At 44.9% G+C, this 72,089-nt stretch overlaps 1 long non-coding RNA gene and 1 other non-coding gene across 2 annotated transcripts; both read left to right on the top strand.

Annotated features, from left to right (window-relative positions):
• The first annotated feature begins 27,505 nt into the window (after nucleotides 1-27,505).
• On the top strand, nucleotides 27,506-27,577 carry TRNAT-UGU (transfer RNA threonine (anticodon UGU)). Its single transcript has one exon. It is a non-coding gene; the product is annotated as a tRNA-Thr (tRNA).
• A 20,610-nt stretch (nucleotides 27,578-48,187) lies between these two features.
• On the top strand, nucleotides 48,188-53,121 carry LOC128331956 (uncharacterized). Its single transcript, XR_008310487.1, has 3 exons — nucleotides 48,188-48,315; nucleotides 50,573-50,656; nucleotides 52,707-53,121. It is a non-coding gene; the product is annotated as an uncharacterized LOC128331956 (long non-coding RNA).
• The last annotated feature ends 18,968 nt before the right edge of the window (nucleotides 53,122-72,089 follow it).

Raw genomic sequence — 72,089 nt, 5'->3', positions numbered from 1 at the left:
CTGCAGTGCTCCTGTCTGGGGTGGGACAGCAGTGGGTTCAATCCCATTTGGTGTGTTGAGAATACAATAACAGCGGGGGTTGCAGCAGGGCTGTGTGCAGATTTAAACATACATGTGGCATGTGTGAGGCCAAGCACCCCAGTTCCAATTGCCCCCAGGCTAGGGGATGGGGGACTGGCTCTAAATTTAGGCCAGGCACCAGCAAAAAGGGTGCCCCCCGCTACACCCCCTGCAGGTAAAAGGGCCCAGCCCAATTAACCTGGGGGTCCTGGAACAGCTGTTGGTCGCTTACCCTGACAGGCAAGCAGCTGCCCTACTGAGTGTAGGATTCTGAGAAGGCTTTAGGATTCCCTACACTTCTTGTCAGGTGGCCTTTACATCCAGCAACCTTAAGTCCATAATTGGCATGGAAGTGGTGGTGATTAAGAAAATCAATAAGGAGGTGGCAGCTGGAAGGGTGTCCGGCCCCTTCGATAGCCCCCCTTTTCCCAATTTGAGAATATCACCTCTGGGGGTGGTGCCTAAGAAGGCACCAGGCAAATTCCTCCTAAGACATCACCTTTCATATCCCAAAGGGTCTTCCATTAATGTGGGAGTCCACCTTTATTCAGTATGCTACACATAGTTGGATGTGGCTGTGAACATGGTGAGGAAGTGGGGAGTTGGCACTTTGCTGGCAAAGTGCGACATCGAATCCGCTTTTCGCCTCCTGCCCGTGCACCCTGAGGATTTTGACTTGCTGGGCTTTGCCTACACAGGAAAATTTTACTTTGACCGTGCTCTCCCTATGAGCTGCTCAGTCTCGTGTGCGGCCTTTGAGGCCTTCAGCACATTTGTAGAATGGGCGGTCAGGAGAAGGGCGGATTAGCTGTCCACAGTGCATTAGCTTGACGATTTTATTTTTGCTGGAAAGGCAAATTCCACCGATTGTCACCATCTACAACAGTGCTTTACTCAGCTGGCTAGCGAGTTGGGTGTCCCGCTAGCACAAGGCAAGACTGAGGGGCCTGCTACCAGGCTTTCCTTCTTGGGAATCGAACTGGACACGATGGCAAGCTGCTCATGCCTGCCATTGGAAAAACTGGCGACTTTGCAGGGTCTGCTCGGGGCCTTGAAGACGGCATGCAAGGCCACGCTTAAGGAGTTGCAAGTGGTTGTAGGCCTTAATTTTGCTTGCAGGGTAGTAGTGCCTGGCAGGGCATTTTTTTGCTGCAACCTCATGGCCAGCATGAAGGCCCCGCACCATACAACACGCCTCACAGAAGGAGTCAGGGCAGATTTGGCCGTGTGGGAAACCTTCCTGGACGGCTTTAATGGGGTGTCATTCTAGAGAGGGAAACAACTCCTTCAGGCCGAGCTACATGTGCACTCGGATGCAGCTGGTAGCATAGGCTTTGGTGTTTATTTCCGGGGTAGGTGGTGTGTGGCGCGATGGCCCGCAAGCTGGGAGCCCAGTGGGATTACACGGGATCTCACCTTCCTGGAGCTATTTCCGATCATCGTGGCGGTGAACCTCTGGGCCAGGGAGTTTGCTAACTCCACGGTCCAGTTTTAGTGTGATAACCAGGCAGTGGTCCAGGCGGTTAACTCCCAGACCTCTCGCTCCCCACGGGTAATGGGCCTGCTGAGGGCTAGCACCAGGGCTAGCTATTAGTCCAAGGTTGCCGCATTTGCGACTTTCAGGAAAGGAGAGGGCCTCATGGAGGAGTGGCCAGTTCCAGTAGAACACCTGATGCAATTCCTAGTGTCTCTTCATGGGACTGGTAAGGCCATTTCTACCATGAGTGGCTACTTATTGTCCCTGGCATTCAAAGCTCAGGCCAGGGGCATGCGAGACAGCACAGGTGACCCCTGGGTGAAGAGGTTGCTGGAAGGCTGGTCTAGGGGACTCCCTAGACGTCCTGACCAGAGGCAGCCAGTGACACTTAGTGTTGTGACGGTTATGGCCAGGCACTTACTAGCGTGCTGAAGTTCTCTGTGGGAGGTAGCGCTGATTAAGGCAGCATCCTTAGTTTCATTTTTTAGGGCATTTAGGCCCAGAGAGGTACTGCCGTGTCCACAGCACTGGAGGTTGCTATGTTTCAAGATTGGCAAAGATGCATATCAATTTGTTTCCCTACCCTTTGGATTGGCCTCTGGCCTGACGGTATTCACAAAGTGTATGGCCCCTGTGGTCCCTTATCTGCAACAGTGTGACATCCACATATTCCTATATTTTAATGACTGGCTCATAGCAGCAGATTTACTAGAAGACATATCCATAGCTGTACTCTAAAATATACAGTTCCTCAAAGATTTGGGACTACAGGTAAATTACAAATAATCTCATTTTTGTCCTGCGAGACAAATACAGTTCCTGGGCCTCATCTTTGATTCCCTGAAGACTGATACAGGCAATGCTACTGCCAAAGTGTACATAAACAGACTGGGAGGTACTGGCTCCAGGAATCTCTTAAGTCTTTCTCTAGACCTGTGGCATTTGTGCATAAACTACAGCATCACCCCACAAGCAGTCCACATTCAGGGACAAGCCAACATCCAAGCAAATGTTCGGAGTAAATTACAGACCATGTCAAACAACTGGGTCCTATGTCCTTCAGCAAGTCACCTCATTTTCCATGATTGGGAAAAACCAGAAATAGACTTATTTGCAACCAGCACAAACAGTCAATGTCCACCCTTTTGCTCCAGGGCAGGGAGAGGCAAGAACTCTCTAGGAGATGTATTCACAATCTCATGGGCATGTCTTTCCACCTACCTGTTTCCTGCAGTTTCCTTATTGCCAAGGGTACTCCTAAGGATACAGCCTGATCAAGCAAATTGCATAGTGATTGCTCCATGGTGCCCAGGAGACAATGATTCCCATGTCTCAAATGCTTAGCTGCCACTCAGTTTCATTTATCAACTCACCTACACCTTTTATCTCAGGTGCTCAGGTCAGGTGCTACATCTGGATGTCTCCTCCCTATGCCTCACAGCATGAAGGATACATGGTCGTTCCCTGAATAATTGCAGATGGTCTTGACAGCTGCCTGTAAACCTGCAACAATTTGATCATCTGATCATAAATGGACATGTTTTCTCACATTTGCTCAATCCCAGAATATGAATGAGGACTCCCTTTCTACTCAACACATATGTTCTGATTTACTTCATTTAAAACTGTTGGGGATAAAGATTTCTTCCTTAAGGGTCCATCTTGCCACCATAGCCTCCTCAAACTCTAATCAGGATAGGTTCTGGTTCCAAATTCCAGTCATTAAACAATTTTTGAAAGGTCTGGCATGTGTACATCCTGACGCTCCCATCTTGGGACCTTTCCCTGGTACATCTCATGAGAACATCTTTTGAGCCTTTGGCCACAATAGATTGTAGATTACTTAATTGGAAAGTTGTCTTTCTGGTGGCTATCACCTCTATTCTTGGGATGAGTGAACGGAGGGCATTGTGTATGGATGAACCTTTCTTGAACTTTCATAAGCAGAAGGTGGTCCTTGGACCAGACATCCAATTCTTACTAAAAATAGTATTCGCTTTTCATAGCTTGCAACCAATCAGTTTACTAGTATTTTTTTTCTGAATCCATCTTCCAATGCAGAGAGAAGATACTGCTTGGATGTTAGAAAGGCGTTGGCCTTCTATATACAACGTTCAGCTCCATGGAGAAAATCGAATTTCCTTCTCATATGAAGATCCTAAGAAAGGATCACAGGTCTCCTCTCAGTCTGCCTAACTCAACATTGGCAGGTTCAGATGGCATAGAAGAGGCAGAAGTACCAGGAGCACACCCACACTTACTTGCCACTGTTACATGTAAAGTGAGACCACAAATATGGGTTTATTGTTAAGAACACAAGCTAGTACAAGCCTCAGGCTCATATGTAAGGGGAGGAAATTTAAAGCATCTGTTCCTGGTTTATTATTTACACTCCAACATGTTACTGATGAAAATAGAGACATGACTGTGAATGTACAGGAGGCACGGCCAAGCAATCTGGGACGTGTAGCATATAGTTCTGGCTACAGGATTGCCACAATTGAAAAGCAGGCAAGAAAGTGCATGGAGAGCACATCCATCCACCCAACTGGAGATTTGCTTTCTAGAGAAGGAGCTGGGTTCTGATGAAAGCTAGGGACAAAACGGAGACAGAGATTCTCTCTCTCCCAGTGACAGTGAGGGAGAGAAAGGAAAATATATGCACCCAGCCAGTAAATGCCAGCTGGGAAATGAGTACTATGTGGGGGGGGGGGGGGGCAGAGGCAGGCAGTTCCCAGGAGCTGGGCAACCCGGATTCTTTGAACCCGTCCACTCTATTTTAGCTCCACCACTGATGACCAAGCAAGAGCACAGTCACTGAGGAGCACCAGTGCATGTATGAACTATCTTCTATTGAATTTATCTTTAAACTCTGTAATATTCAGAACCAACTGCATAAGTGAGTGCTACATTGTCATAAATAAATTGAGAATTATAAAATTAAACTCTGTCTCCTGCAATTGTTATCATTTGCGTATTTACTCTTATCTTCCTTCCCGGACTATTTTCTTTTTACATGGATTTGACTACGGAGGTTAATAGATGAGATGAAAGAGTGAAAGAATTTAATAAAAACTGATTTTTCTTTCAAGGAAAAAGTTTTTAATGTTTTAGCTTGTTTCTTTGAAGTTAGAAATTTTCAGAGGTTGGACCTCTTACAGACTAAAGAATCATATGATGTTGTTTTATCCTTATTATAATCATGTTTTTTCTCTGAAGAAATTGAGTTAATAATAACAAAGTGAGCAAAGCTATTAGATATACAGTCTCCCATGTAGTGAAAAAGTAATGCAAGCCTGTAAATTCAAGAAAACTAAAGGCAAACATTCCTATTACACACTTCTTTAAGAGAAGATAAAGAGCACAGAATCAATAAATCACTGAAAAGATTATTATTTTGTACAAGCTGAAGGTCATTGCAGGTCATTCTCACTAAAGCAAACAAAGCTTGTTAAATTAATCCAACAGACTTGGCAGTAAAACTAAACAAGAATTTAATCAGCAGCAGAAGGTGGCTAACATCTCTGAAAATTGAACTATCATTGTGACAGACAGTAAACAGCATTACAGGCCCAAAAGAGAGAGTGGGGCAGGGAGACAGAAAGAAAACTGTTCTCTTTTCATGTTCTTCATTAACTTCATCAAATGTGTGATAAATGGTTAAAAACAGCCTCCAGGGGGGAAACATCAGCAATCAGGCAATAGCTTACTGCAACATTTATAAAAAAGCTAGAGCTGCAGCCCTTACGTGGGTGTAAGCTTCACTGCATTTACAATATATGTTCAGAAAATATGTTGCTGAAGGTCGCACAACCCATAGGAACTTTTGGAGGGGAGACAGAGAGGGCTGCAGAAGGAGGGTTGGATAGAGGAGAATTGCCCCTCCCTGGGTGTTGGCCATTATGGCTGTTTTTTCCTTCACACTCATTTTTCTTAGTATGCAAAAACAGTACAGTTTCTCACTCAATTGTCCCCCTAAGATTTCATGTGCAGAATAACTGTTTCCCTATATGAAAGCCTCCAAGGCAAATGTATCACCTCCAAGGACTAGGCAGCTCCCATGTGGAACTGAAATGATATTGTTGAGTAGAAAAAATGTGCACTGAAGCTCAGTAGGGGCTAATATTTGCAGGGAAAGAACTCAAAAGAAATGCCTTAACCATCTTTTGAAAGTTTGTAGTGGCAAACTCAGCTGTGATCTCTGAAACCAGGATAGAAGCATCACAAAACTAGGGATGTGCCCGAAACATGATTCAGCATCCTAATCATGGGCACATCCTTTTAAAACCAAGGGCGTACACAGCCCCTTTAACACGGAGGGGAGCAGGTCCATACTTGCTCAAAATGCCACAATTCCTGTAACTTTTCAGGCAATCGGCATCAGATCAGCCAGTAAATTATTTGCTCAGTAATGGCTGATTCTCATGACTTATGGGGTTTCAGCAGCCCCATAAGTGCACTTGGAGGGCACTGGGGTGGCCCAGAGTGAGTGGTGGTGTAGTGCACATAGGGTGCCAGCCACTCCCATGGGGTTGCTAACCCATGGGGTACAGGGTTCTGTTGTTTCTGAGGTGGTCTGAGTGTAGATTCTATGGTAGCAAATGAGAGTGGATTCATGGTTTGTATTGAAAATCTCATTTGCTACCAGAGACTCTACTCTCAGAACACCTCAGAAACAACAGAACCCTGAACCCCATGGGCTAGAAACCCATGGGGGTGGCTGGCACCCTCTGTTCACTACACCACCACTCACTCTGGGCCACCCCAGCACCCCACAAGTGCAGTTATGGGGCTGCTGAAACCTACATGATTTCCTAAGGAAAACTTCAACAATTCACCAAAAACCAGCCCTTTGTCCAATTCCTCTGCAATTTGGGTGGTAGCCTCTACCCATTAGGCACTTAACATAAACTGAGTAGTACCTCACTGCCTTGTGGGTGGGAGTGGGGTGTAGTTGGCACATGGCAGTTGACAATTGGCACTGTCTAAAAGACAGTCAAAATGAATAGAAGAAATGAAGGTGTGTAATGAATCCTCATAAGGATTCATTGAGAAAGTTATTATACACCAAAGAATCCGAACACTTGAAAAATAGTGACCACACATTTTGCTCCATAACTCCACTTCTATAAGGGCTAGAGCTTAGCTTTTTTTAAAAAAATGAAAGCTGGGAATCTGGGGAAATTAATAGGACAGATCCAAAATCCGAATCGATTTGATTCGGATTAGCTGTGATTCGGATCCGAATCGAATTTGGGGTGATTCGGATGGGTCAGATTCGGATCCAAATCGAATCAGGGTTGTTTCGATTCAGTTACAAATTGAAACACAGAAAATCCGAATTGCACACCCCTTGTACACAGCCCCTTTAACACAGAGGGGAGCAGGTCCATACTTGCTCCAAATGCCACAATTGCTGTAATTCCGGTGCGCCCCTCCAGCTATGCCCATGCGCCAGCGGGGCATCTCCCAGCTGCCCCTGCATGATGACAGCATACACGTGGCTTCTACAAATGGATGCTGCGCATGCGTGCAGGCCATGTGTATGCCAGCATCATGCAGGGGCAGTTGCGAGATGCCCCGCTGGTGCACGGGTATAGCTGGGGGAGTGCCAGGATTACAGCAATAGGAGGAGCAGGTATGGACATTCATGTTAAAGGGGCTGTGTAAGCCTTCAGTTTTAAAAGGATATGGCTGTGATTCGGATGCCAAATCGTATTTCAGTACACAAAACCACCTTTCTGTATTCAAAATAGTCCAGGTGAAAAACAAAATATTGCACCATAACCAGAGTGGTCATGAGAATCAGCCATTACTGAGCAAATAATTTACTGGCTGATCTGATGCCGATTGCCTGAAAAGTAAATCAGTGGGGTTTACTTCCAAGTAAGCATGCATAGGATGGCAGCCTGAGGGTCAAACTAGATAAGATGTTAAACGTATCTTCATACTTCTGTTCGTGTTTTTAAGTAGCAGCTGTAGGGTCTCCTACCTGGATAGGGACCATGATGTAGAGGGAAGGGCTTTTTTTAACCCTTTTGTCCTTATACCACAGGTCCAATGAAAAATGCCTTCCAAAGCACATTTTCCTCTCAGAATCACCTTACAGCAGAGACTGAAAATTATTCATAAAAGTGTCTTATTTTTGAATTGTATAGTTAGTGATTCGCACAGATTGGCGAGCGGGAAGTCAACATTTGTTTAAGTGGATGTAATGAGATTGTTAAGATATTTTAAAAACCAATAAAAATTTTAAAAGCAAAAAAAAGTGTCTTATTTTTATGCAGTAATAGCTTTTCAGAAACGTGAATAAAGATCTGCTTAACGAGCTTTTTCTCCATTTACAGGTAACATTTCTTTAAATGCTAAGAATGTTCTCCTATATTAATAATAAATTCCCAGCAACAGGAAGATTCACTTTATCAGCCATTGCAACCATATGTCCCAAAAGTATTGGGTTTTTTTTTCCATTTTTAAATAAATGTTGCTAAAATACCTTTAAGTTAATGCATCTTTTGTGATAAATGCCACCATCTCATAATCTGAAGTGAAAGGGGGAAGCTATTTATAAAAGTGCTACAAATGAATTTAGTATATAAGTGCCTTTAGATATTATTTTATAATGTTGGTTTATCATTCTGGGACTACATATATGGGAGGACTGAAAACACTGAATTTAACAAAGCAGTAAAAGCAATATTACAATATTCTCCTTTAAAATGCCTTTTATCCTATAAATACCCCTTGATTTCAACAAACTATACACATTTTACAATGTTTGTGATTGGTAAAACATTTCCACAGTACATATTCCCTATATCAGAGAATTAAGAATTTTTTACTTGAATCAAATCCCAAAACTTTTTCACTTCTTCTGTTTTATCAACATTAAGAAGCTAACACTTTTAAAGTATATTTTATCATCACAAAAGTCCATTGTTAATCCTGGGAATCATGGCTGACTTCCAGAGCAGTCTAATATGGGTGCTACTATATTATTCCCATGCTCCTGTACACTCTCCTAAAGTGTGGACAATCTTCCAGACCAGAGAAGAGCTGGTCTTGTGGTAGCAAGCATGACTTTCCCCCTAGTGAATGGGAGACTAGAAGTGTGAGCACTGTAAGATATTCCCCTCAGGGGATGGAGTCGCTCTGGGAAGAACAGAAGGTTCCAAGTTCCCTCCCTGGCTTCTCCAAGATAGGGCTGAGACAGATTCCTGCCAGCAACCTTAAAGAAGCCGCCTGTGAAGACAATAATGAGCTATGTTCCTTTGAACAAGACTTCCTATGTTCCTATGAACAAGAGTGCAAATACTTAGATCTTGTCTGTGCTCCAGAAGTACTCTTTTAGATATACTTCCAAAAAATGGATTTATGTTATTGTCGCAAGAGTGAAATACCACCTGCACTTCAGGGAGAGACTGCAGCAATGTGGGAAAGCTAAAACTGCCGACATTAGGCTGCTCTGGATATCGACATAAGAAAAGTCCTGCTGGGTCAGGCCCAAGGCCATCTAATCCAGCATCCTGTTTCACACAGTGGCCCACCAGATGCCTGTGGGAAGCCCACAGGCAAGAGCCGAGCACATGCCCTCTCTCCTACTGTTACTCCCCTGCAGCTGGTATTTAGAGGCGTGTTGGTATGTTCTCTCCATTTAAAGAAACTGGAAACATGGATTCTAGACCAGTCCTGAGTAATTTGTTATGTATCCGGACAAATAAAGCCATGTTTGGTGGCCTATCAGGTCCAATAAATCTCCACTTTGCTATCTCTAGCACTTGTTGGTAGGCCCAGATATGGCTGATGAACTGTATAAATCTCAGTAAATCACAAAGTGTGCGGGTCTACTCCAGACTAATAATTCATGTAATTCATCCTAAACTCAAGGGGTAAGGCAGGCTATAAACAGAGAAAAGCAAGCATAGACCCACAACAAAAATATTTATTTGAATATTTCAGTCCTACCTTTTTCTGTTGCAATCCATCCCTTTTTTCAGAGTATAAATTAAATGCAGCATTATTTAGATAATTCTAGACACTGACTTTTATATATATATATATATATATATATATATATATATATATATATATATATACCGCCCAAAACTCATGTCTCTTGAGTAGCTCACAATAAAATACAAATTACAACAAAATAAGCCTTTTAATATATTTTTAGCCTTTTTATATTTCATATTGTACACAAAAAAGTTGTTTCATAACTTTTAAAAATTAACACATATTAATTGTGTTAATTAATTGCCACATGTTAGATCCTTTTCCTTCAGATTTATTACTTCTCATTTCTTTTTCTAACTTTCTTATGGAGTTTCTTTTCTTGCATTTTTACAAAACTGCCTTTTTCATAACTGTCCCCTGCTAACTTAGCTGGACAAGAAGACACCTTTCAAAGTGGTAATTCTCTTTATATTTAGCTGGGGGAGAGCCACTGACCCTATTCAACCCCAGAACAGCATCCCTCCAGTGACTGTTGCTGGTCTCTACCTTGTGTTTTTTTAAGACGGTGAGTCATGTGAGTGTCATGGATCATCTTCTCCTTATTATTCTTTTTCTATGTAAACTACTTTGAATTTGTTGTTGTTTAAAAGTGATATATAAGAAAAGTGATATATATTGTGAGAGGGTTAATACAAGCCCCCCTTCCCCTTGAATTCAAATTTAGAACAATCAGTTACCCACTGTGATGCTTTAAATGATTTTTTTACAGACGAAATTTCTCATACTTGGACCAAACTGAATTCTACAATTAGGACAGAGTCTTTTATGGAGCTATCCAGCAACTCCTCTTACGTGATCAGGCTGGATCACTTTCAGTTTGTGACTTCTGAGGATGTGGACAAGCGTCCTAACACCTGCTCTTTTGCCGAATTTGGCTTATTTTATCTAACAATCAGATTGTCAGAGAGGGTCCTGTAAGCATCATAAATGCTTATCTGAGGGACAATAGGATTCCTCCTTGTCCTAAGGAGGCTATCATTAGACCATACTTGGGGAAAAGTGCATTGTACCCCTTAGAGTACAAATTGTACAAATACATTGGACCCCTTAGAGTTAGCCACCTATAGGCCCGTCTCTAATCTCCATGGTTGGGCAAGGTAATTGAGGGGGTAGTGGATCTCAGCTCCAGATAGTCCTGGAGAAAACTATTTATCTAGACCCACTTCAAATTGGCTTTTGGGCAGGCTATGTTGTTGAGACTGCCTTGGTCAGCCTGATGGATGATTTCCAATTGGCTACTGACAGAGGGAGTGTAACTCTGCTGATCCTTTTGGATCTCTCGGCAGCTTTCAATACCATCGACCATGGTATCCTTCTGGGTCACCTAAGGGAGGTGGGATTAGGTGTCACTGTTATTCAATGGTTCCGTTCCTATGTCTCAGGTCACTTGGAGACTGTTTCTCTGCAAAGCGAGAGTTTCTGTATGGGGCTCCACAAGGCTCCATACTGTCTCCAATGCTCTTCAACATCTACATGAAACTGCTGGGAAAGTTCATATGATATTTGGTGCAGGGTGTTATCAATATGCTGATGACACCCAAATCTATTTCTCCCTATCAACTTCATTAGGGAATGGCATAACTTCCCTAAATGCCTGCCTGGAGGCAGTAATGGGCTGGATGAGGGATAACAAACTGATTGTGAGGGTCAAGACCCAAGAGATTGTTTAAATCTGCCTGTTCTTCGTGCACTAAGTCTCCTTGCACTCTGTGTATGGCCTGGAGCTATACCAGAGTTAGGAACTGAGCACACTGCCCTCTAGAGATTCCTAAGTGCCTACACAAGATACAGGAAGTTCTGGCAGAGAACACAAAAAGCACAGACACAATCTGCATGTTCAAAATATTTACTTAAGCTAATAAAGGCATTACAAAAACAACATGAGCTGGCAAGGGTGTGTGTGTGTGTGTGAGAGAGAGAGAGAGAGAGAGAGAGAGTGAGAGTTGTGGACCTAACAAAATCTAACTGCCAACAGTATCTAATATTGTGAGGAGGAGATAAAGGAAAAGTGGGAAAGAAGAGAGGCAGGTTTGAAATAGAGCAGAGGGATGAAGGAGAGAATGGAGCCAGAAATCTTGAGGAATGAAGAGAATATTGCCAAGTCTTTTATGCGGCTTAACAAAGGCTGGCAGTAGCATGTAGTTCGTAGCTGGAGTTGGATGAAAGCAATGGATCTCAGAGCTCAGGTCCAGAATGTGTTGAACAGACAAGTTAGTCTTTACCCTAACTCCTCCCCACGGAGGCAACCACCAAGAAAGACTATGTCTGTTGTGGAAGCAACCCAGCTGGGTAGCCAGCAAGATCATGAGCAAGTCAGGGGAAGGTCCCAGAGCAAGCTTCCTTGTGGTTAGTCTTCTTATTCAGTTAGAATTCTTTTATCTATAGCATATGTCTGTCATCAATGTCCTAAGCATTGCAAATGTGTCAATGCATCTGACCATAAAGACGTCAATTACATATTAAAGGTTTTCATATTCTGGTACATCCTGAATGTTTTGTTAGTCCATTCTTATAAGCAGGAAGGTTCCTACTTGTTCTCACAAGTGTCTGTTTAGTTAACAAGCAAATGTCCTTCAGATGCAAGAACATGCCAGCTCAAAACTGCTGTGTCTGTTCTTTCTCAGTCTAATTACAGGCATCTCAGCAATTCATTGGGGGGTGGGGTTGAAGATAGAGGAAGAGGGGAATTGGGGTGCAAGGTGTGATACAATCAATCTATATGTCTTACCAACTCAAGGCACTCAAGGCCGCTCAAGGCACACGATAAGCATAATAAAGGCATGCATTCTCAAAGAGATACAAGCAATAAAGCACTATTACAGAGTAACTACAAACAAATCCAATTTGGCAGGCACTTCCCAGAGTTCAACACGTTCACACAGAGTTCAGAATCCCCTTGACCAAGGAATCTCCTGCTTCATCAGCAGGCCCACTAGCCATCTTAGGTTTTGGCCTGTCAGTTCCTGATACAGATCCAGGTACAGCCGGCTGGCGCATAACATTCTAAATGGGATTACACTCCTGCTGACCCCAGAGACACCCCCACCCCCACCCGAGCCCTGCTCCTGCTCCTCCCCACAGGGGCGGCTGACTGGGCCCCTGCTTGCTGCCACCGCCACCATGACCACTTGTTCCCTTCAGGCCACTGACAGGCCCAGGCCCATCCCTCACCCTTCCTTCTTTCTCTCTTCCCCTCCTTTCTTTTTCTCTTTCTCTTCCGCTCACTCTTCCCCTCTGTCTTTCTTTCCCCCTTCTTTTTTCTTTCTTTCTCTCTCCCTCTCCCTTCCTGGGTTAACAGATCTTGTTCATCTTGTTTCCACATCTAATTCGCACAGTGACCGCCTCCTTCTCCTGATGGGGCTCTTTCCTCCCTCATGACTCATCTCTTCGCTGACCCCTGCCCACTATCTATTATATTAATTCTCCTGGGTGTGCCTTGGAATGTGCATCCCTGCGCCCAACTGATTGGCTGGGCTGAGGATGCACCTGATTGGCTGAGGGACACCCAGGAAGATTGGTTGCCGCCGCCGTGGCCCGGCCATGGAGGCCAGAGGTGGCGGGCCCGGCCCGGCCGTGGAGGCAAGGCCCAGGAGGGGGGGAAGAAAGTGGGGGTGCAGAAGTGGTGGTGGGGAGGAGAGGCGGCTGGGCCCGGAAGCAGAGACTGGGGCAGAAGGTGGGGGGAGAGGTAACCACCAGCCCCAAAGAGCGCAGAGATGCTCTGTGCAGGGTTGGCTAGTCTTTTATATATTCTCTTCTCTCCTCTACAATCAAGCACATCTTCTGACCAATAACAGTTGCATTCCAACTGACCTTAACCATCCCAGGCTCCTCCTCCCTATCTGCATATGGAATCCCCACTTCCCAATCACCATGGTGCTTCTGCTCTCACAGGCTCCTCCTCTCTTTCTGCATATGGAATCCCCACTGCCCAATCACCACAGTGCTTCTGCTCTTTTACCTCCGATTGGTAAAGCACTGTGTGGATGGGGCTTGCCACGTACATCCTTAGCCATAGATAGATAGATAGATAGATATTATTTCTGCACTTTGTTTTTATCTTAATGTTTAGATCTCAACATTTAAATTACCACTCTGGCCTTTCTCTTGTTTTCTATACTTTACTTGTTTTTTTAATTCTCTGTGGGAATCTTGATAGCATTTTTAGTCATAGTTTGTAACACACACAAAAACTCTCTTTAATTTGCATTCCATTCCAAAGTGAAGACACAGACTAATCTTTTGTTTTCCTTCTCATTGTGCTTATTAACCTTCTCCATCATTCCAAATGTACTTGATATTTATCCTTTTTGACTTCACACATACATATCTAATAATCCACTGTCTATCATATTTCTTTCCATTACTATGTGAACTAAAATTTCTTGAAATCTGGATTCATTTTGACATACCAAGGTCCATGAGTTAGAGCTTTAATTTAAAAATGTATTCATAATTTTAAATAATACTCCTCTTTCCCACAATCCAAATCTATTTTAGAACTGAAAGGATCTTTAGAGATCTTCTAATCCAACCCCGCTTCAGGCAGGAATCAGCTACAATATCCCTAGGAGATGGACAACCAGTTCAGTTTGAGAGGCTATGAGTAAGTCCCGCTGAATATAGTGGGACTTACTTCTGAATAAACATGAATAGGGTCAGACTGCACAGATTGCGTTGTTGCTTTTTTAATGAGACAATTAAAAATGCAGTTGGGTGGCAAATTATTTATATCATCTGTGTTTTTCATTGCTTTACCAAACTTTCCAATTACCCCACCTGCTCTCCCACCTGTTCTCTGCCCTCATTCTTTCACCCTCTCCTTCTCATCAGCATCTATTTCCCCCTTTCAGTTCTTCTCCTTCCCAAATGCCCTCTCCTGCATTCACCTCATTATTATTCATAGGGCCCGCTTTTTTAAAGCCAAATTCTGAGTTGCGGCCCCTATTTCACACGAGTATACCCCTCATGTTCTGGCAACATGAGGAAGCACTGGGATTGGAACTCCTGATGTGTTTTTTTTTTTAATTTTCAAGAAGCAGCCACAAGGAGTTTGCACTGGTGCCCTGCTGCAGGAAGATGGAAGGGGACATTTATCACTTTACAGATATACATGTAATAATAATAATAAAAGTTAATCTCTGTAAAGTAAGGGTAAAGTGTGCCGTCAAGTCGATTTCGACTCCTGGCTCTGTGGTTTTCTTTGGTAGAAAACAGGAGGGGTTTACCATTGCCTCCTCCTGCACAGTATGAGACGATGTCTTTCAGCATCTTCCTATATCGCTGCTGCCCAATATAGGTGTTTCCCACAGTCTGGGAAATATACCAGCAGGGATTTGAACCAGCAGCCTTCTGCTTGTTAGCCAAGCATTTCCCCGCTACGCCACTTAACGTGGGTAATCTCTATAAAGTGATCTCAACTAGATGATTCCTTCCACCACCACTAAAAATGCTCTTAGCCACAGGGGGAAAAAGAAGTTTTCTCTTCCAGGCCTAATAGCAGATTGCTGGGAGGCTGCATTCTGAGTGTAGTATCTTCCCCTAGGTATGGTGGTTAGGCATATTCACAACCAGTCACTGTGTTGGCCTGCCCTTGGGCCTGAAGGAGCAGGAGACAAAGTAGGTTTAAAAGCCTTCTTTATTCAGACAAGACTGCAACAAATTCTGGGCAGCTTGCCCTTAGAAAACAGAAAGCTAAACCACACCCAACCAAACACAACCTAATCTTAAAGGGACAGGACATATATACTACACTGAAAAATGCATCATGAGACCTATTGGCAATAGCACACCTCAAGAGAAAAGGGGAAACAAACAATTATCAGGGCAAGGAAGAAAGGTTCTTATGCTCTTTCTCGGGGGGCAGTCCAAGACATGTTGCTGCCTGAAATAAGGGAGGAAGCAGGAAGAACAGGAACAGGAAGAAGCAGGGGGAGGAACAAGGAGGTGGGGTTTTGTATGGCATTAATAAAAACAGAGCAGAGCAGACTAGGGATGAGGGTTGCGCTCACAGCTCCCTACAGAGTGAAGGAAGTCAGGGGAAGTGCAGAAGAGCTGGGCACTTTCCAGATTAGACCCTGCAACAGGGTCATGTCATATCTCTGAAGTGTGCTTCCACACTTCCTGCGTTGTGACACCAGTCCCTACGCAGATAGCAGGGTGCCCTTCACATTTCTGATGCCTTGTTTTGAATTTAATTGCTGTGGTATAGAGCTAGTACCTTGTATATCCGACATTAAAAGTTGCTGTTTTTTCGGGTTGTTAGTTTCCACAAGACGGCTCCCCCTGCTGTTTATGTTTTGAATGTGACTTGCCTAAACGGAGGCATTTTGCTGCTGTTGAGCAGCTAGACTGGAAAGCGCCCTGGGCAGAGAGGAGGACTACATTGAGCAAAATTCCCTCCCTCTGCAACTCAATGCTCAAACAGCTTGTCAACAACTAGCACAGATTTAGGAGTGATTTCCATTGGGAATCAGGGTAAGGCCAAAGGGTTTGACTCCTCTCCCCACATTGTTGCATGCTTTCAACATATTCAGTTATTTTTTTGTTTTGAAAAAGAAAAGATGCCACTTCTAGTTTGGCCCTCACACACATGAACAGGAAATTTGTAACAATGGCTCAGTGTCCCATATATGCTCTTTCTCCGGGGCAGTCCAAGACATGTTGCTGGCTGAGACGAAAACTTGATCCCCCCCCTGCCCTGCATCAATGAACAGCATATCCCAGCAGAGCAAGGAAGAGATTTGGCAAGGACAAACAGATGGTGTGGTGCCCATGCCAGTGGGGGCCCTGCTCCAACACCTGAGACAACTGCATAACCCTGCCTCATGGAAGAATCGCTCTGCTCCTTCCACTGCACTTAAATGTTTCTTTGCAAACATTTGTGTGCCTTTTGTTTGCTTTTCTAATTGATTTATTTGCCTCCACCTGTGCTTGGAAACGCCATTATGGCACATTAAAAGCTATGCATAGGTACCCAAGAGCAAGTCACAATGAATTCATAAGCTCTGTTCACAAAATGTGTACAATGCGTGTACAGGGTACACAGGTACAGATCTGTACACAGATATAGTTAGTCACATTATGTTGAACTAGAGGGAAAGCAGTACCACGCATTTGAGGGGCCTGTGCACAAATTCACTTTTACCATGAACATAGGTGCAGTTATCCATGCAAAAACATGTACAGAGTGTACAGACATCCGTACACTCGCACAACACAATGTCTGAATGGGATTTCTAAATTCTGAGTAAACCCGGCTGTGATGTTTAATTTCCCCTTTATTATTATAACTTGCCCTTCTTGTTTCCTCATTCCTGTTTTTTCACTATGTGTGTTCGACTGTTTCTTTGTCTTACAGGAACATTGTTGTATACTGGATATATACTCTTTTTCTTTCTTCCGCTGCTGTACCGATCTTTTGGATCTATCTATCTATCTATCTATCTATCTATCTATCTATCTATCTATCTATCTAATTTGTATACCACCCCACCAAACTTTCATCTCTGGGCGGTTATCATCTTCTTTCTTTAGGAACATTGGAAGCTGCCGAGCTTATACCGAGTCACACCATTGGTCCATCAAGCTCAGTATTGTCTATACAGACTGGCAGCATCTTCTACAAGGTTGCAGGCAGGAGCCTCTCTCGGTCCTATCTTGGAGATATTGTGGGGCTAGGAACCTTCTGCATGCCAGAAACTGTATTCTTTGCACTTCCCAGCATCTTTAAATTGACTTGATGACAAAATTGAGAGGGAAGTTCAAACTTCAAAGGGACGTTTCCTTCATGCAGTGGAGCTTTCCTACTCCCTCCTTCCCTTTCCCACAATTTGAACTCCTCACAGCAACTCTTGAGCATCAAATAATCCTTCAGCATGGAGTGTGGCGTGGGCATGTGCAGCTACAGAAAGGACCCAGCAAAAACATCTTCCAAGGGTCTCTCTGGATCCTACCTATATCATATTTTTCCTTCAAACACTTTCATGGCAGTTTCCCCACCCCCACCCCCACCAGATTTTGCTTTGCTTTTTGCATTGTTTAGAACTGTTGCAAGAAAGTGGATATAATGAATTATTTTTGAATGTCCTTATTTTATGGATGCACTGGTTTCAATAGATTTTTTGACCAAACTTCTCTGCAATTGTTTTGATTTCTGTGTGAAAGCTCACATTCCCTTCTTTCTCCCAGTACTGCTTATTTTATTTAACTTTCTTCATAGGTTCAGAATGTTGTCCTTACACCTTCTGCTTTTTTAAAGAAAAAAACTATTTAGGAAATTTTTCCCATTAACATCCTGATTCCAGGTCAGACTAGACATTACTTTAAGCAAGTGATTTGGACTATCATGCTCGTTTTTTATTTGGCAAGTAGCAGTCCCCCATGGGTCAGGACCAAGCACTGGGAACGGGGAGGCAACTCTGTCCTGCCACAGTCCTGATCTAGTCCCCCTCCCACCTGCCGCCAGGTGCTATTCACCCTGGGCAAAAAAAATAACCTCTCATGGGCACCAATAAGAGCTTTCTTCCCAGGCAAATAGGCTACGGGGGTATCATGGCAAGGGCAAACAGTAAAAACCCTTCTCTTCCCCATACCATGCCCCCAGTCCATAGGGAGCAAGTCACATGCTCAAAGCAACATTAAGGCATGTTCTTTTGATTACAATTAGGGTAGGAGAAGCCTCCTACTCTAGTTCAGGAGCTGTGCCATTTTCTGATCATCTGTGAGTTACTTTAAAACAAGGTTGGCAGCAGAGAATTTGCTCGTGTACTAAGACCTAGCTGGGTAGGTTGCACACAGCCGACCCACATTCCATCCCCAGCTCCAGACCAAGGTAGGAGGAAAAACCATCCCATTCAACTGGGGCTTAGGATGCGAGCACGTTCCCCACCTCTGACCTCGTTTTAAACTCACAGACAAGCAGGAAAGAGGAGCAAGCACAGCTCCCAAATAATAATCATGAGAATAAGCCTCTAGTTTAATCTGACTCGAGTTAGTGAGTGAAACATTCACTATGCTTGTATTCTGATCAGGCTAGCTTTCTGCATCCCAAATGTGTATTAATTGAGGCTGAAAGGAATGTTTATTCCTTTTGTATTCCAGACAGTGTAACCTCCTTCTCTCACTGGCTGTAATCTCACTCAGTACAGAACTCAGTTGTTTTTGCTTCTCCTCAGAATTTTTCAACAAGGTATGTGAAGCTCAGGTTTTAGATTTTTAAAAAAAAAAAACACACACACACCTAAAAGCAACCACGAAATCCACAATTTTGCAACACATCTCAAGTCATTCAGCAGGGACCATTCCTGACCTTCCCCCCACCCCGGCCCATTTTGGCACTTAGCACAGCTTCACATGGGACACCTGCTTAACTAACTGGGAAAGATAACACAAGTACCTTTACTAACAAAAATACATTCCTCATTCAGTGGATTGTGCCTATTGTTAACAAAATAACTTAGACTTTCATATAAGGCCCGGCCCTATCCCATGAGTGCACTGCATTGGCAAACAAAAGTTGTCTATAATTTATCTCTTTCAGGTGCAGACTGTGTTGTCCTGGAAGGAGGCAAATATTAGACTGCCTTCCAAGTGCAGAGGCTAAAGCAGATCCTGTTTGTATATTCTTCTCTTTAGCCTGACCTTTCCATCTTTGGCATCCCATACACTGTCTGTGGGGAAATAATTGCTGGAAGAGTGGTCTGAAGTACATTTTTCTCATGACCAAGTTTGTTTATGAAGGTTTGCTTATGAATGTGCAGACCTCTGGTGTTCATCAATTAAATATGTTTGTTCTATTCAGTCTCTCATTTTTAACTAATTAGTCCATTATTGGATATATATATTTGGAAAATGCTTATCATTATGGTAGGACAAGCTGCCTAATGGCACAGCGGGGAAATGTTTGACTAACAAGCAGAAGGTTGCCGGTTCAAATCTGCGCTGGTACTATATCAGGCAGCAGCAATATAGGAAGATGCTGAAAGGCATCATCTCATACTGTGTGGGAGGAGGCAATGGTAAACCCCTCCTGTATTCTACCAAAAGAAAACCACAGGGCTCTGTGGGCACCAGGAGTCAAAATCAACTTGACAGCACACTTTACCTTTATGGTAGGACAGGAGAAGGACAGGTTCAGATGCCCTCAAAGTGCATTATACTCTAAGTGCTCTACATTGGTTCTCACTAAAGACCAAACAATAAGTTAAGAAATTGAAATACTACTACTACTACTACTACTACTAATGATAATAATAATAATAACGACCCCCAGTGAGGCACTACCTTGGCGTGGTTGTGGGGCTTGCGTGCTCTGAGGAAAGTGAGAGCTATGCCAGAGGTCCAACCATACTGGACAGGTCTCACCAGAGGAGCCAGACAAACAGTGCCTCTCCCATCAACAATATGGTGAGACGTAACTTTAACAAGTCTATACCGGATCGGTCGTCGCCTGGGTCAACAAGGACCGCGCCAGGTGCTATAGTACCTGGACATCTGGTGGCAAGTGGGCAACAGGACTCAGGATCTTCAGTTGAGCAACCAGGGCTGGAGACTGCAAGGTTACTGGAAGAAACGTCGCTTAACTGAAAAAAATATACGAAAAATGCCAAAAAGGAAATAATGATCTGCTATTACAAGTCTAGTCCAACTAGAAGAGGTTATTTAAAAAGAATGTACCAAATCTGGAAAGAGAAGCATCCAGATACAGAAATAACAGAACAAAGGCTAGCAAACCAGAGAAGATTCATAATAAGAAAAAAAGTATTCACAGGAGTTGAGCTGGAAGAACTGCAAAGAGCAACACAGGCTCAAGATATGGAAGAAGAATTGCCACCAATTGAAGAAGTTGCTCAGGCGCAGGTGGAGGAGGTGTTGGAAATAGAGGATGCCACTGTTGCTGAACTGTTTCAAAATCAAAACCAGGCAACCGTCCCTTTGCCTTCACCTCAAAAACCCGAATGCCACTTAACAGAAAAGCAACAAGAACTAAAGCAAAAAATAACTGAGCACATGAACCAAACAACCACCAGGGTTCAACTTCTTCTCTAAAAACAGTTGCCAAAAAGCAACTTGCTCAGGCATTAAAAGATGTCAGTGCTGCACTTGCAGAAATAACAACCAATAATTTGCAAGAAACATACCAACTAATGTACAGTGCAGCAACAATAACAACACAAGAGCTCGGATATAAGATCAGTGGACCTGTAAAAAAAGAAAGCAGTACATCACCTAAATGGGAGATTAGATTAGAAAATAAAATCCCCAGGCTTAGATCAGATGCTAGTAAATTGAAAGATATGAAAGACAAGAAGCTGAAGAATGAAAACACCAAACAGTATCTGATCCAAAAATACCACCTAGATTCAAGGAAAATTAGAGAAGTCCTGGAAATAATAAAGCAGCAAATAACAGCAGTGTCAAAGAAGATTAGCAGATACGAAGCCAGAATTACACAACACAGGCAGAATCTCCAATTCCAGTCGAATCAGAGACGTTACTACCAAAGCATAGAAGGAGAAACTGCAAGAAACATAGAAACACCAAATAAAGAAGAAACAGTGCAATTCTGGGGGAAATTATGGGACAATCCAATAGATTATAATAAAAAAGCAGGCTGGATGAAAGAGGTTGAAAATGTAACCAACAAATGCAAGATCTAATAATAACACCAGAATTAATAAGTGAAAGAGCAAAGATAATTAAAAATTGGACTGCTCCAGGTGACGATGAACTACATGGCTTTTGGCTTAAACACCTAACAAGCCTTCATAAACAACTATCAAAACAGTTCAATCACATTTTGCAAGGAGGTGATATTGAACAATGGCTAACAACTGGGGAAAGTCATCTCATAATGAAAGACACAGCAAAAGGTGCAGTTCCAAGTAATTATAGACCGATAACCTGCCTTCTAACCATGTTCAAATTATTAACTGGAATAATAGCAGATGAGGTGATGCGACACTTATTAAGTAACAAACAGCTTCCAGTTGAACAGAAAGGAAATTGCCCAAACACCAGAGGCACAAAAGACCAGCTGCTGATTGACAAAATGATTTTAGAAAATTGCAAGAGAAGAAAAACAAATCTAAGTGTTGCATGGATTGACTACAAGAAAGCCTTCGATTCATTGCCTTACACATGGATACTAAAATGTTTAGAAACAACTGGTGTCAGCAAAAACATTCAGATATTTATTTTAAAAAAGCAATGATCATGTGGAGTACACAGTTATCAATCAATGGCAAGACACTTGGACAGGTTAGCATTAGAAGAGGCATTTTCCAAGGGGACTCATTATCCCCTCTGTTGTTTGTAATCGCCATGAACCCACTTTCACAAATACTAAACAAAACAGGCCTTGGATACCAATCATCTAAAACATCAAGTAAAATCAACCATCTGCTGTACATGGACGATCTGAAGTTGTATGGAAAGTCCCAGTCAGAAATCGAATCACTGCTAAACACTGTCCGTATATTCAGTAGCGATATAGCAATGGAGTTTGGACTAGACAAGTGTGCTGCATTAATAACGAACAGAGGGAAAATAAGAAAAACAGAAGGAATAGAACTGCCCAATGGAAGCAACATCAAGAACCTGGAAGAGAAAGAACATTACAAATACTTGGGCATTCTCCAGGCTGATAACATCGCACACACTGAAGTTAAAAGAAAAATTGGAAGTAAATACATCAGGAGAGTTAGAAAAATCCTCAAGTCCAAACTCAATGGCGGGAACACCATACAAGCCATAAACACCTGTAATCAGATACAGTGCAGGAATAATAGACTGGACCCAGGCAGAGCTAGAGATGCTAGATCGTAAGACCAGGAAAATAATGACCATCAGTCATGCTCTGCACCCCCGCAGTGATGTCGATAGGCTATACCTCCCTCACAGCTCAGGTGGAAGAGGAATGCTGCAAGTCTATCAAACAGTAGAGGAGGAGAAAAGAGGCCTTGAAGAATATATAAAGGACAGTGAAAAAGATGCACTTAAAATGGTCAATAACATGAAACTATTCAACACCAATGAAAGAAAGCAGGCCTACAAGAAAGAACAAGTCAAGAACCGAGCAGAAAAATGGAAAAATAAGCCACTGCATGGTCAATATTTGCACAATATAAGTGGAAAATCAGACATCACCAAGACCTGTCAATGGCCTAAGAATGGCAACTTGAAGAAAGAAACAGAGGGTTTAATACTGGCTGCACAAGAACAGGCACTAAGAACAAATGCAATAAGAGCAAAAGTAGAAAAGTCAACAACAAACAGCAAGTGCCGCCTTTGTAAAGAAGCAGATGAAACCGTGGACCACCTAATCAGCTGCTGTAAAAAAATCGCACAGACTGACTACAAACAAAGGCATGACAAGGTAGCAGGGATGATACACTGGAACATCTGCAAAAAATACAAGCTACCTGTAGCCAAAAATTGGTGGGACCATAAAACTGAAAAAGTTGAAGAAAATGAAGATGTAAAAATATTATGGGACTTCCGACTACAAACAGACAAACATCTGCCACACAATACACCAGATATAACTGTAGTTGAGAAGAAAGAAAAACAAGTCAAAATAATCAACATAGCAATACCAGGGGATAGCAGAATAGAAGAAAAAGAAATAGAAAAAATAACCAAATACAAAGATCTACAAATTGAAATTGAAAGGCTGTGGCAGAAAAAGACGCAAATAATCCCAGTGGTAATTGGCGCCCTGGGTGCAGTTCCAAAAGACCTTGAAGAGCACCTCAACACCATAGGGGCCACAGAAATCACCATCAGCCAATTACAAAAAGCAGCTTTACTGGGAATTTTATCTGTTATACTGGGAGCTGTATCTGTTATCTGTTGTCGTGTTTTTATGCTTGTTTATATGTTTTTAGCTTGATGTTTTTATTGTTTGATGTTTTTACTGCTTTTATTGTATGTTTTAATTTTTGTAAACCGCCTTGGGGGTTTTTTTTAACGAAAGGCGGTATAGAAATGTAAAAATAAATAAAAATAAATAAATAAACAGCCTATATTCTGCGACTATATCTATAACAACAGCAACAACATTGACAATAAAATTCAGCCATCCCAGGTCCTTGGGAAGGACTCAATGTCTGGATAAAACAAACCAGTCAATAACACCTGTCTGACTGTGTAAATAAATAAATAAATAAAGAAGAAGAAGAAGAAGAAGAAGAAGAAGAAGAAGAAGAAGAAGAAGAAGAAGAAGAAGAAGAAGTTGTTATTTTAAATGTATAGTTTGCACTGTGGTGTGTGTGTTTTCGTTTTAAAACAGCAGCTATGGAAAGCAATCAGGATATGGGCCAAAGCATGCATGGGTGGAGATTTTAATCTTGGCCCCACACTGTGATCCCAACAAAAAATTCCCTTTGAAGCTGTAATTTGTCCCATGAGAGCTATTTGTCCCAGAAGAGAAATTTCCACTTCTCCTCTTTCTCTAGCACTCTCTGAGCCTCTGGAGGTCATATATTGAATACAGGGAGCTCTCTTATACTGTAATAAGTCATACTGATGTGGCAGTTAAGGGTTTGAGGCTGTTTGTTTCCTAACCCTGCCTGGGGACACCAGGGATTGAATCAGGGATCTTCTGCTTCCTCTACTACTAAACAATGCCCCTTTCCCCTTACATCAAATGGCATCTTTGCAGACAAATAGCAATGGGGGAGGAGCAGTTTTCAGTGGGGAAATGGCACAAGAAGAAAGGGTTAGGACCTCCCACCATGTGCCATAATCCCAATCCAGATCAAGCCCTGCTCCTGAGAGATGACTCCAAAGAGTAGCAAGGGCTTGTGAGTTCTCCCCCGCAAAAATTTCCTACTACCCCTTTTGCTCTCCCATCCACCAGACTGTAACTGGTCCTATAGCGTGAACTAATTATTTGTAAAGGCCTCCATTGTTTAAAGAAGCCTCATTCACACACCCCTCTACCCCAGAATAAGCAGGAGAAGCCAATGCAGCCAGGTAGGTAGGTGGCTCCTCCAGCTCCCAGGAGCCAGGCCAACCCCTTAGCTCCCATCTTAGCCAGGAACTGGACAAGGTGATATGGTGTTTTTAGTTAATCCATTCCTTGATCCAGGCCACCTTTTGAATAGTGCTTTAGTTACTTGTACTCCAGTTCTGGAGTAGAGGCGGGGCTAACAAACAGCCAGCAGCAAGAGCACTAAAAAGCATTCTGCACTTGGCTCTCTGTAAAAATAATATCTGTCTCATGTTTGCCCTGGTTTTCCAGGGTTTTAAACTGTTTGAATGTTTAATTGGTTTTATTCTGTTTTTATAGTTTTGATTTTAATTGTTAACTGGTTTTAATTGTTTTTATTTTGTTGTACACCGCCCTGAGCCATTTTTGGAAGGTATATAAATCGAATAAAATAGATAGGTAGATAGATAGATACTGTTAATATTCCTGATTCAACTCCAGTGTCTTGTCCTTGCATACCACTACTCTTTCCTCTGGATTCTACAGGTGACACCCTGTGGTGGGTGGGGTGGGGGGCATCTTCCCTGCAGATTTCGGCTGACCTCTCTCCCCACCCTAGTCTTTCCTGCCACATGGTCTTGGCATCATGGATAGACACAATTCTAGACTAATCTGGCCTTCCTGCTTGACTTAATAGGAGCCATTTTTGTGCCAGAGCTACTTGGAAGCTGGAAAGAATAACCTTTGTGCATCTGAACTGTTCAGCAGTTTCTCTGTACATGTGCCAAGGCCTTATATGCCATTGATAAGAGACCAGTCTGACCTTAATAAGGAGAAAGAATGCAAATAAGCAAAATAATATTTTCAGTATCTACTCGGAGCAACATTTCAAGGACTGAGTAACACAAACTAAACATATTGTTTTGAATTAGGAAGGGCAGGTGGGCTGAAAGATCTCCATTTAGGTGACGTGCTCCAGAGCACACAGAGAAGGAACTTTTAATCATGAGCTGACAAGTTAGCTGAGACAATGAACTTTTAAATATGTCTTTAAAGAAGCAGAATGGACAGATTAGCTGTTTTAAGATGTGGCCAGTCACTTCTGAGGCTAGAAACAACAGCTTTGAATTGTAATTTATCTTCTTAAGATGCTTTTTGAGATGCCAGGAAGAATTGAAGAACTACCTATTACATACAAGCTAGAGTTAGCCTCTAGAGTTAGCCTCTCTTGGGGCCAAAATATTGCTTCAGGTGTCTTTTCAGACTAGGAGAGGGAGAGGATTTTTCAGGCCTTGATTTTTTTTACTGATTATTACTGATTGTTTCTTTTCAAAGAAGATCTGTTTTAATTTACGCATTTACTTTTATGCAAGCTTTTTGTGATGGCAAGTTATTCTTTTGGTACAAGCCTTTTCAATGTAAATGTGTTCTTCTTTCCCAAGAAGAGCCTTTAATACCGAACCTCTGTATTATCATGTTTATATTAGATCATGTTCGACAATAAAAGCTATGTAGAAAAAAGGAAAAGAGCCCATGCCCTTATGTTCAAACAATACCCTGGCAGTATCCAGAAGGTGTTTGTTTTGTGACAAGGGGGCTTCTGATTGGGATAAAACAAGTTCCCAGCAAGTTAGACCCCCTTATGCGGATGAGTCTCATCTCGACATTGGACAGGAAGGGAAAACTAGCCTGGAATGCACACTGGAAGGTTTGGCCTAATCCCCCAAAACACAACATGTTCTAGGAGGAATCTGGCCCATATTCTGAATAAGTTTGAAAATGGCAAGCAAGCTTCATTAATAAGGTAACTAAACCAGCAAGCTTAATTACCTTACCTCTATAACTCTTTAATATTTAGCAAAATCCCCTAATAACATTCTTTGACACCCCTTTGCTTCCCAAACTGGTCATTCTAGAGATACCCCTGCCCCCCCCACACACACACACCTACAACCAGGTACAGAGGGAGGCCAGAGGTTTAGCCACGCCCCCTGCATCTGACATCAGAATTCTTTGAACCCGTCTGATCAATGGTGGCTCCGCCCCGCCTACAACAGCTATTTCTAAAGAAAAACTATCACAAGAAAGACAATTAGGTGGTTCTTTAGTGTTATCAGACAGTTTCGTTTCCAAATGGAAATCAACTCTGAAATTAAAATTGCAGCACTTAGGCACGTCTCAAAAAGCTCTTATTGGGCGAGGATTTGAGCAGGCGCTTTGTTTTGTGAAGCAACGGCTCAGAGATATAGATTTGCAGGAGGAGTCCGCACAGCTGCTCAAGGGAATATATTTAGGTTTTCAAATTTTTAACTATAAACCGGCTGAATATTTAGACCAGATTTTGGTACCAAAATTTAGGAGGTGTCTTGTGCGATTGAACGCTCTCCCTTTGGCAGTACTTGATGGTAAATTCAAATGACTTCCTTATGATCAGTGCTGTTGCCCTTTTGGCTCAGGGGATATAGAGTCTATCACCCATGTTATTCTTTATTGCCAATTTTATAGGGATGCTTGCAGCAAATTTATTGCACCCATTTTAACCATTTATCCTGGTCACACAGACCAATTTTATTTGGAAATTATGCTGTCAGATTTCAAACTTGTAATTTCAGATAATGTGGCAAAGTTTTGTTTTGTGGCATCAAAGCTCCGTAAAGACTGTATTAGTAATTTGAACAGTTGGTAATTTTTAAAATTTTGAATTTTCTTGAATTTTGTTATTAATGTTATTAATTGTTGTCAGTTTTTAATCTGGTCTGTGACTGTAATAAACTAAACTAGGTAGTTCACACATGTAGACCATTGCAGCTACTTATACACTATGAATCATGGCAAGGTCTACCGAACCCTGCTTCTGACCCTTCCTGTTATCCCTGGAAGGATTCCATTTCCTTGGTTTTTGCCTTTTGATTCCTCGCATCCCTATAGCATCAAACATTCTTCCTTCACACCTGCTATTTATAAGCAAGAAAAGCTGTTCCACCCAAGCAAAAGTGATGCCCACCTAAAGTGCTAAGAGTGGGGATGTAGCTCAGTGGTAGAGCATCTCCTTTGTATGGAGATGGTCCCAGCTTTAAGCCCTGGCATCTGCAAGTTGGGTTGGGAAAGACTCCTGCCTGGAGTCTTGGAAAGCTGCTGCCAGTCAGTGTAGACAATGCTGAGTTAGATGGACCAAGGGTCTGACTCAGTATAAGGCAGGACCCTGGAACATCTGCACCTGGGAGTGATGGTGAACCATATAAGCACATGCAGTCATACACACCATTGTGTCGTCGTGGACCTTTGCACTGGATCAGGCTGGTTGAAATTCAGCTTTTTCCTTTCCTTTCCTTTCTTTCTTTCTTTTTTCTTTTTCTTTTTCTTTTTCTTTTTTTTGGTCATTAACTATACAAATGAGATAAAACGTTGGAATCAATCCACAGAATAGCATAAAGATACTTTAATCATTTTGCTTCCTAGAGATACAGGACACATATTGGCCGTGGAACCAAGCTCATTCATTCATAGTTCACAAATGTTACAAGACTCAACTGGTCACTGCCTGAGACTGTCTAACAAGCCCTTCCCCTGCTGAGTGTGGGGGGGAGTCTCTTTTATTCAACCAGCACAACCATAGCCTCAGAACGCCACATGGGAAATCAAACTCGGAGGCTACTTCAGAACTTTGAAGGCAACCACAACAAAAGAAGCGACACTGGAGGATCTGTAGAACAGGAGGAGTTCCTCCTGTGGAGTTGCTGTAGAACAAGTATATGAACCATTCACATTACTAGTCTCAAAGCAGAACTTGGGCGGTGGGAGAAAGGACCTCAGAACATATCAAAGCTTGGGTAACAAACTGTGACTTAGTGAAGTATAAATGCTGGAAAAGTCTAGACTAAGGAGTGCTAAAATTCTGTTGTAAGAATAGTAAAATTCTCAGACAAATCCTCCTGATTTGAGTTTCCCCTCAGTATTCCTGGGTACTGATGCTCCTATATTTATTTATTTTATTGATTTTTTTCATTTATATCCCACTCTTCCTCCATGGAGCTCAGAATGGTGTGCATGGTTATTTTTATCCTCACGACAGCAACCCTGTGTGGTAGGTTAGGCTGAGAGATACTGACCCAGAGTCACCCAGTGAGTTTCATGGTTGAATGGGGATTCGAACTCAGGACTTCCCAGTCCTAGGCCAATGCTCTAACCATTACACTATGCTGGCTCTCATAGTGTTCATGCTTTAGGAAATGCTTTAGTCTTGTAGCTTTAGGAAAGTTGAGGCTTTAAAAAAAACCTCATAAAAGTACTGGATTGCAAAGTTGATAGTCAATAATGCCACCTTAAAACTGAGCAACAACACTTGCTCTCTTAAACGTGTGCTTCACATAGCTTGGTCCTTGATAGCACATTACCGTCATTAGGCATTGGGGCATGGCAAGGTTGGAGTGGGCCCTGGGAGAAGTTTTGAAATTGGGCGCTGTTGAGAAACATTCAAGTCCTCACACAGCAGAGTATGCTCTGGTGGTAAAGAAGTTCAGCCCAAGAGTTTATCTGGAGACATTTGGCTGAGATCAAAAAACAAAGATTTATTAAGAGACTAAAACATCACATACTGAGAGAGAATCATTGAACAACACATACAAACAGGCAATAAACTTCAACAACAGCTGAACAGTAGGGATGTACACAGAACCGCGGAGGCGCGGTCCGGCACTGGCGGGGGTCTCTCTTTAAGGGCGGGTGGTTGCACTTACCCCTCCTACTGCTTTTTCCCCACCGGCGCTCCATTTTTGTGAAAAGTTTTGGGGGCGGCAATGTTCCTCCCTGCCACCCCTGCCCCCGTTATTGTCCAGAAACACCAGAAGTAGCAACTGTGCACGCACCCATCGCCGCCCGCCCACCCGCCACGCAGTTGCTACTTCTGGTGTTTCCGGACAATAACGGGAGCAGGGGCGGCAGGGAGGAACGCTGCTGCCCAAAAGACGTTTCACAAAAATGGAGCGCTGGTGGGGGGAAAGTGGCGGGAGGGTAAGTGCAAACCCCCCTTCCCTTAAAGGGAGACACATGCCCCCGGTGCCGGACCGCCAGACCGGCCCAAATTCGAACCGGTTCGGAGGTCTCTATAATGGCCTCCAGACCGGTCCGTGCACATCCCTACTGAACAGTTCTAACTGACCAAGGCAGACCTATTAACATCTCTCAATATGCCTCTAGTGGACAGAACAGGTTACTGCGCTGCTAAGAGCAATGCTTTAGAATTCTCACTTCTAACAGGCACTCCCCTGCTGCCTTCTTTGCCCCGCCTGCCCACCTGCCTTCTCGGACTCATTCACAGGTATCGCCCGTTCTCTGTTTGCACTCCTCCACAATCAGACCCTCATCTTTCCCTTAAATACAGCATGACACACACTCCCAGCAGAGGGTGGGACTCTTGTCTGGCACAGCCCCACTGTTCACCAGACAGCAGTGGGTGGTGTTTGCCTTAAAGGGGCCATGACATGAGTTCTTGCTGGTATTGAGGGAAGTTATTGATTATTGATATTAGTTATTTGTTATTGAAGTTATTGAAGTTATTGAAGTTATTGATATTGTATTGAGGGAAGTTTGCTCGGTGACATCATCAAACTTTGGCTTCACTTGGGGCCAAGCACAGCCATCGAGGTGGCCAGAAGCACTTGTATCCTGGCAGCTATTGTGCAAAGGGGTGCAAGAACCCCCAGCCTAATGAGGGGGCAGGGAGGGCTGCAGGAGGTCTCCAGACACTGAAGGCCCTGGGACTTTCAAAACCCACCCCCCAACCAGCTCAATAGTAGCTACGCCCCTGATTTGGCACAACTTTAGGTGCTGCATCCAAAATAGCTCTATGAGCTAGTAAGGACACAGCTTTTCAAACTGATTCCTATTAAGGGTCAACCTAAACATTACTACTTGTTAAGCATGTTACTGAGGCCAATGTGCTTGGTTTTTATTCAAGAAATAGCATCCGAATTGCTGGGATCAGAACCATGGTGTGTGGAAGTTTAACCTTCCTTCCCCACCATGATCCCTGTCTGAAATGAGTTGTTCTCCCCGCTACTGCTGTGGCTGCTGCTTGCCCTGGAAAAAGGATTCCTGTGATGAGTAGGTATTGTCTTATCAGTTCAAAGTAATGCCTTTGCACCCTGAGCATAGCGGCGGCATGCACACAGGTCAGCAGCACCAGTTAGATTTTAACATGCTATTAGATCTTCTCAAAAAGCTGAATTTGTAATGACATGCTAAAAACTGGTCTGCGTTTATTTCAGCCAGGTGGGATCAGCATTTCTGCTGCAAGCAGCGTGCATGAAGTTTGCAGGTTGTTACCTTGAAATTGTTATCAGGAAGGGGGCTGGAGGAGAGCGGCTTTTTAAAAACCTACACAAACTCAGTTACCTTCTGCTAATGAATGAATAAATAAAGCTAATTTATTGCAAATAGTTCACAATCAATACAATTCAGTGCAACTGGGGGTGTTGTCAAGATCCCCCCTGCCGCCCATTTCCTTTTCCTTTTGTAAAGAAAGGAAGCAGGCCTGCCAGCAGAGGCGTAACTAGGGAAAACGGCGCCCGGGGCAAGCACTGAAATTGCGCCCCCCCCCGCCGCGCACCCCCCCCAGCATACATCTGACTGACACACATGTTTCAGAAAACTTTTATTTAAAAAATTACAAAAATTACAAAAATTACCAAAAATTTCAAAATGCGATAAATAACCAAAAATGCGAACTTTCCCTCCAAGTAGCCCAGAGTGGTGCACTACATACTTAGGTTTTTCCTCACAAGCAACAACCCTGTGGAGTTGGCCTGTATCTCAAACAACAGAATTATGATGCAATGATGATACACACTACATTATACTTAGGTTTTTCCTCACAAGCAACAACCCTTGTATCTCAAACAACAGAATTATGATGCAATGATTGATGATACACACCACATTATACTTAGGTTTTTCCTCACAAGCAAGAGACAATCTCCAAAGGTCCTGGCATATAACCCCCTCCCCCATTTTTCTTGCCAAACTTTGTGTCTTTAGCAGGATACCACAGGCACTTGTTAAAGTTAACACTGCAGGTTTTTCTGAGATGGAGCTGTTATAGGAGCACTTCAGCGTAAACTGAGATCACAAGGCAAGCTTTCACAGTGCAAAAACGAGCATGCCAGCAAGCAGAACTCATGGTAAAACTCTCTTGAAACACCTTGTAACAATGCACAGGCAGCTATGTTACACTGCTTGAGTCAACTCACACTGCTGTACTACCCAGGCTGTGGAAATTGACTTTCAGTTCCATATACATGCATGCATTTAAGATTGAGTGCCAAAGAATCTTTATGATTGTTTTTCTTTCTTTTGGGGCGGAGAGAGGAGCGTATAATGCAAACATTAACACCTGTTAGGCACCTGAGACCATAGTTGGGCAGCTAAATAAAAGCCTGATTCTTTAATATATTTTATTTTTCACATGTGGCTTCTGTAGTTTTTGCAACTCATTCTCACCCTGACATTTGGTCTGCTGCTTCCACCCGCCCGCCGCCAAATCCTTTCTTTCATGCCGGGTGTCCGTGTGTGTCCTCGTCGTCCTGCCTGCGCCTGCTGCAATGCAGCCCCAGCCCCAGCAACGATGCTTTCCTCTGTGATGGCGACTGCGCCACCACGTGCAGGCGAACAGAGGAGGATGGACGCACCGCACGCATGCGCAGCGCGACTCGGAACGCTGGCCGAGTCGCACATGCGTCACTGACTAGAGACCCTCTGGCTGGCAAGCCACTAGAGGGCCTCTTTCTGGCTGTTCCAGACTAAGCGAGCAACGGAGCGAGCGAGCCTCAGCCAAGGGCAGGCGCAGTGAGCAGCATGAAAGGCGCCCGCCGCCAAGCCAGGCCACTGACTGGCCGCAAGCAAAGCAATGGGGGGGGCACGGGCGGGGAGGCGCAGTGAGCAGCATTAAAGGCGCCCGCTGCGGCGCCCTCCGCCGCCGCCAAGTCAGGCCACTGACTGGCCGCCAGCAAAGCAATGGGGGGGCGCGGGCGGCTTGGAAGGGACCGCTCGTGGGGGAGGGGGCGCCGACGCGCTCCCTTGACTGCTACAGCACTGCTGCACTGAGCAGGAGAAATTTGTATTTTAAATTTTTAAAAAAAAAAATTGGTCATGGCGGCACCCCCCATGTGGCCCGAAAAGATGGCGCCCGGGGCACGTGCCCCCCCTGCCCCCCCTATAGTTATGCCTCTGCCTGCCAGGGAGTGTTCACAGCTCCTGAAAAACCAGATGGATGAACCTGAATACAACAGCTTGCTAATCTAATGCCTACACTTATGACCCAGGAAGAAGGAGGGATCCTTTCCCCAGCAACTGCAGTTAATCATATGAAAGTTTCATGGGGCCAATTCTGACAATACAGTCTCTGGCACAAGCAATTATGAAGGGAGCATGCCGAAAGCACGCCTGTCATTATGTCCTCTGCGGTTGTCGGATGCCTCCTGGTGCATAACTGCAGCATGTGTATAGGGGCCATTAGGATGAGATAAAGGTACGTACCATGCGTTTGTTAGCACATTGGCAGAAGATGAGAAGGGCATTTCGTTGGTGCACCCCCTTCATAATCCTGTGCGGCCAGGAATGTATCTTTGGAATCAGCCAATAACCTGATTCCCAACTGGGATAGGTTCTGGTTGGGATGTTCTGGAACACAGAGGCAATTATGTGATATTATTGCCATATGTTGTGGAAACTTAAGACTGGAGCCACATCCTCACATCATGGACACCTTGTCCATTATCGCGCTGGTCTCAAACAGTTGGTGCAGCTTCTGCTGTGCAGTTCCATCCTTCTGAGAGAAGAAATGTAGTTCTCCATAATTCCTTTGCACTTTAATGGCTGAGGCCAGTTCCCATCTACTATAAGCAGGCTAATGATGTGATAACACAATGGAAGGCAGCAGAGGTGCGCGTGATGGTACAGTTGCATGGCTGCTTCATCACATGACTTGATCCACCATGCCACCAAGACTGTAAAAAGTGAATGGAGTAGTAGAATTGCAAACGTGTCTATACAATGGAAAAAACAAGCATCAGACCCCAAAGTGAGACAACCATATGGCTCCTTGAAACCAAACTTCATCCACACAACTCTCACTAGAACTATAGGGGAGAACAGTTTGACGAAAACAGAGCTCACGGAGGAGATCTGGAGACAATTGCTTAAGGTCTAAAACAAGTAAATGTGTATTTTAGGAAGTAACAAACTTAGACAGAAAGCATACACCTTGAACTAACTATCTCACGATGGGAGGAAGAAGAAAGAAAAGAGAGAACAAAGAAGAGGAAGTACCTTAAAAATAGCTATCTACCAATCAGAATAGACTTAGAGCAAAGATTAAGTTACAGAGAGAAGAAGGAGGCAGTCCTACACTCTCTCTACCTCCACTCCTAATGTTCCTAGTGGTCAATAGGAATTATTGGTGTTAAGAGTTGATGCTTATGGAGTCACATCTCCCACAACAACCATTTGAAACTTGTCTCATGGATTGCTCCAGAATCTCTCATGTTCTTGTCTCTTTATCTTTTACTCCAACCCAGAAGAACATATTTTAACATCTTCATAATAATTCTTTTACAACCTATCATACATATAACACACAAAAAGGCTCTACACGCAATCAGTGTGTAGAGCCGAAAGGGGTTCTGCGGGGAAAGCAGACTTGACGCAGACAATCAATCACCCCTCCTCGGGCAGGTGGTTCGCCCGCCCAGACGAGAGGTGGCTTTGCTCTGGCACTCCCGCACCTGGCCGCAGCACGCTTGGGCACTCCAGGGGTTGGGCAAAGGGAGGCGCTGCTATTCGGCACCCTGCCCCAGAGCCCCAGTAATGCACTGTGCATGTGCATGGTGCATTTCTGGGATCCCCCCCTCCCCAAGTGTGTCTGCTGTGCCTGCAAGTAGCCACGGTGGACACATGATCTGTTAACCTCTTTTTGGGGCATGCTCACACCCCAAATCTGGGTTTAGCGCCAGTCTCCATAAGCGGGCTTGCCACCAAGCTGCCGCCAGGAACTGTGTAGTTCCCGTTGCTGTACATGAACAGCAGAAACTGGGCTGGACTCCCTTCGTGCGGTTTCTGCTGCTTGTGAGAATCGCCTCAAAAGCTTTAAACTCAAACTGTTTAAGAGTTGCTGGGTCATATTAAAGCTCTCATCCTAATTCTGCCTCAGAGTCACTGTCCCAAGGCCACTTTTTCACGGAAACAAAACACACTGAGGCTATTCTCACGACCAGCGAAAATCAGGCTAGGAGAGCCTAGCCTGATTTTCGCTGGTCATGTAAACCATCAGGCTCGCAGGCGAGCCTAGTGGTTTACAAGCGGATAACCCGCTGAATTGCCCCTGCCCTTAAACTGGGTTTGCAAAGTGAGTGCTCCAGAAACCCGGGTTTTTTAATCGTGTGTTGCCGTAGCACGGCTCTGTGCCGTGGCAACTCACGAGTAGACCGGGAGGCTAAAAAGCAGCCTCCCAGCTTGGGGGTCTCTCCAGCATGTCCTGTGCACTCATGCAGGGCATGCTGGAACTTCTGGGGGCCGCGTGGCCCTGAACTCCTAAGTCCCCGCCGGCTCCATAAGCCGGCAGTCATGTGGGCAGCCGCTGCGGCCACCCAGGGAGGACTTACTGATCGTCTGTTGGGAAAGCGGGCTTAGCCTGCTCTCCCTGCAAACCCAATTTGGCTCTTCTCACTTGATCGTGAGAAGAGCCTCATGATCTCTGCAGCTGGGTCTACTCTAAAAACAGCAAAACATGGCCATTAAAAGTCACAGTGTGTTCGTGTTTGTTTAGAGGAACATTCTTACATGATCAAAAAAACCAGAAAAGAAATTAGCAGCAAATAACTGTGTTCCCAAGAAACAGCACTGAAAGAATAATTCTCATAATTTAAAAGAACAAGGACTGTAGATTATAATCATTTGAAGTTTTGGTTTGGTATGTTTTGAAGAGTACTTTCGAGCAGAGCTTATCTTAGCTAGATTCTTCCTTTCCCAAAAGGTCATGCACTTCTTTTCCCGCAGCATTAATATTGTAGAAGAATTTAATGCTTTGTCCAGTTTGTTTGTTTGCTTTGGTCCCATCCTGCCTTCACATAAGGGATGGTGCATGCTAAGAATGTAAAATGGTCCTCACCTCTCTTTTCATCAAAAGGTTTCTCCGTCTGAGCTGTGGGTGGATATCTATAATAAAGACTGCAATGAAAAGTACATTGGATTTGGAAATACTAGAAAAACACTGCCTTGAACTGAACTTTGCTCAAGATATAAGCCTTTTACAGTGCTTTAGGGTTGTATTTTCTGTTAATGTTTTCTACCTGTTATATTGTATTTACTCATGCATTGATGTTGGGTGGAGGGGGGCGGAATCTGAAGGATTCTTTTTTGACAGTGAAGAAGAACAGAGTACCAGTAATTATTCAGTGTGTCAAATAACCTCTTATGCAATTAGTATTTATACTGAGGAGACAGGAGTGGTGGTGTAAACTATTTTAGAATTAATTATAGGAAAAAGTGTATTAAAAAAAAAAAGGTGTCAGTCTTCACGGTCCAGAAAAATAGAAAAGTTTTGCAGGCTGAATGATCAATATATTAACAAGGTAAGCTGGTTCCTGCTGTGCATGTCTTCGGGTACACATGTGCAGACAGACATATAGCTTTGATCCAAAAGTGCCCTTCCACTTCCGGAAAGCCTTTTCTATTTGTGGAAGGGTTGTTTCCAGCTGAATGGAAGAGCGCTGCAGGAGAAACTTTACTGAAAATCCAGAAGAGTTCCTCCATTTCTTCAAGACTTTGCAAAAGCCATTTCAAAACTTTATTGTGGCCCTCTAAATTTAAATGCTGCAGCCTGCAGCTCTGTTCACAATTCAGTGTACGTGTATATGTCTTTGTGTGAATGACTGTTCATGCTTTCATTTGAAAAGTGACACAGGCTCCCTCATAAGAACTTAAGACCATAAGAACAGCCCTGCTGGATCAGGCCCAAGGCCTATTGAGTCCAGCTTCCTGTTTCACACAGTAGCCTACCAGATGCCTCTGAGAAGCCCACAAGTAATGGGTGAGGGCATACCTCAAAAGTAGGGCACAGACGGGGCGGCCCCTCCATGAAGCAAAGCAAGGTGGTTGCCTCAGGCAGCTGATTATTAGAGCACTCGTGAGGTGGCAAGATGCCCTTCTGCCCCCTGCTTTTTAAAAGCAGGGGAGAGATAGGGAAGCTGCACACAAGGGGGGCAGCATTTGGCACCCTGCCAGGCACATAAAGGCCTTGAGCTGTGCCTCTGGCTAGAGCTAGGAAGTGTACTATGTACTGTGCATCTATCTATATTATTAATTCCTATAAAAGGACCAGGGGGATGTGTGGGGATGTGGCAAGCTCCGCCCCCACTGCAGCCATGACCAATGGTGGGCCCAGAGGGGGCGACACATGCAAGGGCGGGAGGGAGGAGCTCACACCAGGAGGCAGTTGGCAAGACTCCACGGGGTCGCAGTTGAGGGAGGTTGCGGCTGAGGGAGGTGAACGGTAGACCAGCAGGAAGGAGAGGCGCCTGGGGCAGGAGGTGGGGCAGAGGAAGGCAGGAGGTGGGGCAGGGGGGGCAGGAGAGACTAGAGCAGGAGGTGGGGCGGGGGAGGGCAGGAGGTGGAGCGGGGAGGCCAGGAGAGACTGGAGCAGGAGGTGGAGTGGGGGAGGGCAGGTGAGACTGGGGCAGGAGGTGGGAGTGGGGGAGGTCAGGAGAGACTGGTGCAGGAGGTGGGGGTGGGGGAGGGCAGGAGAGACTGGGGCAGGAGGTGGGGGTGGGGGAGGGCAGGAGAGACTGGGGCAGGAGGTGGGGAGGGCAGGAGAAACTGGGGCAGGAGGTGGGAACCACCTCCAAAGAGCACAAAGAGCCCCAAAGAGCACACAGATGCTCTGTGTGGGGTCAACTAGTTGAATGTAATATGTGACTAGGGCTTGTGTCTTCCTCATTCAGAATGCTCTCATACTCTGAAATGATCCCCACTATGCTGCAGCTCTGCACTGGAAGCAGCATTTCACAGGACAGCACTAAGTCATGTTCTGCTTCTGCTCATGGTTTTTTCAATCCTGGACTACGTGTTAATATAGCTAGAGACAGTTCCCATGATTGCCTGGCCCAACTACCCAACTCCCTGAAAGCTTCTTGCTTTTATCATCCAGGTATTGGCCTCAATAGTATTTAGCATTTATCGTGGGAGAGGCTCAGTGATAACTGGGCAAAGAGGCACCTTTTTAAAGTGATGATTCTCTTTATTTAGCAGGGAGGGAGCAACTGGCCTTATCCACCCCCAGCACAGTACCCCTCCAGTGACTGTTGCTGGTGTCTATTTTATGTTTCTTTTTAGATTGTGAGCCCTTTAGGGACAGGGTTCTTTCTTTCTTTCTTTCTTTCTTTCTTTCTTTCTTTCTTTCTTTCTTTCTTTCTTTCTTTCTTTCTTTCTTTCTTTCTTTGTCTATGTAAACTGCTTTGGAAACTTTTGTTGAAAAGCAATATATAAATAGTTGTTGCTGCATGCTTTATATTCAAACTCTGGCCTCTCCAGGTAAGATTGTCTGGAACTCTAGTGAGCCGCTGTTAGTTAGTGTAGACAATACAGAGCTAGATGAATCAATGCTCTGGCTTCGTGTAAGGCAGCTTCATATGTTCATCTATATCAGGGCTGCATAACTGCAACCTCTTGCAAATGTTGGACTACAGCTCCCATCATCTCTGACTATTGGCCACTGTGGCTGGGGATGATGGGAGTTTTAGTTCAACAACAGCTGGAGAGCCAAAGTTGTGCAACCCTGATCTAAATAAAGCTGTTCGGAGATATTGTCTCCCAGTGGCAGCATATCATTAAGTATAAATTGCAGGAGAGCAACAGTAGGAGATAACGTCATCTTGAAACCATCCATTGAGCTTCCTGGAGGCATCTGATTGGCCACTATGGATAGTAAGATACTGTACTAGATGGATCTTTGGTCTAGTCCAACAGGTGTGTTCTCTAGTTTTGAAGTAAGGCATCATCCAGCTGCCCCCACGCTTCTCATCTCATGACCCATAGGAGTTCCAGAAGCAGCTGCTGAATTCCCTGGTGGTCTGAGGCCATGGGAGGAGGAGATTAAGGCCCACGGTGCAGGCAAAGACCCTGAGCCTATCCACCTCAGCCAAGCAGAGGGCCAGAGACCCAATGGAGAGCCCCAATGCAGCCAGAGACCCAATGGAGCTTCCAGCGCAGCCTGGTGATGTCAGCAGGCCAGAGACTCAGGAAGGGCTAGCACAGAAGGGGGGAGGCAGGAGTGAGATTGGGAAGCAAGATGGAAGGGTGGAAAGGCTATGAGTGGGCAGCACAGAGGGGGAATGAATGGGGAAAGACATGGGGCAAGGGTAAATAAAGGTTGAAGGGGGTGGAAGGGTGGGACTAGGGCAGGATGTCCAGCCTATTCCTCCCTATTTAGGAGGTCGGGGCTGATGATGGAGCAGACTAGTCACAGGGAGAGCCTGGGTCCTCGGGGAGAGGCCAGGCTCAAGGATGAAAGACAATCTGGTAGGCAGAGTAAAGGATGAAGTCAACCCTACAATCTCCCCTACAATCAAGGCCTGATCCAGGAAGCAGAGTGGCGAGGATGGGCCCTGCTGGAGGCCTTGTGGCCACAGGTGTCGTCAGCAGGCTGGTGACACCCGGCTCTATATATCTATTTTCAAACACCTGAGAAATGTCATCCTGCTCAATCCATGTCTCAAGGCAGTGATCCGACAGACTGAAGGGGAATCCAGACACTTCAGAAATGGTGGCTTGGAATGCACTGGATTGCCTGTGACTGTCTGGGCCATTACCTCCCCATCTGCAGATCCTGAAAGTAATTTTTGACCTACTTCTACTTTTTGACAAGCAGGTAGCTTGTCAAAAGCTACCCAGCTACAGTTGCTAGGAGTGCTGAGAGAAAAAAATCAGCTCAATTTATTTCCCAAATAGACAGAAGTTGTTATACTGATCCATGTGTTTTTAATCTACAGGCTTGACTGCTGTAATGTGCTCTATGTGGGGCTGTCCTTGAAGACTGCTTGGACGCTTCACCCAGTGTAGAAAGCAGCTGCTGACTTGTAGATCTCTGGTGCTAAGTTTAAGGCTAAACTAGACATGACTATAAACATGTTGTCAGATTCTCCATACCGTTTTTTAATGCCCAAGGCAGCCATGTTTGGTCCAGGATGTTGGGGGCAAATAACACTAGGACCACCTCATGGGCAGGGTAGAGATTTAACTCCACCCTGACCATGCAATTTTCCTGCTGAAAATCACCTCCTGAAGCTGCTCTTTGCCCCCAAATCAGCTATTTGCTGCAAATGACAGGGATGAGGCTTAACAACCCCCACCCCCATACCAGAGTCATGTTCCAGACTGCCCTTCCCTCTGCCATTGTTTTTGGTTGAAAAGGGTGAATGGCCCTTTCACACAGGTTCAGATGAACCAAAAACTTTAACATCACCAGGTGAGAGAGATTCTAACCAGGGGTGGGGGAAGGTTGGTGGCAGACCACCCTCCACTGCTTCACAGTCCCTGCCGCCACTTAGGAGGTGGTGCCATGGCCATTGCGCACCCTGCCAAAGCTACCATTGACTCCACCACCTACCTGTTGGGAAGGGCAAGGGCAGACCTGCCAACATGTCCCTATTTTCCCATTCAGGGGAACTGGAAAATCCAGCCGCGGCTTGTTTGCCCCAGCCCCCTTTCCACGAGGCGCACGGATCACCGGGTGAGCGCTTCCTATTGGCTACCCGAGTGCTCACGGGGTGGGGCAAGCCAGGGAGTGCGCAGGCGCCCGCTCAGTCCAGCTCGCAAAGGCACCCCCCTCCCATCCCTCAGATATAGGCTGGGCTTTGTTGGCCGCCATTTGGGGCCAGGCAGGAATTTTTTGGGTCCACACCTTCTTCTCTGTAAAGCGACATCCTTCCGTATGGCTGTGCAGCATTGGAGGGGTGTCGTTAGTACCAGAGAGCTGACCTAGGTCGGCTAGGATGGGCGGAGCCCGCTTTTTAGTGATGGAGCCGCCCAGAGCCAAGGTGCTAATGCCATACATCTCTAGGCCAAGGCGGCCCCTCAGTGGCCGGCCTCCTAGGAACCGCATTGTGGTGGTTGGAGCGCCAATCCCAGCTGAGTGCCATGTCAGCACACAAAGAATTACGTCTCAATAAACGTGGCCAATCTCACCAAAGAATCATGTGTCTGTGTCTCCTTGGGTCTGGGTGCAATAGAGACATGCTGGCAGGTATCCAAAGGGTGCTGTTTCCAGGTTTCGATGCTGGTCACACCCCTTGCAGCCTTGTCAGCATGTTTATTAATTTTATTTATTTATCGTATTTCTATACCGCCTGATATAGAAACCTCCAGACAGTGTACAGTTAAAACATAAAATTAAAAGAATTAAAATTCATCAAACTGATAACAATCTCAATGAATAAAAATATATTAAAATTTAAATTTCAGTTACAAGCCTGGGAAATCAGGTATGTCTTCAGGGTCCTCCTAAAAGCAAACAGAGAGAGAGATGCTCTTCTTTCAGCAGGGAGCACGTTCCAAAGCCCTGGGGGCAGCCACAGAGAAGGCCCAGTCCGGAGTCACCACCAAACGAGTCGGTGGCAACCGTAACCGTAACTCTCCAGATGATCTTAATAGGTGACAGGTTTCATGACAGAGAGGCGTTCTCTTAAGTACCCTGGACCCAAACCTTTGAAGGTTTTATAGGTAATAACCAGCACTTGTTGATGCAGGGGGCATGGGCAGCATCAGGGTATGGCTACACCTGAATCAGTTACTGGACCACTTTTTTAAGCTAGTGTCAGATAATTAAAAATATACTAATGAACCTGAATCAAAAGACAAGACAAATATTTAATGGTTCAGTTCCTTGTTTATTACATAGTTAGTCATTGGCTTGTAGTTCTATGAAGCTTTTTCATTAAACACTTTAGTGCTTGACCAAAAAGAAAGGTTCTCTATGTAAAGAAGTATAACAATTCATAACCAGAATTTGAGTCACACTAACTATAGTTACATTATGCTGGAACTGCCAAGATGATTAATGCTGTGCTCATGGGAAAAGAAAGCAATCGGAGACCCCAAGTGTATGTGAATGACAGTGAGGAGTAGACAGCACAGATTCATCTAAAACACCTACACCTAGCATATTGTTTAGTGGAAGACAGAGCTTTTCAAGCATACGAGAGGCCCCAAAGCGTTTGTTGCAAGGGTAAATATAACCAGCCAACAGCACCTGAAAAAGATCTGCAGAGCCAAAAATGTCTGAGACACACACTTTCTAACAAAGGATTCTTTAGCACATTAATTCCTATGAGGAAGCATAAGCGGAGTCATGTTGTGTATGTACATTTAGATGTGCTCTGTTGGACCAAGCAGTTGTGTGCCTCCATCCACATGCCATACTCCCAGTATTACACAGGGCTGCCTTTTCATGAGGCAAGGTGAGGAACATAGGAAGCTGCCATATACCAAGACTGACCATTGGTCCATCTAGCTCAGTGTTGTCTGCACAGACTGGCAGCGGCTGCTCCAAAATTTCAGGCAGGAATCTCTCTCAGCCCTACCTGGAGATGCCAGGGAAGGAACTTGGAACTTCAGATGCTCTTCCCAGAGCAGCCCCATCCCCTAAGGGGAATATCTTACAATGCTCACATGTAGGCTCCCATTCAAATGCAAACTAGGGTGGGCCCTGCTTAGCAAAGGGGACAATTCATGCTTGCTATTGTCTCAGGCAGCAAATTATTTTTGTTTTGTTTTGTTTCAAAGTTTATGTCCCACTCTTCCTCCAAGGAGCCCAGAGAGTGTACATGATTATACTTATCCTCACAACAACCATGTGCAGTAGGTTAGGCTGAAAGATAAGTGACGGGCCCAAAGTTACCCACTGGACCGGGTCTCACAATCAGTGAGACCTGGTTTGGGGCAGTGAGCGGGGAGAGCGGGCTAAGCACGCTCTCCCCGCTAACGAGCGGAGAGGGAGCCCTGGGCGGCCGGATCGGCCGCCCACACGATGGCCAGCTCCATGACGGAGTCGGCAGGGGGGGGGAGCGGGGGCCACGCGGCCCCCGCAAGCCCCAGTATGCCCTGCGCAAGTGCTCAGGGCATACTGGGGAGACCCCTGGAGCCGGGAGGCGGCTTTTTGCCTCCCGGCCAGGGGTCTACTCATGAGTAGGCACGGCGCAAAGGCACGGCGCGGCTACTCACCATCCTAAAAAGCAGGTTTGCTGGAGTGCTCGCTCCACAAACCTGCTTTTTAGCAGAGGTTCTCAAGTGGGTTACCCGCTCAAGAACCACCAGGCTTGGCTGCGAGCCCGGTGGTTCTTACAATCAACAAAAATTGGGCTAGCCTCTGCTGAGTTTCATGGCTGAACGGAAATTTGAACTCGGGGCTTTCCGCTTCGAGTCCAACACTCTGACCATTACACCATGCTGGCCAGTGTATTATTGAGATGCCAGCAAGGCAGTAAAGTACCCTCCTTTCCCCGCTCCTAAAAAGGGGGGAATTGAGGGAGGAAAGTGTGCACAAGGGAGCAGCAGCGGCATTTAGCACCCCTGCCTCACGCACCCTGGAATGGACCAATGGTCTGATCCGGTATAAGGCAGCTTCCTATGTTTCTATGTATACACAGTCATTTACGTTAAATCAGCCTTCTTTCCATTATTTGTCCTATTCTTGATGATAGAACTATGAAGCATGAGCTGAGATGGAGATGTTATAGAGCAAAAGGAAAAGCAAGTTCAGTACTGAGAGCAATTTTTCCTACACAATTTCCGAAGGGAGGCATTGAAACCCCCACAGTAAAGGGTCATGGAAAACAAGCAGGAGATGCTACTGAGAAGTGTTATTTGGCAGCAGAAGTCTCTGCCACAGTTATGGGACCAGAACATTTTCTATCATGCTGCTGAGTTTGAATGTGAATCTGAAAGCACTGTGAAAACGTTAACTGTCTTAAGAATCAACTCCAACCTGAGGAAGAAAAAGAACATATTTGCCTTCTGGGGGATTGGTTTTTTGTTTTGTTTTCGTTTTTGGTATATATCCTTATCTGCACTTATCTGCTGAACAAGGCTGCATTGTCTGTACAAGTTTCACCTCATAAATATACTAGCTATCAAAAAGCACATTCGCATCTGAGATGCCTGGATCTTATGACAGGGGTTGGCCTCATTTTAAAAAAGGGAAGGGTCTTAGATATCTTAGCTCAAAATATATAGTGAGGTCATCCACACAATCAAAAACTGTATTCTGCCTGGGTTTGGGAGCTGTGTGTACTCTCAATTTTTGGTTGTGTGGAAGCAAGGTAAGAGGAAAACCTGGGTAGAAGTGATTGTGTGGAAGCAAGGTAGAAAGAAAACCTGGGTAGCTTTTCCTCCTACCTTGCTTCCATACAATCACTTCTACCCAGGTTTCCTCCAACCTTGCTTCCACAGAACTGAAAATTGGGAGCACACGCAGCTCCCAAACCCAGGCAGAATACAGTTTTGGATTATGTGAATGACCTCAATGTCAAGTTCATATGGACTTTAACTTTCTCCCACTTCAGATGTTCAGCTCTCTGGTAAGCCCACACAATTTTCTACCCTTTCTTCCCATGCAAATATTAATCTGGGGGTGGAGAAACAGTCTTGCAGGAGCAAGCATAAATTGTCCCCTTTGCTAAGCAGGATTTGCCTTAGTTTGCATTTGGATGGGTGATTTGCTGTAAAATATTCCCTTTAGAAGATGGGACCATAGCTCAGTGATAGAGCATCTGCCTGCAGGCTGAAAGCGTCAGGTTCATTCCCTGGCATCTCCAGGTAGGGCTGGGAGAGACTCCTGCTGGAAACCTTGGAGAATTGCTGCCAGTCAGTGTAGGGCATTCTGAGCTAGATGGAACAATGGTCTGACTCTGTATAAGGTAGTTTCCTGTGTTCCTAGTAGGTATGTATGAGTGTGTGTGTGTGTGTGTGTGTGTGTGTGTGTGTGTGTGCATGCATGAATACTTTCATGTGCCACCCAGGGACCCCGGGACAGTTTATAACATCCTAAATAATCATAATATCAGTTTAAAAACATTAAAAATTAAAATCAAAACATTTTATTTTTTTATTTTTTAAAAAAAAATCAGCCAATGAAACCAATCACATAGGACAGCTATTGGGCACAGGCCCTCAAACTCTCTGGCCAAAAGCCTGAATAAACAGGGCAGTTTACAAGTATCTATGGAAAGTAGGGATGTGCACAGAACCGGCAGGGTCTGGTTCAACAGCGGGGGGGGTGTTGCTGCTTTAAGGTGGGGAGGGTGCACTTACCCACCCACTCTGCTGCGTTTCCCCCACTGGCACTTGGTTATCTAAAAGTCCATTGGAGCAGCAGCGTACCTCCCTGCTGCCCCATTTGCTATGTTGTCCGGATGTATCCAGAAGTAGTGGGCGCTCCTGCGGGCAACGTGTACACACACGTAGGTGTGCCCGCTACTTACAGGTACATCCGGACAATGTAGCAAATGGGACAGGAGGGAGGTACGCTGCTGCCCCATGAACTTTTAGATAACCGAGCGCCGGTGGGGAAAACCCGGGGGGGGGGGTAAGTGCACCCTCCTCCACCCTTAAAGCAGCAATCCCCCTCCACCAAACCGGCAGAGCCACCCGCCGTTCAATCCAGTTTGGAGGACCATAAAAGGCCTCTGAACCGATTCCATGCACATCCCTAATGGAAAGCCGAAAAAGAGGCAGTGGTAGTCCAGTCTTCTGCATTCTATTAATACACATATTTATAGTCGTCGTTCTGCATTCTGTCTCTCTATATCTCACCTATTTAGTTTCAGCTCAGTGTACAGTAATTAAGAGAAGCTAAGCAACTGCTGTTTCTTCCAACTTGTTTTCACTTCCTGTTTGCTCCTGGAATTGGCCACCATTCTTTGGAAAATGCTGATCTGTCCCAAAGGTGATCATTTTTGCCTAAGGTTGCCAGCTACTGGCTGTGATTCTGTGTCTTTCACAGAAGACACAAATTTAGGAGGTGACGTTTTTCCTGTACCACCACCAACCTGCCAGGAAAAGCTTCCCTTGCTTAAATTTCTACGGCATTTTAGAGGATAGGATCTGGTCTAGTCAAAGCAAGCTAGCAGCCCTAGTGAAAATTAATTGGGGGGACTTTGTAATTAAGTGTGGGTGGGAGACAACTTTATAATTAATTATGGTGCCAATATGCTGACCACTATTGGTGACAATGGTGATGCAATTCACCAGTTATGCAGCAAAGGTATTGCTAAAATACTGTTCATTTGCAGAACGTTTTACGTTCCATACCTTTTATGATAGCCCAGGCTTCCTTCCTGGTTAATCAGCTATGACTGCCTGTGCAGTCTCTTACCTTCAAAACCTCATTCCAAGATAAGCTAGTTTCTTTGAAGTCACTGTCCCTTTTACTGTCTTCCTGCTGTAGCATTCTAATTCAGGTTACCTGGTTTTAAAGGTACTGCACCTTTTACTGGTCTAGCATGGTATAGGAACACTCAACCCCTCTTTGGCTTTGTTCCTACCTACATGGTTCAGAATTATTCATATAGCAGAAGTAGAACTCAGTTATCCACCTGCAAATCCTTCCTCCTGCTATGCAGATAGATTTGTGTTTTTAATGTCTCTTGTCTGCCACCTCCTGGTAATTTTTTCTCATCAAGGCTCTGGTTGGGAAAAGTTTACACATTTGACTAATCCAAAGGTGAAATAAGTTAGTTTTGCAAACTCCACAAAGTTTTTAAAATAAAAAAGAGAATACCAAAAAAGAAGAAGAAGAAGAAGAAGAAGAAGAAGAAGAAGAAAGGCTGCTCTTTTTTACTCTAAATGCTCTATTTATTAAAAGATCCATATCTATTGATTCAAAATACTTCCCAATCGCTCTGAGATTAATATAGTTAAACATAGGAACAGCCCTGCTGGATCAGGCCCAAAGCCTATCTAGTCCAGCATCTTGTTTCACACAGGGGGCCCCCTGCAACTGGTATTTAGAGGTATCTTGCCTCTGAGGCTAGAGGTGGCCAATAGCCACCAGACTAGTAGCCATTGATAGGCCTGTCCTCCATGAATTTGTCTAAGCCCCTTTTAAAGCCATCCAAGTTAGTGGCCATCACCACATCCCATGACAGCTAATTTCATAGATTAATTATGTGTTGTGTAAAGAAGTACTTCCTTTTGTTGGCCATTAATTTCCTGGCCTTCCATTTCATGGAATGACCCCTGGTTCTAGTGTTGTGAGAGAGGGAGAAATTTTTCTCTTTCTCCACTCTCTCTACTCCATACAGAATTTTATATACCTCTATCATGTCTCCCGGTAATCATCACCTCTTTTCCAAACTAAAAAGCCCCACAAGCTGTAGCCTTGCCTCACAAGGAAGGTGCTCCAGGCCCCCGATCATCTTGGTTGCCTTCTTCTGCACCTTTTTGAGTTCTACAATGTCCTTCTTAAGACACAGTGACCAGAACTTTATGCAGTACCCTAAATGTGGCCATACCAAAGATTTGTATAACAGCATTATAATATTAGCATTTTTATTTTCAATCCACCTCCTAATGATCCCTAGCATGCCATTTTCACAGCTGTCAACCATGACCCCAAAATCTCTCTCCTAGTCAGCCAATGAAAGCTCAAATAATCTGTTTTGGGTTTCACTACCTTAAATAGTTTAGTGCCATCTGAAAATTTGGCCACTTCACTGCTTACCCCAACTTCTTGATCATTTATGAACAAGTTAAAGTGCACTGGTCCCAGTACAGATTCCTGGAGGACACCATTTCTTACTTCCCTTCACTGTGAAAACTGTCCATTTATTCCTACCCTCTGTTTCCTGTCCTTCAGCCTGTTACCAATCCACACATGAACCTGTCCACTTATCCCATAACTGCTAAGTTTACTCAAGAGTCTTGGGTGTCAAAAGCTTTTTGGAAGTCCAAGTATACTTTTATCCACACCCAGTGGCGCACCACATAAAATAATAAATAAACTAGGCGCCCAGACCACCCCTGCCTCAAGCCACACACACCCAACCACCACGAGCCCTCCTCCCAGATATGCTAGTTGCCCATGTGCGTGGCTGCAGGGGGGGAGTAAGGCAAGCAAGCCTCCCCCCTGCCCATGGCAGCAAGTGGAGCGGGAAGAGTCAGCTCTCCGGCTCAGTGGCCTCTTAGAACGGCAAGGCGCTCCAGTATGCCTGCGCAGTTCAAATACAGCATCACAAGCCTGTGGCTATCACCGGCTTGCAATGCTGTATTTGAACTGCGCAGGCACACCAGAGCACCTCACAGTTCTAAGAGGCCGCTGAGCTGGAGGGCCAAGCATTCCCACTCTGCCCGCTGCCGCCGCTGCTCCCACAGGGGGTGGAGGCATGGGCGTAACTATGATTAGACAAGTGGAGACAGTCGTCTGGGGGCCCAAGGCCTTGAAGGGCCCCCCAGAGAAATAGCACATGACTCCCCATTGCCCAGCCACCCACCCAGCCCCAAGGCCCCTCAGTCTGCCCTCCTGGCCAGCAATCTAAGCAGCCAGCCTGCAAGCTGCTAGGGAGCACCTTCTCTCTCCACCTCTCAGCTGATCTCTGGGTGGGCGGGGCTTCCAGAGAGGCCTTCGTGCAGGCCTGCCTGAAGCCTGAACTTGAGTGCCCCGGCAGGCAGCCAGCAAGGAAGGAAGCAGGAAGGCAGAGTGGCTGTCGCTGGCTGCCTTTTACCCACCACAGTTCTCTGCAGACCCTCTGCCCAGCACAGACCAGCCTTTGCCTGCTTAGTAATGGAGGTGTGATGTGAATTCCTTTTTGTGGTTACCACCCCCTCCATATATAAGGATCTGCTTGCCATAGGGCTTTGATATGGGGCGGGGGGAGAGACTGAGAAGTCTCTGAATATTTGAAACAGATTGGAAAATTTGCTGGCTTTGTAAAAAAAAAAACTATCTAAAAAGCCCTACAAGTGGCTTGTTTCATGGCAGAAAATTACAAAAACTTCTGAACAAACAATATTTTATTTATTCATTATTTATAAATGCACTTATGTTCAAGTTGTTTTGCAATCCAGAAGGTCTGAGTGAGAACTGTGAAGCATGTGTTGTGCTTTTATTTTATTTTTCTTTAGAAATGCCAAGCTGGTTGGGTATGTCCACAAACCTCACTCACACTATTTACACTGCATGTCATCAGTCAGTATGATTCTGTAATGATATGAAATGTTAAGGAGGCCCTCCACATGCTGATTTGCCCCCCAGACCCACACCCCGCTAGGGATGAGCCTGCTTCTGAGCACCTGCAGAGAGTGGTTTTTATCTCAGTAGAGTGAGAGACCACAACCAGCCCTACTTCCATATTGGGGAGCAGGGAGAATGACTTTTAGGACAGAGGGTGTAACTTCAGGAGCTCCTTGAGCCCTGGCATGTCTCATCTATCTTAAAATCTTACCAAGAAGAGGCAGATTCCTCATTCTCCCCACCCCCCACCCCACCCACCTCTTTTTCTCCTGAGGAATGGTGCTAATTCTTGCTCTTTTCTCTATTTCTCCCCACCTATCTTCCTTGCTTCAGTGGGACTTACTGGTCTCCTATAGGGAGCAAAATATGCTGGGAGCACAAATTAGTTTGTTTTGCTTTACATCCCTGAGCATGTGCAATCCTATATGCACTTACCAGGAAAGGATCTCAGACAGTTGAATGCAATGGAGTTTATTTTTAAGTAGACTTGTTTTCCTTGCTGGTAAGTCCTTTAGGTTTCCATGAAATGTACTTCCAGCTAAATGTGGTTAGATTTGCTGCCTGAGGCTGCAATTCTCCACACACTTACCTGGGACTTTTACATACAGCAGATTTTACTGCAAGTTTACTGGGAGGCTTTACTGCAAAATTGAAGTTGTCTCAAAGAACCAATGCAAAATAGTGTTGTTGTTTTTTACTCTGGATATAAATCACGCTGCATTCTAACAAGCAGTGAGAAACCTGAATTGCGTGTGAACTGCTACCCAATAACTCGCAGGGACTTCAGGGTAAATCTGGCCAACATGTGAATGCAGCACCTCCATTCCAGAGGAGATGTGTGCTAAAGGGCTCTAAAAGCTCCATGTGAAAAACCTCCTGGAATCAAACTTTACTGGATTTGTTCAGAATTCTAAGAAAACATACATAGGCTCACACTGCATGGTTGACAATCTCCTTAGCTAATCTGCAGCGAGGGGGCAATTTTAATAATTAGTGTTTCTAGTGTGTTCTAGGCATTAAAAGTAGCACAAATATATAGTATTCAATGTATATCACTATTTATTGTGATGTGTGTATGTGTATATTCAGTGAAATGTATTTCCCTGCAGCATACTTATTTTGAAATATCAGACTTAAATCCTTGGGGGCCTGGGGTGTGTGGAGGCCCTGGACTTTGAGGGGGGGCATTTTAAAATCTCGTCTCTGGGCCCAATCCAACCTTACTACACCCCTGGGTGGTGGGAGGCCTGTTCGCCTCACCCCCACCCCCCGGTTGCACACATGGGTGGCTGACATATCAGGGAGGAGGGCTTGTGGTGGGGGAGGAGGGCTCGCGGTGGTGGGGGTCTCATGGCAGCAGCAGGAGGCCCCCCAGGCCTTGGAGGCCACAGGCCAAGTCCTCAAGGTCCAGGGGTTAGAGTGCCTCTATCCACACCTTTATCCACAAGCCTGTTGACATTCTCAAAGAACTCCAAAAGGTTAGTGAGGTAAGACTTGCCCTTGCAGAAACTATACTGTTCTCCTTCAGCAAGGCTTTATCTTCTATATGTTTAACAATTTTGTCCTTAAGTATGCTTTCCATCAGTTTACCCGGCACAGACGTTAAGCTAACCGGCCTGTAGTTTCCCCCCGGATCCCTTTTTGAAAATCAGAGTTACATTAGCTAATTTCCAGTCCTCTGGTACAGAGCCTGATTGTAGGGACAAGTTACATATTTTTGCTAGGAGATCAGCAATTTCACATTTGAGTTCCTTCAGAACTCTTGGGTGGATGCCATCTGGCCCTGGCATTTTGTTATTTTTCTGTTTTTCAGGACAGTTTAGAACATCTACTCTCGTCTCCTAAAATTGGCCCAGTTCTTCAGTCTCCAAGCCTTAGACGCTCAGTTCCGGAGAGGGTATGTGGTCAGTTTCCTTCTTCCTGAAGACAGACGCAAAGAACTCATTCAGCTTTTCTGTAATCTCCTTATCCTCCTTAATAATCCCTTTTACTCCCTCATCATCTAAGGGTCCAACCACCTCCATGGCAAGTTTTTTGCTTCTGATGTATTTAAAGAAGTTTTTGTCCCCCCCCCCCGACACTTCTAGCTATATGCTCCTCAAACTCTTTTTCTATTCCTTATTGTCTCATTCCATTTCTTTTCCATTTCAGAGCTAATGTTCCTTTCTGTTCTCTTCATTTGGGAAGGACTTCCATTTTCTGAAGGAAGTCTTCTTCCCTTTTATAGCTGTATTTAGATGTTTCTGTATAAAAATGTATCTGCTGATTTTTTTTAATAAAAAAAAAGCTTTATAGGTTTCTACAAAGATAGAGGGGATGAGTGGGAAAGCATTAACTTTTTGAATTTGTAAGGGATTTTGTTTATTTTATTACTATTAATTGGTTTTAAATACTTTGTTTTATTCTTTTTTTCCCCTTTCTGTAAACCACCATGAGTTTTTATCATTTGATGGTAAAAAAAGGCAACCAATCAATAAATCCTTTTGCATTCATTTTACCACCTGCTCCCACCCACCCCAGAAGATCCAGGTTCAGTTAATGACTTACAATGGCCACTTTCGCACATAAAACCAACCTGTGGGTTGACTAACCTTTGGTTACTACTACTATGAATATTTATATACTGCTCTTAAACCAAAGTTTGCAAAGCGGTTTACAAAGAAAAAATACATAAATAGGATGGTCCCCTTTCCCCAAAGGGCTCACAATCTAAAAGAAACATAAGGCAGATATCAGTAAGCAACAGCCCCTGGAGAGATACTGTGCTGGGGCTGAATAGAGCCAATTGCTCTCCCCTTGCTAAATATAAGAGAATCACCATTTTAAAATGTGTCTCTTTGCTCAGTTAGCAGGGGTAACCCGGGAACCCTTGAACCTGGGAATTGTCCTGCAGATGACCTCCAGTTTCAGGGAAGGGGGGCCCTTCCTTCTCCCTGGTCTGCTGAGGCTGCATCCCAGTTAGCTCCGTAGTGCTCGTGTTACCAGACTGTCTGCAGGCAAGGCATTAGCACATCAGCAGGGCAGTAGCCGCTGGCCATGGTCTTCAAGAGGGCATGCCCAGGACAGTCATGCTTTTTCTGCATGGATTGCCCGCCCTCAGCAGGGAAAGGGCATTTAAACCCTTTTTGATGGCATCTAAACCACTTGCACCATCACCCTCACAAGAGCCCTGTGGCCAGTCTCGCACAAACACAATTACCAGTCGCAGCGGGATGGAGAGGGGCACCATTATCCTGTTGCTCTGGGAAGAGATCATGATGACTTCCTAGGAGGGAATATGTATATGAGGGTGGGCAAAGGATCCTTGGGTCTGGTCCACTGTGACCAAGGATGCTCTTGGGATGGCAGACCCAGTCAAAGCAGTCCAGGAACCCCCAACACACTCCTGCCCCTTCTCCATGTCAGCTTGATGGCTAGAGATTAGCCCCCTCATGACAAGGCCAGTCCACTGGGGAGGAACAGAGTATGAACTTCAGTTCTCTGCAGAACTGTGCCCTCATGGGTTAGAAGTTTGGGACACGGCAATGCTGCATCCCTGTTGCTGGGCAATGGCTGGAGGAGTGTGGAGACAGCAGGGGGCAGGGCAAGTGCTCGGCAGCTAGCGAGAAGCATGGCAGGCATAGATCTGGTGCGTTTCTGGGCTGGTCTGAGCCTCCCTCTCTATGGTTTTGGCAGCAGCCACAGCACAAAACCCAGGTTACGGAGGCGGCAGAATTCAGATGACACAATGCCGCCTCCAAGCCTCAGGTTGGAGCAGTGAAACTCACTACAAACTGAAAGTTCAGATTACGGTTTTGGCTTGGAAACCTCAGATTGCTTTTGTCATGAAACCACCTTTTCATGTATTTGGACGACGACCACGGAATGGAACCTCTGGCTCGCTCGCCTCCAGTTTGGTGTTATGTGCGAAGGCAGCCAGTGTTTTAATAATACTTGTTTATTTACAGATGTACAGACTCAGACTGAGCAGGGACGAGACCCTCATACTGAGACAGGCAGTCATGTGCAACAGCTTCAGGTTCCCCCCAGAACAACATAATACATCTTGTACTACACCTTGTACTATATACACCAACGCTTCCTCTTGCTGGCCAGCTAAAAAGCTTGGGGTTCTTTTCTTGTTTCTCTTGTTCCTCCCTTGGCACAAACACACCCAGATAACAGTGGTCTCAGTGCCCAGCCTGAATGTAACTTATTGTTCCAAAAAAAGAACAATCAACTTTGCTTTTATTTTTTATTTTTAATGAGTGATCCATTAGGAGTCAATTCACATCACCTATGCAGATGGTCCCTGCATTCCTAACTGACTTTAGCTCTATTCAGACAATGTATTAACATGAAATGCAATTGTTATTTATTTTATTATTATTTTTATTTATTTGAAATATTTCTATACCGCCCAAAACTTGCATCTCTGGGCGGTTTACAATTAAAATCATTTAAAACATTAAAAACATCTAAAAACCAGTATTAATGGTTTTTTAAACCATAAATCTAATTAAAAGCCTGAGTGAATAAATGTGTCTTCGGTGCCTTTTTAAAAGTCACCAGAGATAGGGAGGCTCTTATTTCAACAGGGAGCACATTCCAAAGTCCAGGGGCTGCAATGGAGAAGGCCTATTCCCAAGTAGCTGCCAGACGAGTTGGCAGCAACTGCAGATGAACTTCTCCAGCTCATCTTAACAGGTGGTGGGGCTCATGGTGAAGAAGACGTTCTCTTAAATACCCAGGGCCTAAGCTATTTGCAGCCTTATCAGTAATAACCAGCACCTTATATTTTTCCTGGAAACGTATTGGCAGCCTGTGTAGCTCTTTCAACAGAGGAGTAATATGGTCTCTCCGAGATGTCCCAGAGACCAACCTGGCCACCGCATTCTGGGCCAGCTGCAATTTTCAGACTACATACAAAGGCGGCCCCACATAGAGTGCATTGCAGTAATCCAGTCTAGAGGTTACCAGCATATGTACCACCATTTTGAGGTCGTTCATCTCAAGAAACAGACACAGCTGGCAGCCGAAGCTGATAAAAAAGTGCCACTGCCTCAACCTGGGACACCAGGGAGAGGTTCGGATCCAGAAGCACCCCCAGACTGCGTACCTGTTCCTTCCGGGGGAACATGAACCCATCCAGAACTAGCAGATCAAAATCATCTCCCAAGTTCCATCCCCACACAATAAGTACTTCCATCTTATCTGGATCCAACCTCAGTTTGTTATCCTTAATCCAGCCCATTACTGCCTCCAGGCAGGCATTTAGGGAGGTTATGCCTTCTCCTGATGATGTTGACATGGAGAAGTAGATTTGGCTGTCATCAGATTTTGAAGAACAACAGTCTCCAAGAGACACCATCTGGAATCTGCCCATGAGATAGGAGCTGCAAAAAGCAGTGCCTCCCACCAAAGCAGTACATTGTTGCATGAACGTCAGCACAGATTAAACTAGAATAGCTCTAGCTGCCTGTCATTTCATCTAGTGTTGCAACAGTGAGGCTGAGCACATCACAGTGAGGTTTGAGTGTGGACAAAAATGGCAGGTGCTGGCAGCATGACTTTGGGACACCACAACCAAGATCACTGCCAAGGTAAGCTGCCAACAACGCTTGTGGGGGCTTGCCCAGCAGTGGCAAAAGGCCTTTGCGTGTCTGAGCCCACCCCTTGTTCACACCCTCCTCCTCCTCTTTCCTCCCCCCCCCCCACAGTTGGAGGGCATCTTGCCACCTCACTGACACCCCAATCATCTGGGGTGCCAGTGAGGTGGCCTCACCTTGCCTCATGGAAAGGCCAACCCTGGGCTTACTTTAGCAACAGGTGTGCTATAGGGCAATTGTGCTGTCGGTGTTGGAGCTAGGAACCTGGCAGCATCAGCTCTAAGCTGCAATGTCTCATATTGACTACTGGCGGGGGGGGCAGTTAGGGTCATGTATAAAAGTGTCGGACTCCTCCCCTCTTTGTTCTTCCAGTGTTAGTCTCCATTTTGTCTCTCCAGAGATGGCTGTTTGTTTTAGTCTCTCTCTTCAGCCATGAGCTACAGCTGAAATTAAGCTGCAGGCTTTTTCACATTGCTTTGTAACCTTTTCTTTAAATAAAATCCTTGTAGTTCTTCAGTACTAAAGAACTGTCTCAAGACCTCTTGCTTTGCTGCTTTCTCACCAAACTGGTTTTGCTCTGCTATTTGGGGACTGAACTGCCATTCTTCCCCTACAGTTGGCACCCACCATCTTTGTTTACTTATAGTGCAAAGCGTTTATTTGTTCTATGTACTGTATTTTATTTTACATCTGCATCAGCCTCACTGTGGTGTACAGCATAATATAAACACATCATTTTAAAAAATCAATATAAACTGGAGCAAAACAACGCAGACATTCTAGCAGAAGCTGGAACCAGTCAATCCACATCAGTAGTACTGAAAGGTGAAAACTCTACAATCACCATGGACCTGAAGGAAACCCTCACCCATTCTCCATAGACCTGGATGAAAGTACAGTCTTCACCCATCAGTGGAAGACTGGGAGTGCAAGGACAGCGCTGACATCCCAAGAAAAAACAGCCCACAGTTTGGGGGAATCACTGAGAAGGCCCTGTTCTGTATGCATGACAAATGAGTCTCAGCTGGCATTAGCATGTGGAGCAGCCCACCCTCTGAAGACCTTGTAGGGCGGGTAAATTCAATGGGGAGCACTGTTTTTAAAAGTTGGTTGAAAGAAAATACCCAGGTTGACAGGCTAGGCTAATGCAACACATGAGAGAACAGAATCTCAGAAGAATTGATAACTCACTGCTAGAAAAGCAACTTTCTCCACTATAATCTACAGAGGAGAAAAGCTAAAGCCAGATTGTTGGTTCTGCTGCTTTTCCTTTTAGAAATCAGAAAGAAACATATTCCATTGCTAAGCCAACATGGACATCTGCTGGCCTGACATGTAAAAAATTTAATAGATGCACTTCCATGCAAATCACTTAAGATGTGGTATAATTTTTCTTCATATGCTGCATGCAGTGGTTCTCCAGGAAAAAAACGATGTCATCAAGTCACCAGAATGGTTTCGTTAAGTAACCTATTACATCAGGGGCGTAGCAAGGTTGGAGTGGACCCAGAGACAGATTTTAAAATGGGGGCCCCTGTCACTGAAGCTCAGCTCATGAAGTAAAGAAATCTTAAATGAGGCTGAATAGTGGTAACAAAAAGCATAGTAAAATTTGTATATAACACCTATGTGCCACAATAGAACATCATCCTAAACTGCAAGTCATTTAATGGTACTAAAGAAAGACATGCTGTTCTGGTAGCTCCAGGTCTTAACACTCACATCAATTTCAGAGGATGAATACAACTGAAGGAAACCCGGGCGGGTGCGCAGCGGGGTGAGTCAGTCATGTGACTTGCCTCGGGGTGGGGTGGGCCAAGGCAGTGGGCCCCCAGACAACTGTTTCCCCTTGCCCTATTATAGTTACGCCCCTGTATTACATTTTTGTTAAATGGTCTTTGAGGATTCTGACACAGCTGTGAAGAAGCTCTTCTCTCAGGAAAAGAATATTGTCTATAACAACCCGGCAGTTTAACATTTAGTGATTTCTCTTCATTGTAAATCCTCCTTCAGGTCACCCATGACTCTCTGATACTATGATAAGGGAAGGATGTAAGGAAGGGAAGGCTTTATATGGTATCTCTCAGGGCTCCATATTGTCTCCAATGCTGTTGAACATCTACATGAAACCGCTGGGAGAGATCATCAGGAGATTCTGTGCAGGGTGTTAGTATGCTAATAACCCCCAAATCTATATCTCCATGTCAACATCATCAGGAAGAGGCATAACCTCCCTAAATGCCTGCCTTGAGGCAGTGATGGGCTGGATGAGGGATAACAAATGGAGACTGAATCCAGATAAGACGGAGGTACTGATCATGCGGAGTCAGAACTTGGAGGATGATTTTGATATGTTGGTTCTGGATGGGGTCACACTTCCCCAGAAGGAAGGGGTATGCAGTCTGGGAATGCTGCTGGATACTAACTTCTCTCTCTGGTGCCCCAGGTTGAGGCAGTGCCCAGAGGTGTTTTCTATCACCTTCAGCTGATACACCAGCTGCATCTATTTCTTGAGATAAACTACCTCAGAACAGCGGCACATTTGCTGGTAACCTCAGGGGTGTAGCTATAATTCAGCAGATGGGTTCAAAGAACCCGGGCCCCCGAGCTCCAGAGGCCCCCCCCAGCTCCACCCCTCCCTATTTTCTTCATTATCTCCCTCACTCCATGGGGCCGCCAGGGAGGGGGGTGAACATGGGCCCCCTCTCCTCTAGCTATGCCCCTGGGTTACCTCCAGTCTTGACTACTGCAATTTGCTCTATGTGGGGCTGCCTTTGTACGTAGTCCAGAAACTGCAGTTGGTACAGACTGCGGCAGCCAAGTTGGTCTCTGATTCATCTCAGAGAGATCATATTATTCCTATACTAAAAGAGCTACACTTGCTACCAATAGGTTTCCAGGCAAAATACAAGGTGCTGCTTATTATATAATAAAACCCTAAGGTACCTGCGTCCGTGTCTCTTGTGGGTGTTCTGCGCATGCGTGGCACAGAGGTGTGGCGGTGGGTCCGGCCTGGCCACGGGGAGGCCAGAGGCGGCGGCGGCGCTTGAGGCGCGCAGCCGGCTCCCCTGTTCACAACTCTTCTAGCGCCCGTTAAGGTAACGGGCTTAACAGTCACTAGTAACCAATAAAGCCCTAAACAGCTTAGGCCCTGGGTATTTAAGAGAAGATCTTCACCATGAGCCCCACTGCCTATTGAGATCATCTGGAGATGTCCGTCTACAGTTGCCACTGGCTCGTCTGGTGGCTACTCAGTGTCAGGCCTTCTCCGCTGCTGACCCAAGGCTTTGGAATGCGCTCCCTGCTGAAATAAGAGCCTCCCTATCGCTAACAACTTTTAAAATGCAGTTAAGACACATTTATTCACCCAAGCTTCTAATCAGACTTATGGTTTTTAATTGTTTAACATTGTGTTGCTTTTTTAATTATTTCAATGTTTTAACATTTTAAATTTTCTATTGTTTTGTTGTAAACCACCCAGAGTCAAGAGTTTTGGGTGGTATACAAATGTGTGAATGAAGGAAAGAGAAGGGGGGGGGGGGGCGGGAAGGAAGGTCAGGTTGCCAACTTTGACTAACACTATTCCTAGAGATTTTTTCCCTCCTCTCTGTTATCCCCCCCCCCGCAATATTTTCCCCGATAGTAGGCATTAAGATCCCCAGGGTTGCTTTCAGTACTCACTTGGAGATTGATGAAGATCCTGGGGACTTCAGGCCACTCGTCAACGGGCTGGCAATCCTAATGAAAAATATCAATTATAGCTACACTCCTATTCTGCTTTCAGTTGCAGCCCCCAAGGCTACTTTTCAGTTTAAAAAAAGGGATTGAGGAAGGAAGTAGCCTTGGGGGCTGCAACTGAGAGCAGAACAGAGGCATAGCTATAATTGAGAGGATGGGTTCAAAGAACCTGGGCCCCAAAGCTCCAGAGCCCCCCCCCCCCCAGCTCAATCCCTCCCTATTTTCTTCATTATCTCCCTTACTCTGAGAGGCAGCCAGGGAGAGGGGCAAACACAGGCCCCTTCTCTCCTAGCTACACCCCTGGAGCAGAAGAAAGAAGCCTTGTAGTTTGTAGCCTTAAAGAAGCCTTGTACATTGTCCACTCGACATAGCTTCTCTAACCTGCTTTTCCATTCATAACATTTCCTTTGCAAGTGGGAAACTAGCTTGGGCAAGATGTATCCTAAGCTTTGTTTCCTACTGCCCAAACAATGAGTGCAACCCACCCCCTTTTATGAGCATCGCTTTACTCTAGGAAAGGAAGGAAGGAAGGAACCCTGTTCACATGTTATGTTCAACTCTTGTAAAATCAGGAGATAGGGAAAACAAGGAAGGAAGGAAGAAAAATTGAAATGCCTTGCAAAGAATAGGAGAGAGTAAGAGAGACTGCTCCTCTTATCCGTCCTGCTATTGGTCACTTGAAAAGGCAAAGGGTGAGACACTGCACCAAAGAAAGTGTGGAGGACCCCACACTTCCTTCCACTCCATATCTGTTGCTAGCACTGCTCTTCTGAGGGCTCCCAGAAGCCTCTCTGCTTTATGCTTGAGACCACAGGCTTGTGGATTCTCACTCTAGACATGCTCAGGAGCCCCATAGGATCATCAGCTCTCCATTTGTTGGCACATGAGGATCAGCCATTTAGTAGGCAGTGGGACAGTTATCCCCAGATTTAGCAGCTACCAAAGCCAAATTGAAAGGGAACTAGTCTCGTGCCTTCCCTATGCTGGGATACCTCAGTAGACTCTAGAGTTAACTTGCAAAAGTTAACTCTCCATTCAAGGTCTCTCAGTCTGCATGCAGTTTATAGATGCCTCAAATGAGTTAAAAACCATTTACCTTGGCAGGGAAGTCACATATCTGCAATGTAAATTCCCTATCAGAAGAAAGCTAAGCAGACGATAGAAACTCAGAGATGTACTCATTAAAATACTTATTAGTTTACTAGGACCTTCCAACCAAATAGATACCATGTTTGCACATTCATTTCCTCCATTTACATAACAGGGTACACTTGACCCATTCAAACAATGAGGCTATTCTCACGATGCGGGGAAATGGGGCTAAAGAAGCCCAGCCTGGTTTTTCCCCATCATGAGAACCAGCGGGCTCACGAGCAAGGTTTGCAGGTCTCTCCAGGATGCCCTGCACACTTTTGCAGGGCATCCTGGAACTTCCATGGGCCACATGGCCCCCGATCCCCACCACCCCGTCAGTTCCGTGATGGAGCCGGCAGTCGTTTGGGAAGCTGATCCAGCCACCTAGCCTTGAGCATCTGCTAATCTGCGAAGAGAGCAGGCTAAGCCCGCTCTCCCCACAGAACCCCCTCCGGCGCTTCACGCTGATCGTGTGAAGCGCCTCATTGTGTTGTAGTGCAACACAGCAAACACAAACAATGGAATCTTTTCAGATTCCCCAGAACTACCCTATTCAAGAAAGAAGAGCAACTGGAACACTGCCCCAGGACATGATTTGGGCTTTAATTGCCCCTAGTAGTAGTAGTAGTAGTTGTTGTTGTTATTATTATTATTACATTTATATCCCGCTCTTCCTCCAAGGAGCCCAGAGCGGTGTACTACATACTTGAGTTTCTCTTTCACAACAACCCTGTGAAGTAGGCTAGGCTGAGAGAGAAGTGACTGGCCCAGAGTCACCCAGCTAGTATTATGGCTGAATGGGGATTTAAACTCGGGTCTCCCCGGTCCTTGTCTAGCACTCTAACCACTACACCACGTGTGCTCCCCTGCGTACTCCACTTGGCCTCCTGGGTACACCCACAATTTGGATGCTAGACCTAACACCCGCCATTACTCTTGGCCGTGTTTTGCTCTGCATGCCATTCATGCTTCCAGCCTTCAAGACTGACCCTTTTGCCTGACCCAATCTGCCCAGCCAGCCTTGCTGCCACCAGAACTGGGCTACTCAAAACCAGACACTTTTTGGACCTATCTCAGCCGCCTAACCACCTTGGCTCCCCACTGCTGTCTGCTGCTTCCCAGTCCATCCCTGAGGAAAGAAGTCCTTCGGTTGCACCAGAACCACGAGGATCCAACCGCCAATAAAGGACGAGGTTGTATAGTAACCCCTCTGCACCCCTTTGGGCTTCCTATCTTTGCTCTCTTCTTAAATCCAAAAACCTGTTCCTCTCCGGCCTCCTTTCTCTGGTCAGCCTGGAAGTTATTTTAATTTGGACACTAAGCTAAATTTCCTCTTTGCAGTTATCTAGTTAATCTTGTAATGTATTTCTAATAGTAATATTGCTTAAGTGACTGTCTGGCTGCACGATGGAGTCTCCTTTACCCAACCTACCTGAGCACTGTCCGGCCTCAGAGTCGGGATGGAGAGGGGTTAAACGTCACCCTGAGTTTCCTCAATCCTAGGCTGTTTGCCCCTTGTGCTGGCCTCTCTCCAGAGCACCCAGCACTCACCCTATGCCAGCCACTCATCCCTGGCCGACTCCTTAAATGCTCCCTTGCAGGTTGTGCACCTCCCACCCCCAATTAAGGGGCCAACGCCTCTTTTTATTAGCTCATTATCACTGGCAGCTGTGTTCCCCTTCATCCCCATCCTGCTCTCCTCCCTTTGGGAGTCATGCTGGTGACGTCACTCCTGCGTGCCTCCCCCAGAGCTCTCCCCAGCCTTGGCTTGCCCAGCCTCAGCTCCCTCTCTGCAGCACTGCTCAGCTGGGAGACCGGCTGGGCCTGGGGTCAGACCCGTCGATGTGCCACCCTCCTTCCTCACCTGTCTGCCGCCCGCTTCTGCGGTCTCAGACTGCCGCCCAGCCTCGTCCTCACCGGTAAGGGTGGCCAGTGCGGCCGGACACAGACTCTCTTACTCCGTTGTACCCCTAACCCTCAAATAAAACCATTTTTGTTTTTAACTTCAGCATCTCTCTCTCTCTCAGTTCATTTTCCTGACACCGAAGCTTTGCACAAAAATTATTCTGATGTGGAACTGCTCCACTCTGAGCTAATTTCTCCACAAAAGCAATTTTGGGATTTTCATCAGTCACTCCGGGGTAGGTCCATTAACGTGGCCTCCCCTTGCCTTTTGGGCAGAGAGTAGGATAGAAAAGCAGGAGGAGGGAGGTGGAAGAGCAGTGGTGGTGGCGGCGGCAAGTGACTATTTTAAGAACCTTGTTTTGTAGAAAGGACCTACATGATGATGATGATATCATGTGGAGACTGAGCAGAGTTCTTTTAGGCAAGGAGAGGGGAAGCAAGCTTCGGCACCTCTCCATGCTCATATGATTTATTGACTAAGTGTCTGACCGTATCAAATGTGTGTACTTAAGTTTGGGGAACAGGGATAGACTGGAACTTCTTTTGTTGTACCAATCACCCCGCTGCCCAATAGAGTACTTAACCAAGCTGATGGACTTGGTCTCAGGCTTGGTGTTGGAGTCTGGCTTTCGGGCGGGCTATGGAGTAGAGACTGCCTTGGTTGTCCTGATGGATGATCTCCAATTGGGAATTGACAGAGGGATTGTGACTCTCTTGGTCCTTTTGGACTTCTCAGAGGCTTTCAATATTATCACACATAGTATCCTTCTGGAGCATATGAGGGGGTTGGGGGTGGGAGGCACTGATTTTCAGTGTTTCCCCTCCTACCCCACAGGCAGATTCTAGATGATGTCCCTTGGAGACTGTTGCTCTTTAAAATAGAAACTTTTATAGGGTGTCTCCCAGGGCTCCATATTGTCTCCAATGCTGTTGAACATCTACATAAAACCGCTGGGAGAGAGCATCAGGAGATTTGGTACAGGGTGTTATAAGTATGCTGATGATACCCAAATCTACTTCTCCATGTCAACATCATCAAAAGGCATAACCCCCCTAAATGCCTGCTTGAAGGTGGTGATGGGCTGGAAGAGGGATAACAAACTGAGACTGAATTCAGATAAGACAGAGGTACTTATTGTGCGAAGTTGGAACTCAGGAGACTATTTTGATCTGTCAGTTCTGGATGGGGTCACCATTCACCTGAAGGAACCCTTCCCCAGAATGCAGTCTGGGGGTGTTTCTGGATCTAAACCTCTCTCTGGTATTCTGGGCTGAGACGGTGGCCAGAAGTGCTTTCTATCAGCTTCGACTGATATGCCAGCTGCATCCATTTGAGATAAACGACTTCAGAAGAGTGATACATTTGCTGGTAACCTCCATACATGACTACTGCAATGCACTCTATGTGGCGCTATCTTTGTACATAGTCCAGGAAATGCAGTTGGTACAGAATGTGGCAGCCAGGTTGGTCTCTGGGTCATCTCGAAGAGGCCATAATACTCCCATACTAAAATAGCTACTCTGGCTACCAATACCTTTCCAGGCAAAATACAAGCTGCTAGTTGTAACCTATAAAGCCCTAATGGGCTTCGGTCCTGGGTATTTAAGAGAACGTCTTCTTCACCATGAGCCCCGCCACCCATTTAGATAATCAGGAGAGGTTCATCTGCAGTTGCCACCAGTTCATCTGGTGGGTACGCAGGGATGGTTCTTCTCTGTTGCTGCCCCAAGACTCTGGAATGTGCTCCCTGCTGAAATAAGAGCCTCCCCATCACTGACAACTTTTTAAAAGTATCTAAAGACTTGTTTTTCCACCCAAGGTTTTGGACTGTGGTTTTAAATTATTTTAAAGGCTTCATTTTTAATCTGTTTGATGTTGTTGTAAACTGCCCAAAGACAGAAGTTTGGGGTGATTGACAAACCTGAAAAATTAATAAAATATAATTGATCGAAATGCAATACGGAAATGTTTTAAATAAATATTATCATAATTATGTATGTTAAAATAAATGTGTAAAACCTACCCTGCGGGGGGCAAGATTACCAATTAAAATTAAATATTTGTCAAACCACTGTAACCATTTTTTTTGAGCTGGCTGGTTCTCTGCCTTTTGTTCATTTTAATTTCTCTCAGGTGGCTAATCACCTAAATCGAACACTGTCAGTTCTATTTTCGCTTTGCATTGCTGAAACTTTACAAGGAGGAGGAATAATGAATAGCAAATAATGAATAATCAATTTCCAGACTATCATTTGTTCTGCAGATCATGAGAAAGCCAAGGAGTGACAAACATTTTTGCAAAACAATGTTTTTCTAAACAATGAATAACATACCAATCTTCTCACTCCCAGAAATGAACATATTTGCAAATTAAGTGGTTGGGTAGTTTTAGCATTTGTTTGGGTTATTATAATTGTTTCCCTGCCGAAGAATTACAAGTGATTAAAATGTCAGACACTGCGTGCAAGTAATAATGTTATTACTAGTCATCCATAATAAATGCATCATTGTAAGCATCATGTAGTCCATTGGAATATATAATAGAAGCAATCTGAAAGCAGATGACCTGGAAGCATACACTTCAGTAAGCCAACCATAATGATAATTTCTGCGTTGATTTTAATTAGGCTTACAACTGAATTATAAAATAGGAATTAAACATATCTATCACTGGTTAATGGAGAGGTTGTGGAGGCTCAAATTCCTAATAATTATATCCCACTCTTCCTAAAGGGACTAACAACACAAAGAACAAAACAAGTATAGTCATGCTTGTCCCCTGTCCCCAAATGGGCCACAATCTTAAAAGAAACAGAGGGTAGAAACCAGCAACATCCACTGGAGAGACGCTGTATGTTTTTGACCATCGTGGTTGGGGAAAATGGTAGTCCACGTCCAACAACATCTGGAGACCCCACAGTGAGGAGAGCTGGTCTTGTGGTAGCAAGCATGACTTGTCCCCTTAGCTAAGTAGGGTCTGCCCTCGTTGCATATGGATGGGAGATTAGAAGTGTGAGCACTGGAAGATACTCCCCTCAGGGGATGGAGCTGATGCTCTGGGAAGAGCAGAAGGTTTCAAGTTCCCTCCCTGGCTTCTCCAAGATAGGACAAGATTTTTATAGGACAAGATTTTTTTTTACTGAACCAACAAACTACCAGAGCATACAGTACGTTGCCAAAGCACAATTATATACAAAGTGGTTGTTTGTACATGATATATCTACAAAGATTTACACACAAGGATTTGGAAACCTACAAGGTTATGAAGTATATGCAGGTAGTACTGTAACTTCGGGGTGGGGGATTTCAAGGCACATCAGGTAATCGGGGGGGTTACAGAGACTCCTGCCTGCAACCTTGGAGAAGCCATTGCCAGTCTGTGTAGACAATACAGAGTTAGATGGACCTATGGTCTGACTCAGTAGTACATGGCAGCTTCCTATGGTCCTATGTTCCAGTGTCTTATACACTGACCCAACTGTCTTACACACTGACCAAACTCTGTCTTACACACCTGTGCACTAGCTTGCATGTCTGGACAGGGACACCTGATTCAGTCTTGGGGAAATTACTCTTTGAAGCTGGGGTGGGGGATGCTAGGAGAAGCAATAGCCACTGGAGAGATGCTGTGCTGGGCTGAACAGGGACTATTCTTCTCCCCCAATAAAAACAGAGAGATGCTGTGCTGGGCTGAACAGGGACTATTCTTCTCCCCCAATAAAAATAGGAGAACCACTATTTTGAAAGGTACCTCTTTGCTCAGTTAACAGGAGTTCTGGGTGACACACGGACTGGGTCTCTGTGTAGCTCAGCCCATGTTCTGGGCCTGAACTCTCACTTTCAAAGCAGATTCCAGGCCTGGCTGCTGACGAGCTGTAGCCAGGGCCGGTGTCGGACTATTTTGCACCCTAGCCAAGGCTAAGTACTTGCACCTCCCCAAAAAAATTTCAACTTCGATTTTCTAAAACAGACGTTTTGTAGAAAAAAATGAAAAGCACAAAACTTGAAACTGCTAAATTTATTTTAAATTGCAAGAATAGGTAATACATCAATTTTTTATTATCTTTCTCAAATACAAAATAAAATATTTTGGCACACAAATCATTTTGAACTAGAAGGGCACGCTTAACACATTGACACTCTACACTCTACACCAATCTGAGGTCTGTGCCCTAGGCAGCTGCCTAGTTAGCTTAATGGTAGCACCAGCCCTGACTGTAGCCCAAATAAAGCATTGCCATCCACTCTCACAATGTCAAGTGTCATGTCAGTAACCTCTCTGCAACAGTTAAGGAACACAGGAAGCTGTGGGGCCATTGGTCCATCTAGCTCAGTATGGTCTACACAGACTGGCAGTGGCTTCTCCAAGACTGCAGTCAGGAGTGTCTCTCAGCCCTTGCTGAAGAACTTGGAGCCTTCTGTATGCAAGCATGCAGACGTTCTTCCCAGAGCAGCCCCTATCCCTGAGGGGAATATCTTGTAGTGCTCACATGTAGTCTCCCATCCAAATGCAAACCAGGGTGGACCCTGCTTAGCAAAGGGGACAATTCATGCTTGCTACCACAAGACCAGCTCTCCTGGTCTTGTGGCTAAAGGGTTGGTGGCTGAAGAAAAGATCAACAGAGCAATCCTGTACCTGATGTAAAGCTCCTGGATGGAACTAGGAACATTTTGAAGAACCCTTCCACCACGAGGGGATAAAGATATGCTGGTGTTGCACAGGGACTGAAAGGACCAGCAACTGGAGGGAGAAACTTTCTGGCTTCTATTCCATAGGTAACCAATTTATAAGTGTTGTGAGACTATGAAACTGCTTTTTACTGAGTCAAACCATTGTTCCACCTAGCTTAATATTGCCGACCCTGACTGGCAGCAACTCTCCAGGGTTCCAGGCAAGGGGCTTTCCCAGCCCTACCTAGATATGTCAGATTGAACTATCTAACTGCAAAGGAAGTAGTCTATCTCTAAATTATAGGCCCATCCCCGATGTGTTGTTATCATTATGAGCCTGTTCATTCATACACGGCTTAGCTGGCATGGGAATGTCATGCATTTTAATCTTTTTTTAATATACATGTTTCAAAATCTGAAAAATGGCTACGATAAATGAATACATGAATTTACCCTAAAATATATTTATTGGACAAACGTCTGTTCGTGTACGAGTTTGAAAGGAAAGAAATGTCTTTCATTTAAAGAAAGACAGACAGGAACAGTGGTTCATTTGCAGTAATATTGCAATAGCCATATTAACACATTGAAGCCATTCACTCAATCAGAAATTCTGTTTTACCTGGGTTTGGGATCTATGTGTGCTCCCAATTTTCAGTTGTGTAGAATCAAGGTAAGAGGAAAACCTGAGTAGACGTGATTGTGTAGAAGCAAGTTAGGAGGAAAACATGGGTAGCTTTTCCTCCTACCTTGCTTCCACACAATCACTTCTACCCAGGCTTTCCTCTTACCTTGTTTCCACACAACTGAAAATTGGGAGCACACTCAGCTCCCCAACCAGAGTAGAATACAGTTTTTGATTGTGTGAATGACCTCATTGTTTTCAACCCTTGTACGAGTGCACAACATAGTACAGATCTGTACACATGCAGTTATTCACTGAGGTGAGTCTCACGATCAGTGAGACCTGCCGGAGGGAGTTCTGCGGGGATAACAGGCTTATTCCACTCTCACCACAGATAATCAAGGCAGCAGCCCGGGCAGCTGGATTTGCCACCCACATGACTGCCGGATCCGTCACGGAGCCGGAGGGGGCTGCGGGGATTGGGGGCTGCACAGGGCATGCTGGAGAGACACCCTGAGCCCGGGAGGCTGCTTGCAGCCTCCTGGCCAGGGATCTCCTTGTGTGTTGCCGTGACACAGCAATACACAATCAGGAAGCCTGGGTTAGCAGAGCGCTCGCTCCACTAACCTGGACTAAGAGGAGGGCTACTTTGGTGGGCTAGCTACCAGGGAACCATCAGGTTCACCTGCGAGCCCGCTGGTTCTCATGACCATTGGAAAGCGGGCTAAGCTCCCTTGGCCCGCTTTCCATTGATCGTGAAAATGCCCTTATTATCTCATTATGTTGTTATAAGAACCAGCGTGGTGTAGTGGTTAGAGTGCTGGGCTAGGACCGGGGAGACCCGAGTTCAAATCCCCATTCAGCCATGATACTTGCTGGGTGACTCTGGGCCAGTCACTTCTCTCTCAGCCTAACCTACCTCACAGGGTTGTTGTGAGGATAAACTCAAGTATGTAGTACACCACTCTGGGCTCCTTGGAGGAAGAGCGGGATATAAATGTAAAAATAAATAAATAAATAAATTGTGTTATGTTGAATGCAAGTACAGCAGTATTCTTCATCAGACACATAAAGTGTTATCCTGCTTGTCGAGAGAAAGATGTATTGCAGAATTTAGTTGATTAATCATTAGATTCACTGATTTTAAATATTTTGATTGACACACACACAAAAACGGTATCCCAACTGGGGAGGAGACTGCTGGTCTTGTGGTAGTGAGCATGAATTGTCCCCTTTGCTATGCAGGGTCCACCATGGTTTGCATTTGAATTTTACATGTGTGAGCATTGTAAGATACTCCCCTTAGGCTCTGGGAAGAGCATCTGCATGCTTGCTTGCAGAAGGTTCCAAGTTCCCTCCCTGACATCTCCAAGATAGGACAAGATTTTTTTTTTTAGGACAAGATTTTTTTTAATTGAACGAACAAACTACCAAAGCATACAGTACGTTGTCAAAGCACAATTATATAAAAAGTGGTTGTTTGTACATCATATATCATATGGTCATATAAATATTACATGATTCATTTATTTATACGATCATATGTTTGTACATCATATATCTACAAAGATTTACACACAAGGATTTGGAAACCCATAGGGTTATAAAGTATATGCAGGCAGTACTGTAACTCGGGGATGGGGGATTACAAGGTACATCAGGTAATCGGGGGGGTTATGTCCAATGTCCATTTCCATAATTTATCCCATTGCTGTTTAGAAGAGATACACTTGTCTTTTTGCACATAACCATACAAACTTTTCCAGAGGAGATTTACTGTCTCATCCACGTGAACCTCTTGGTCACATCTTCCCTCCCTATTCCTATGCAGAAGCATTGCATAAATGACATACAGGTTTACTAACCTGATTACGAGAAGGGGAATGTTCCAATTCCCTAGTATGAGGGCACCCGTTCCATCTCGTTTCCTTGAAGGTTTCTTTCTGGGACCTCGAAAAGAGGTTCTGTAGCTCAAACACGAGGTTAGTTCTTCCCAAGACTGTTTTTCCAAATCAGGCCACTCTAAAAACTTGCTTACTCCCTGCCACACTCTTTTGGCTACCTCACACTCTTTTAAGAAATGTGAATGGGTTTCCCTGAATGTTTTGCCTAGCTCACTAGCTTTCTGTTTGCAGGTGATTTTAGGGCACTCTTGCTGGTCCTCTGGGAGCCATGGTTTAGCCGCATTAAGCGGTAGTACTTGGTGGTATAAACGCCACCTCGTTTCCCATAAATGGAAAGGAACCTTTTTCTCCTTAAAGAGAACGATAGGGTGATCGGGTTGCAACAAGTACTGTGAAGTGCGGTGTTTGTAGCGTTTACATTCTAAATCAGGTTTTTAAAACCCCACTTCTAGGATTTCTCCATAAATTGTTTTCCTTAGCTACTTAACTGAGGAGGATCCTTTGAATAGATCCAGTTCAACCTTCCATTTTTTAAGTGTGAATAACAAATCTCTCAAGTAGTCCGGGTGTTCTCTTTTCAATACTTGTGTGATATTACCGTTGAAAGATCCTTTCCCCCACCATGTTATGCCCCATGCTGACTTTTGCCAATGCAGAGCGAAAAGCGAGACCCAGGTTTTTTGCAGGAGGTTGGACATATTAGGGACATTCATGAAAATCCAGTTTCCAAAATTGTAGGACATGAATTCAGTTACAAAATAGGGTTGCAGGGCAGGTAGGGCTAGGCCTCCCCGCTCAACCTCCTTAAATGCTACCGCATGGGCCAAAAGGGAAGGATGCTGTGTGCCATACTAGACGGAAGATCTGGCTTTCAACTCTCCGAAGGAGATTGAGCGGAGGAGGGTAGACTATCGCCAGGTTATGCACCGGGGGTATCAGGTAAGTCCAGATGTAAACCACTTTCTGGTACATGGCAAGGCTCCATTTTTTCCACATGGTGATTTTAAGCTTTACTTTTTCTTCCAAATCTGTCCAATTCCCCCCCCCCCAGACTTTTTCCTTAATCCCATATTCAATCCCCAAAATGTTTACTGTATCTACCCACTTCAGTTTGGACTCTGGGGCCCCTTCGCTTTTACATTCAGAGATGGGTAGGCACGAGAGTTGCTGGCGTCTGGGGTCCATTTTAACAAATACACTTTTGTCAGCATTTAATACTGAGCCCAAGATTTCATTTTCATTCGATAACAGTAATGTAACATCATCGGCATGAGCTACAAATTTTACCCTAAACTCAGAATGCGGTTCTGAGTGGACAGATGGTTCGGCTATCCCATCACTCTCCCTCCTCCTCCCTCCTGGGAAGATCTCGCAGGGTGGAGGGATAGAGACCGAGAGTCCTTGCAGATGGGGTTCTCTCTGAATCCTGATCAGGATCGGATCCAGGGCAAAAACATAAAGTAATGGGCTCAGTGGGCATCCTTGGCGGACGCCCGAATGCAAAGTGATCCGGTCGCCCCGCCATCCATTAATCTGCGGTGTCACCTTTGCATTCGCATAGAGCAGCTGTATCCAACTAACAAAGAGGGGTGGTATACCTTTAGCTTTCAACAATGTCCACAGGTAATTGTGGTTCACTTTGTCAAAGGTCTTAACTTGATCCAATAAGAGGAGGTGACTTTTCCAACTTTCATTCTGTATAGAGTAAAAAAGTTCTCTCAGCAGACATAATGAGTCTGTCATCTTTCTTCCCGAGATGGCGCTTGTCTGCAAGCTGTGGAACAATTTAGGGGCCACTTTCGCCAATCTATTATTTAGGATTTTGGCAAAGATTCTGTAATTGATATTTGTGAGGGTTATCGGTCTCCAGTTTTGTGATAAAGTGGTGTCACCTTTCTTGGGGGGGGGGATTAAGAGGCCATCCCCAAAAGACCTATTTAAACGCCCATTGTCTAGGACAAAATTAAATAATTTTACTAAGACTGGTAGTAGCTGGTCTGCGTAAAACTTATAGAAAGGCCATGTCAGACCATCAGGCCCCGGGGCCGGTGTATTCTTTCCCGCTGAGATAACTGCTCTGACCTCTTCTATCGTTACAGGATGGGTCAAAGAGCTTTTTTTCTCCTCAGTGAGGGAATAGCCGAGACCATATTCATTCAGACTGCAGAACCTATCTAGATAAGATTGAATGTCCTTTACAGAAATATCCTTCAATGCATACAAGTTTGTATAAAACTGGGCCATGATCTTTAACATATCGTGAGGGTCGGCCTTTAGTGGGCTACTTCCATCCGATCGCAGGCCTTGGAATGTCAAACTAGATGCATGCATCTTGTCCTTTGCCCACTCCCCTTTTTCAACTACAGACCCTTTGAAGTGATACAGCTTATTTTCTTAACGCCTGTGCCGCAGCTCATTTTGAAATGTCCTGATAGTCTCTTTGTAGTGGTGGCATGATTCCACATCGAAGGCTTCTCCCCTGTTCATCTTATCGACAATCCTCAGGTGTTGGGTGATCGCTTTCTGATAATTTTTGACCCCTATCTTATATGTCCGGCTGGTCACTGCCCTAGTACGGCAGCCCACCCTCTTTTTAAATGTCTCCCAGGCTCCCAAAAGATCATCTTCTGCCTCTAATAGCCGAGGGATCTGTCGCCTCAGTTCTGATAAAAGGACACCTTTGAGATATTCATCACTTAAAATTTTGGGGTGTAATCGCCACAAGGGCTTACCATGTGGAATTACCTCAGAGAGATTACAAATAAATCCCACAGCCGCATGGTCTGACCATGGGGTAAGTACTAGTTTACACCTGTAGACTTCAAAAGAAGGGGGAGCCCAGAGTCTATCTAGTCGGCTAGCTGATCTCAGGTAGTAATATGTAAATTTGACTCCAGATTTAAATTTATGTCTATACTGCGATTTAAAATTCTCTTCGTGACGGATTGGGCTGAGAGAGATTCCTGCCTGTAACTGAAGAAGCTGCTGCAACCTTGGAGAAGCCGTTGCCTCTCTGTGTAGATAGTACTGAGCTCGGGCTCTGTGAGCATCTGGAGTCGAAATCGACTTGACGGCACACTTTACCTTTAGATCTGACTCAGTATCAGGCAGCTTCCTATGTTCCTAAGCAGTAAGCAGATGTTAATAAGTTAAAAAGTATCTTTTTACACAAACAATTATCAACGCTGCAGAGGCCAAGTGGCACCTTAAAAAGAGGCATGCACTCCTCTGTGTAAGAGAATGGGGAAATATTGATTTCATATTTATCCTGCTCTTCCTCAAAGGAGCTCAGAGCAGTGTACATGCCTCTCCCTCTTTTATCTACACAACAATCCGATGAGGTAGGTTAGGTCAAGACACAGTGACTGGTCTATCACCCGTGAGCTTCCAGACCGTGTGATTTGAACCCAGGTCTCCCCAGTCCTACTCCAACACACTAGCCAACACACCACACTTGCTTTAGAATGCCTCTTCTCAAATGGTGCCTGTTGCGCCACATGCCTGCTGTGGTGTTTTAGTTAATCCATTTCTAGATTCAGGCCAGCTTTTAAAGGTGGCTTTAGATACTTGTATTCCAGTTCTGGAGTAGAGGCGGGGCTAACAAACAGCCAGCAGCAAGAGCACTAAAAAGCAGTCTGCACTTGCCTCTCAGTACGCAATTTTGATTTCATTAAACGGTTACTCCTGCTAACTTGGCAAAGAGGCACCTTTTAATGTGGTGATTCTCTTTATTTAGCAGGGGGAGAGTAACTGGCCCTATCCAC

Source organism: Hemicordylus capensis, chromosome 6, assembly GCF_027244095.1.
Source record: "Hemicordylus capensis ecotype Gifberg chromosome 6, rHemCap1.1.pri, whole genome shotgun sequence".
NCBI lineage: Eukaryota > Metazoa > Chordata > Lepidosauria > Squamata > Cordylidae > Hemicordylus > Hemicordylus capensis.
This window is presented reverse-complemented; position numbering and strand designations above follow the sequence as displayed.